This window comes from Lycium barbarum, chromosome 8 (genome assembly GCF_019175385.1).
Source record: "Lycium barbarum isolate Lr01 chromosome 8, ASM1917538v2, whole genome shotgun sequence".
Taxonomy (NCBI): domain Eukaryota; kingdom Viridiplantae; phylum Streptophyta; class Magnoliopsida; order Solanales; family Solanaceae; genus Lycium; species Lycium barbarum.
The window spans coordinates 85625616-85697704 of NC_083344.1; the positions used below are offsets into that span (position 1 = coordinate 85625616).

The 72089-nt window shown below is 38.3% G+C and overlaps 2 protein-coding genes across 2 annotated transcripts; both read left to right on the forward strand.

Moving 5' to 3' along the window:
- Window positions 1-11267: 11267 nt before the first annotated feature.
- On the forward strand, window positions 11268-14104 carry LOC132606270 (trihelix transcription factor ASR3-like). Its single transcript, XM_060319683.1, has 2 exons — window positions 11268-12532; window positions 13507-14104. Exons 1-2 carry the CDS (start codon window positions 11894-11896, stop codon window positions 13867-13869), a joined length of 1002 nt encoding a protein of 333 aa, XP_060175666.1. The 5' UTR covers window positions 11268-11893; the 3' UTR covers window positions 13870-14104.
- Window positions 14105-35715: 21611 nt separating this feature from the next.
- LOC132607924 (uncharacterized) lies at window positions 35716-36195 on the forward strand. Its single transcript, XM_060322006.1, has one exon. The coding sequence runs from the start codon at window positions 35716-35718 to the stop codon at window positions 36193-36195; it is 480 nt and encodes a 159-aa protein (XP_060177989.1).
- Window positions 36196-72089: the final 35894 nt, after the last annotated feature.

Below are 72089 nucleotides of genomic sequence, written 5' to 3' on the forward strand. Positions count from 1 at the left end.
TCTATTTTTGCTCCGTTGACTAAGTTGACCCAGAAGAAGGTTAAGTTCCAATGGTCAGATGCTTGTAAGCGAAGCTTTGAAGAGTTGAAGAAGAGATTGACTTTTGCTCCAGTTTTGACACTACCAGAATGAACCGAATGGTTCGTGGTTTATTGTGATGCTTCGGGAGTTGGTCTCGGATGTGTCTTAATGCAGCATGGTAAGGTTGTAGCTTATGCATCTCGTCAGCTCAAGGTTCACAAAAAGAATTATCCGACTCATGACCTAGAGTTGGCAGTTGTAGTTTTCGCACTTAAGATATGGCGTCATTATTTGTATGGAGTGCATGTTGATATTTTCACAGATCATAAAATCCTGCAGCATATCTTCAAGCAAAGGGATCTGAATCATAGGCAGAGGAGATGGCTCGAATTGCTTAAGGATTATGATGTGGATATTCTCTATCATCCAGGGAAAGCGAATGTTGTAGTTGATTCTCTTAGTCGGCGCTCCATGGGAAGTTTAGCCCACGTTGATACAGATAAGAGAGTTATGACCAAGGAAGTTCACCGTTTGGCTAGTCTTGGAGTTGGACTTTTAGACTCTGAGGATGGCAGCGTGGTTGTTCAGAATAGAGCCCTTTCCTCATTAGTGGTTGAAGTCAAAGAGAAATAGTTTAGTGATCCCTACTTGTTGCAGCTGAGAGAGGGGATTCACAAGCATAAGATGACGGCTTTTGAACAAGGGGGAGATGATGGTACCTTGAGGTACCGAGGCAGATTATGTGTTCTAGATGTATATGGGCTTAGAGAGCGAATCATGTCAGAAGCTCACAACTCCAGGTATTCCATTCACCCAGGTTCCACTAAGATGTACCATGATCTTAAGGAGATTTATTGGTGGAATGATATGAAGAAGAATGTAGCAGATTTTGTAGCTAAGTGTCCGAATTGTCAGCAAGTGAAAGCCGAACACCAAAGGCCTGGTGGCTGGGCTCAGAATATTGATATTCCCGTCTGGAAATGGGAAATGATCAATATGGACTCTGTATCAGGTCTACCTAGTTCAGCTAGGAGACATGACTCTATTTGGGTGATCGTTGATAGGCTTACTAAGTCGGCACACTTTTTACCAGTCAAAACCACAAATTCAGCAGAAGATTATGCCAAGCTATATGTTAATGAAATTGTCAGATTGCATGGGACCCCAGTATCCATTATTTCAGATCGTGGTGCTCAGTTCATGGCGAACTTCTGGAAATCCTTTTAGAAAGGATTGGGTACCAAGGTGAACCTCAGCACAACTTTTTATCCGCAGACAGATGGCCAGGCAGAGCGTACTATTCAGACTCTGGAGGATATGTTGAGAACATGCGTCTTGGATTTCAAAGGTAATTGGGATGATCACTTGCCTCTCATTGAGTTTTCTTATAATAACAGTTATCATGCTAGTATTGGGATGACACCATTTGAAGCTCTGTATGGGCGAAGGCGTAGGTCACCAATTGGTTGGTTCGAAGTTGGTGAAGCAGAGTTATTAGGGCCAGATTTGGTCTATCAGGCGATGGAGAAAGTCAAGTTGATTCAAGAACGTTTGAAAACGGCTCAGAGTCGCCAGAAGTCTTACACAGATATGAGGCGAAGGGACTTAGAATTTCAAGTTAATGATTGGGTATTCCTTAAAGTCACCTATGAAGGGTGTTATGAGATTTGGGAAGAAAGGGAAGCTTAGTCCCAGATATATTGGACCTTATAGAATTTCACGAAAGGTCGGTCTAGTAGATTATGAACTTGAGTTGAAACAAGAGTTGGCTGCTGTTCACCCAGTGTTTCATGTATCCATGTTGAGGAAGTGTGTAGGAGACCCGTCGTTGGTTGTTCCTAGTGATACTATAACAGTTAAGGATGGCCTCACCTATGAGGAGATCCCCGTAGCCATTCTTGATCGTCAAGTCCGCAAGTTGAGAACTAAGGAAGTAGCCTCAGTAAAGGTCTTATGAAGGAGCCAGAAAGTTGAAGAGGCTACATGGGAAGCCAAAAAAGACATGAAATCCAGATATCCTCACTTGTTTGAAGAGCAAGCAGATAGCCTTCAAGGTAACTACCTTTAGTATTCATGTCATGTCCCTTATGTATTCATGCCTCACGTTTCACGTTCAAGTTCATGTATTCTCTATTCATGTCTCATGTTTTAGCACTCATGTTTTCATGAAACTATGTCATGTCAGTTTTCCATGTTCCATGTCATGTTTCTTCACGTTGATATATTCAAGTTATGTCCGGCCACATTCTTAACCATGACCCATCATTCGAGGACGAATGATCCCAATGGGGAGATATTGTAACACCTCGTGCATGCGGGCTAAGATTTGACTCATAAGACGGGGGTATAATGAATCCAATTTGAGTAGTGTATAAATAGTGTTTGAAACCCAATCAAGACATGAGAAGAGTCCTTGAGCAAAGGAAAGTCGGAAGCTACCCTATGGAGCGTGTTTTCAAGTGAGTTTGCACCACGTCTCAATTAAAATGAGTATACGGAAAATTCTGTAAGGAAGTTGGGAAAATTTCCTTCTTGACAGTTGTAGATCTTTGAAATACCTTTCCAACGGTATATTATGGAGGTCAAACAGACATCTGTACAAAAAGTTATGCCTGTTTTACTAAAATAGTGTTCTGTCGATTTACGGTGGAATATACGGGCTGTGAAAATTATACGGGCCGTATATTTAGACCGTAAAATTGGTCCCGAAAGCCCAAATCACTGTAATTGATTTACGGGGGGATATATGGTCCGTAAAAATTTTATGGGCCGTAAAATAGAGCGTAAAATGGGTCCGACAGCAATTTTAAAACTTCGTTTTAAGGCTTTTTCACTTCATTCTTCACACCCCCAAGCCCTAGAACGACCTTCTATTCTCTCCCATCATCAAGAACACCAAGGTAAGCCCATTCCAATTATTCCAAGTCAATTCTAATATATATCCTTCTAATCTAAACAAGAAATCATCATTCCTAACCTAGGGTTTTCAAGAAAACCCATCCCAAGGTTCAAGATTCAAAATTTTGGAAATCTTCTTCAAAGTTAAAGTCTTTGATTCAAGTTTGGAGCATTACCAGGTATGTAGAGTTACTATCTACGTGTGGGAACATCATTGTTCTTCCCCACGCCTCATAATCCATAAATTATGATTCTCTACTAAAACTAGGGTTTCTATACCATACTAATGATAACCCTAGGTCTATGTCCATGATTATATTATGTATGAATTATTATAATTCCATCATTGAGTTCTTAATATTTCTTTATGATTGTTGAGAATCTGTCCGTAATCCATGAAAACCCATATCTTGTATTCCATTGGTTTTTGCATACATGTTTTTAAATAAAAATGTTTATTTCATGAATATCCTACATGTCTACAAGTTTTCATGCAATTGTATTATATAACTATCTTCATTCCATGACTCAAGATACATACATGCTAAATACAAGTTATTTCATGAAACCATGTTTACAAGTTATTTCATGAAACCATGTTTACAATTTATTTCGTGAAATCATGATTACAAGACAAGTACAAGTTAATTCACGAAAATCATGGGCTTCTTAGCCAATTATATCATGTTCATGTTTTTGGGAGTTGCACGAATTACCGAGAAGGCTCAGATAGCCTGAAACTACGTAGCCACCGTAGGACAAGGATCGCTCCGCCCAATTAGGACGATTTCCTTAATTTGACACTGAATGGATCCATCAGGAACATTACCACCTTATACCCTGGCAAGGTATGAGGGCTCTGCTGGTCCGATGAGGTACCAGACTCCACGTATCCACGTGGTGATATGATGTTGTCAGTTTATGAAATGCTCTCCCTACTTATCATGTTTTACTTATGTTATATATATATATACCCATGCTCATGTTCATGTCCAGGTTTTCAGTTTCAGTTCTTATTATGTTATTCCATGTCCCATGTTATTTCTTTCAGCTGCTTTACATCCCAGTACATTCAATGTGCTGACGTCCCCTTTTATTGCCCGGGGGCCTGCATTTCATGATACAGGTACGGATTTACAGGACGATGCCTCTGCTCATTAAGATCTGCACGTACCAGCTTATAGGTGAGCCCCATCTCATTCGGGGTTTAGGCATTGTCTTTCTTTATTTAGTTTTGCATCTAAAGGTATGCTGGGGGCCTTGTCCCAGCAAGTATGTTACGTGTTTCAGACTCATGTTAGAGGTTTCATAGATAAGACAAGTGTCATGTTAGGCTTCCAGAGTTGGTTAGCCGGTTTGGCTCATTTATGATATTGCCCGCATTCATGACTTAATCAAGTACTTATGTTTAATATAATGACTTACTATGTTTTATAAAAGCTCATCATGCACTTCACGTTATATTTCCGCTCATGTATGTCTCATGATGATTCAGCAAGCCATGTGGTTCGCTCGGTCACATGCAGTCAGGCACCGAGTGCCGTGTTACGCCTAGGCCATGGTTCGGGGCATGACATTTCATATGTAACACACAACTCTCCCTTGCCACCACCGATGTGGTACAAAGTTCTCTTCCAAAAGTAACTTTGCTCAAATTTTCAACTTTTCCCTCCATTTTTCATTCACACCAACTTATCTTTGCAGCTTAAGCTTAAAATTCCAACATTTTATAGCTGAGGAAAGAATATAGCTTATGCTTATCAACCTAGTAAAACTTTTGCTTCTTTATTCTGCTATTTGATCATGAAATGTAAGAGAAATTCTAGTTCATTAAGTAGGTGTTTGGTCATAGAAACTAAATATTTTTCACTTTGTTTAAATTTTTTGAGAAGTTGTGTTTGGTTATAGTTTTTGCAAAAATTATATGATTGTTTAAATATACGAAAGTGAAAATAGAATTTTAGGTGTTTTACTTCCAAATACTAAGTTGATTGTTTTAATCGATTAGTGATGCATGGCACCCAAGTAAAACCTAAATAGTTCATGTTGACTAAATTTGTACTATGAGTAATAAAACCAAAAAAAAAAAAAAAATGAGAGGGAGAGAGAGAGAGAGAGAGAAAGGAGAGTAATAAAACGACAGATGAAATAAGTTTGGTGATACTAAATAATTTAGAAGTCACCGCCTGCTGTTTTGTGTTTGTTCATGCTTATTGATTTTTTTTTTATTCTTTCATCTTTGTTTTAATAGGAAACATGCATAGTAACCGGCTCAACGGCAACCTGAAATATAGTCAAAATGAAAGGGTAAATGGCTCAACGGCAACCTGAAATATAGTCAAAATGAAAGGGTAAATGTGGATCTTTCTTGAAACATTTTGACTAGTAATATCCATCGAGTCAAGATTTTAACCTGGTTTAGAGCTCTAGTCCACAGTAAAGTTCCGTTAATATCCAAAACAAATAAGTATGAGATAATTTGCTACCATCTAGTTTGGTATGATGTATAATAACTAGAATACTTGCATAAAAATCAGCAGTATATTATACATTATCTGATTGTGTATTTCTTACCTGCACAAAATTCAGCAGTAGTTATATATACCACGTTTGGCTGCTTTATTTTTTGTTGGCTAGAAGTAAAGCAAGAGTTCTCATTTTCTTTATTTTGTTCTTCTATGGAAATGAAAATGTAAAAGAATACATCGATAAAAACTTAAATTTGTCAGTAAATTTCATTTAAACACTCAAATTATGACCTGTTTCGATTGAGCGCATGAACATATGAAAAAGTGTTCGTATTGGACACTTGAGACTCAATATTTCGAAAAGTTGCGCCAATTACGTAGACTAGTTAATTAACCACTTAGAATATGTGTCACCTCCTTTAAATATACACATTACCCTCAATAAGTCGTAAAACCTAATGCATAGTATGCTTATGTGTATAACTAGCTTCACTGTACGCGCTTTGCGCGTGACCAAAGCGCGTACCTTATTTGACGACAAACATTACAGAGAAAAATTGGACTTAGATAGAACTTCATTGTTAATCCGTTGCAAAATTGCTCGTACCTAAGAACTTTTTTAATAATTCGTTTCTAATTTGACACTAAATATATAGAATTAGGGACGAATTTTACTGTTTAATTTTCCATCCTTAATTCATGTTTATTTAGTAGTGAAATTAGTAATATAAAAAAATATTGAGAGTTCTCTTATGTTATAATAAGTATAAAAAAATAATGAAATTTATTTAGAATATATTTTATTTTCTTCTATTTCATCCTTAGCTTGTTACTTTAAAATTAGCATTTACCAATTTGACATTAAACATTATATTAATTAAACTTCGCCGTAGCAGCCAGAGTCAACCCCATAATCCGAATATTCAACAAACGATAATTTAACTTATATCGTAGCGACATGTTGCAACGTCCATTGGAGTTGCTTTTGGATTTTGGAACCACATGTTCTTAAGATGATACGGACTCCTATTCCGTATCAAAAGTTGATGAAAAATTAGTAATTAATAATTATAGTTGATGAAATATTAGTAATTAATAATTACAAACATAGGAAAAATAATCTTACATTAATAAGTTCATAAATTCTATGAATTAGAATACCTAACAAATTTTATGTGACGGAATGCAATGATCCAAACAACCTGTACGAAATTGTAAATAAGTCAATTTCAAATTATCAATTGTATATGAGACATTATAAACAAAAATCACAACTACAACTTTTCAATTAGAATTGTCTATCAAGAATACACCATCGTTTATTATCGTATAACTTTTTTGAAAACCTACCTCAAATCACAAGAAAATTTATTTCTGCAGTCATAAACACTATCAAGATTTCATGTTAAAGAATATGAAATAAAGAAACAAATATAAGACCTTTGCTAGATCAAGCAAATTTGTCTTACTCCCTTCATCTTATGAAAGCAATGAAATCTCACAGATTGTAAATTTACGGGAAAACTGTGATAATGAGCTCCAGGATTTTAATTTTATTTAAAAAAAATGAAACACTATTACAATTGCCAGCACGAAATAAATCTAATTCTAAACCTATCTAACGAAAAGACAACGTAATTAATAATAATTAGTATAAAGGAATTCTAATGGTAAAGTGAATCCTCAAACTAAATTAACAAAAGCCTGTCCAATAAGAAAACTAATTTAAACGGGCAAATTTTGGTTTCTCCTAAAAAAAAATGAGTGCAATTTCAATTTTATCTAACTTAAGGTACACCCAAAGTGAGATGACGACGTAAAGATGTATTCTTCAGTTTTATGTTGGATTTTAAGTTGGGCTCCACAAATTTTATTCTATAACAAAAACTATGCTAATATCCTATAATATACAGCAAATAAAAAGTATAGACGGAACAAACTTAAATTAATTAATTGTGAAGTAAAAAATTAAGGAAATAATTAAATAATAATTTGAGAAAATAGTAAATAACAATTTTGTCTATTGGAGAGTGTTTTAATGAAGGGCAAAAAGTTCAATCAACATTCTAAGGTCATTCATGCTTTTAATATAATACGAGCATATCGAAAGACTGAGCTAATTAAAAATATCTATGTTAATAAGATGAAATTGAATACCTGAATTTATCTATAATATTCTTTAATCTTTCGGATTGACGTTAGGTCTTGTCGGATTTCACATTCATGGCACAAGGAGTACTTAAAATCCCTACAATAAAAAAACGTCCTAGTTATAACTATTAATTTCCATCAAGCATAAAATTAAAAATACTTAATAAAAAAATACTTCAATATAATGTAACCAACAAAGAAATTAATTAATAATAATATTCAGTTATGTAACTCAAAATCAATACATGCATTATGTGATTAAAAACACTAACAAAAGCAATAAAGAAATCACCAAAGAAGAAAGATCACAATAAAAGCTAGAAAAAGGCTTGAATGACAATTGGAATGAAAAGTATAAAAAACGGCATGTTAGATTTATAGGGTTTGCTGTATGAAAAAGAGCGGTTTGATCATTAAAAGGTATTTACTTAAATAGAAGTTTAATGGTGATCAAATTACAAAATAGTTTCCTTTTCTAACGTGTTCTATTATAATTAATTTTGGTCCATATATTAAAATCTTAATTGAATTTGAAGTTTTAATAAAAAATTATAGAAGGTAAAATTTTAATAAATTTTAAAGTCCTTAATATTAGGAATCCAATGCATACTTCAAATAGGAAAAGACTTAATAAGAAAATTTTATTTGATCTCAAAGTCCTAATAATTATTATAAAGAAAATTAAATAAAATTTGAGGAAAATAGTAAATGACAATTTTGTCTATTGTAGAGTCTTTTAATGAAGGGCTAAAAGTTCAATCAATATTTCTAAGACCCTTCGTGCATTTAATATAGTATAGATTAAAAGAGGAGACATATTTTATATGACTAACTTATTTACGAAATGTGCGTTTGTGAACACGGCATAAACTTTTTTGAAAATATGGATCGAAAGTGTCCAATAAAAATATTTTATCATGTATTCAGGTTATTAATTGAGATCGGTAATAATTTGAGTATTTAAAGTAAAATAAATAGCAAGTTTAAGAGATTGTATTTCGTCTTTATTTTTTCTCTTAGTTTTAAGTTACATGAATGACCTTTGGTCTATTGCATGCTGCAAATGGAGCAGGCTAGGCTCCAAATAGTAAGAACGACAGTGACGACTCAGGGCGCAATGGCTGTCCTCTTTGGTCAAAGCCAGTCTATTCAGTCAAAGCTTCTCTGAAAGTTATGGGACCCGCTCTTGTCCTAATTGGCAGGTTAGATATAAAGTTGGAAAAAAAGAATCACTGACGTGGCATATGGTCTTTTAATTGCACCCCCCACTTCACCAACTATGATTTTCACCAAGGACATAATATTGTATCCATGGTCAAAACTATGTCGTTTGATAGGTAGTCATAATTATCTAGGGATTATAATTTCGGGACTAATTTATTCTATTTCTTGGGATTATTTTATACCATCTTTTAGATGATATAAAATAATCCCAGGATAAGTGGGATATCCCATCTTTTAAATTGGGATGTATTTTATACCTTGTTTGATACAAAGTATAAATTTATCCCAGGATAATCTCAGCTTATACCATGCACCAAACGACCCTTAGGTATAAATTAGATTTTGAAATCTAGGCACTAAGCCTGGTTGGTCATATAAATTTTGAAGTTAAAAATTTGAAACTTGAAAATTTGAATTTTTGAAGTTGTGATTTTTGGAAATTCAAATTGTGTCTAGATATGCATTTTGCTTGGAAAATATTTGAAGTTTTGTGAATGGAAGTGAAATTTATTCGAACACTAGTCTAAGCTAGTTTTTGGAACTTGAAAATAAATTTTCACAATTTGATCAAATTTCATGGCCAAACAGATATTTGAAGATAAATTTTCAAAATCTATAGCCACACGCTAGCTAATATTGTAGTAAAGATATTTACACAATAATACTTACTTATCAAATAATTACAGATAAATATTTATAGTTAATATTACTAATTGATGAGTTAATAAAATGAGTACTGGGCTACTATTGCAGATTATACTATACTGTAGTGTAAGCAAATTTTGTATTTTATTTGATTGTTATTTACTACCTCCATTTAAATTTATGTTATATTATTTGATTGGATACGAAATCAAAGAGAGAAATAAATATTTTTAGTGTTTGTTCATCCAAAAGATAAACATTTTTAAATTGTGATTTAAAACTAGTCTTAATTTAGATATTTATGTGACAAAAAATATTTCATTAAATGTTAACTAAAAAGTTTAAAGTTAATTATTTTTTAATATAAAAGAAAATATTATTATGGGACGCATTTTAAAAAAGAAAAATGTGTCATCTAAGTTGTGTACGAAGTAAATACCTATAAATTAATGGATGGGTACAACAGAGACACATTGTCAACATTAATTTCCTACTTTTTGCATGGTGAGAAAGATTTAGTAAACCCTAACCTGATGTTTAGGGTGTCTAACTACGGGAAGAAAACCCCACTAAGGTACCTTGTAATTGCATTGTTTTATATTTGTACTTTATTTGCTGTCTTTTTTCTAGGAAGTCAATTGGTCAAATCATACTATTTTTAATTTTGTTTTTAACGTAATAAAAGTGAATTTAATTTGTCATTCTTCTATTTATCGAATTCAGTTGTTCTTAATGTTAAATTTTCTGAGTTAAAAATGCATTTTCTTTCACCTATTAGATCTTAATTGCTCTTAATATCAATTTTTGGGTTAATAATGTGCATGTTTTTAACTGAATTATGAGATGACACATGTAAAACCTTTAATTAAATAAGTGATACTAATTATTAGTCTACAAGCCTCAAGCACAATAACCCAACATATCCAGGTTAATCAAACAACTAAACATCAATTGAATTCAGCAATGATGGAGTCGACTTCACTGAGCACAAGATCATCAAGTTTCAGCAACCACCAAACTTCAACCGGAAACATCTCAAGAGTTCTAACTAGTATATATAACAATTAAAAAGTTTAGCAAAACTCGATTGTTATAATTCGAATTCCTTGTACAATTATGTTTTAAAATAAAAAATACCTCAAAACCCAAATTCGAAAACACCCAATAATTTCCCAATAAATTTTAGAATTTAAAATTCAACTCCAGTTCTGATGACCATTCAACAACAACGATCTACAATTTTTTTGTTTTTGGCACAAATTCAATTCCAGCAACAAGTATTAACATAAATCAGTTTAATAATGACTTCTCAGCCAAGAAATGAACAAAGTTCAAAAACTTTTCTGAACTTCGAATTTGTTCGTATTGGTTCCTTCGATGCGTCATGTGTTTGTGACTAAATGGATTAAAAATGGGATTCCGTTTGAATTAGACTATTTTTTTTTTTTGTGATAATGAATTAGACCATTAATATTAGATGATAAACAGTAAGTGTCGAAAAATACTTTTAGGTGCTAAAACTGGTTTCATAAATAAGCAGTTATGTGTTTGGATAGCGAAGTGCTGACAGTAATAAAGAGTTAGTGTGTTTGGTAAAAAGTACTCCTTTTTAAATGACCCGAATGTCCTTATAGCTATCAGAAAAAATGTATATTTAAAATATTTTTTTATTGACGGAAATGTAATAGAGAAATAATTAAAAAGTTATGTTTCAGGCTGAGTATTTCAATTTTCAAAAATTATAGAAGATATTATGGATAAGAATAAATCAAATTCTGAAGTAATGTCAAACAAAAGTCACCTAATAAAATTCCCTATAAGCTATATATATGCCTGTACAGATCTTGGTGTTATGATGACTGTTGGCTTAGCCTCATGTGTGATTATGCTCATCAAATTCTTTCTTCCATGCAGCAAATGACTATTAAGCCCTTTTCCCTCAAATCCCATCTCACTCACCTCCCTCTGCAAGAAATTTTTTTGGGGTTGTAAATATGTCAGTTTGAATGGATTTGTTTGGCCTTTTCTTATAATTTATCAAATTGTTTCTTGCTTTATCTCTCCCAAAATAAAAGAAAAAATGACCACATCATCTCCTACTTCTTTCATTTTGTTCTGAACAACTTATATTAGTGGTAGAAATAAGTAGTTTTAGATTTGAACTTTTACTTTTCAAGATCTTTTGACAATTTTTAGGGGATCTAGCTAGGAGCTTTCAATAAAGACAGCTAATTTTTAAGAAAAGGTAGAAGAAAAGATTATGGTGATTACTGCAGCTGCCACTTCACTTTTACTACTACTTGCTTCTCATCATTCCCATTTGCAAATTTCAAAACCATCCACATGATTTAAACCTTAGAACCATGTAAATAAAACCTTCATTTGACCCTGTCCTTTTCTTGAAGCACCAACTTAAAAATTCCTCCACAAAAAGCCAAAGGAAAAGACCTTTTTTTTTCCTTTTTGCCTAAAGTTGATTTTTTTGCATGGATAGTGGAGGAAGTAGTAACATTATGTTGAGGGACTATAGGAAAGGGAATTGGACAGTGCAAGAAACAATGGTTCTTATAGAAGCAAAAAAGATGGATGATGAAAGGAGAATGAAAAGACAAGATAGTGAAAGAGGGAATAAACCAGGAGAATTAAGATGGAAATGGGTGGAAGATTATTGTTGGAGAAATGGTTGTTTAAGGAGCCAAAATCAGTGTAATGACAAGTGGGATAATCTCATGAGAGATTTCAAGAAAGTGAGGGAATACGAAAGAAGAGTGGCTGAAAAATTAGCTGAAGGGGATGGAAGTAATAATATGCAGTCTTATTGGAAGATTGAGAGGAATGAAAGGAAAGAAAAGAACTTGCCTACTAATATGTTGCCTGAGATTTACGAGGCATTAGTTGAAGTTGTGGACAAAAGAGGTCAAAAAGTGCTTATTGGTGGTAGTGGTACTTCTTACAATCCAAGCACAACTTCTTTGTCTCCAACATTGCAACAACAACCCCCCATTCAACTTCAAATTGCAGCTTTGCCACTTCCACCACCACCACAACTATTATCACCACCAGCAATAGCACAACAACAACCACCTCAGCCACCTAATCTTCCTTACACTCAACCTTTACCCACAGTAGGTATTCTTTCTCTCGCATTTTTTATTATATGGGAAAGTAAATTAATAAGAATCAAACACATTTATTAGTACATTGATTGTATAGTCACTATTCACCAACTAGTAGTACTATTGGGAAGTCCATTCTCATTTGCATCTAATAGCATTCAAGTCCTACTTGGATGTACTGTCTATATTGGTAACTTAACTGTGATCACTTGATATCTTCAATGAAGGTAAGTTAGTTTCCCTCATCTGTATTGCATTAGAATCTTGCTTTCTAGACTTCCGTTATAATTTGGACGTCCTTTTCCTCCTTTCTACATGGAATAATCATAAATTTTATTTTGTTGAGCAATAAATTAGTAGTGTACTCCCCAAAAGCATAAATAAACTCTTTGTTTTTAGGTATATTTAAGCTAATAAAAGTATGTTATCCATCCATGCCAATGAATTTTTCAAGACTCGTCATTTATCCTAGTACTAGTATAGTGTTCTGAACAGCCTGCATATCATTCTTGTTTATTGCCCTCCTTTGTATATTGAATTCATTTTCTAGCTCTCTTCTCTTTGTATCTATCTCTCTTGGCCTCTTGGGTGCGGTTGGCAGGGTTTAGTGCCTTGTAGAACTAGACCTTAAATTACATTTCACTAAAAATGCAGAAAACTTTATTTTTGTACTTCTTAAATTTTATTAGGAGTTTGAATTGAGCGAAATAAGCCGTGAAAATTCATACAGCTAATCTCAACTTGCTTGGAATTAAGGTGTTTTTTTTTTTTTAAATTGTTTCCGATGAATTCAACCTATAATTAAGGTATTAGTTGTTGTTGTTTGGAGTTGGACCTTGCATTTATGACAAATCTTACACCAGGAAAAAAGTTGACTATTTGACTGTTTAATTTTAACCACTCAAGATTAGTGGACACCTAATATATATACATTTAATTAGTGTTGATATATGGTTTGGTTTACATGTGTTTATGTTTTGGAGATGTGTGATAGCTCAGAACGTGATAGAAGTGAGCATTCAGATTCACCAGCCAAGAGAAGAAGAAAAGGAGATCAAGGAGAAGCTGGAACAAGTAGTGGTAATAACAACTTGCAAGAAGTTGGGTCTGCAATCTTCAAAAGTGCTGCCATTATAGCAGAGACTATTCAGGCTTCTGAAGAAAGAGAAGAAAGAAGGCACAGAGAAATGTTGAGCTTACATGAAAGAAGGCTGCAAATTGAGGAATCCAAAGCTGAGATTAATCGACAAGGCATCAATAGTCTTGTTGATTCTGTTAATAGACTTGCCAATTCTATCCTTTCGTTAGCTGCTAACAACAACCACCAACCACCTCCACCTACATAGTAAAACACATATTGGTATAGCCAGAGAGAGACTAATTAATTACAATTGTTTGTATATATAGGTGATGAGCTGATTATCATTAATTAATGGCTTAATTAATTCATCATGTATCTTGTGTCATTTTGTGGATAATATTCCACGTAAGATGTGTGTCTGTCTCTCTCTCTCTCATGTAATATCAAATTAAAGGCTTGTTTGTAAAACTATTCATTAATCCATTTACTCTTTTGTTGTACACTTTCTCTATGGTCTCTAACTTCATTTCGTTGATACTTACTAAAATATTTGGTCTTACTGTCTTCAATAATTGGATGTTTGTGCCAAATGGTATTTGGCAGCAAATAATGCCAAATACCTGTTTCCCACCCTTGGCAAAGAGCTATATTTCACATGATGTCGGAAGCCAGCTTGTAAGCACATTGATTATTTCATTGAATGCCTATTGTTATTTTCTAAGTATCAACGACTATTTTATTGAATACTTGTTATCTCTTATTAATACATTATACATGTATGGAGTTTACTCTGCCCATGAAGGTTTCGCCGTACAAATGGGAAGGAATAAACTAGTTTCTTTTATTTCTATTGAAATTTGAATTGTGATTTCCAAGTTTTGCACTAACTTTTACTGACCACTTGGTCATACTCTTGAGTCAGAGCAAATTAAAAGTTCCAATGTCTAAAAACCGCTACTAGTTTTATAGATGTACGATTGTATATGATTTTGTACACATGTGATTAGAGTAGAAGATTAATAGGTAGATGTTTAGTTCCTTATTAGTATTGTTATTATTACTCAGATCCCCTACTAGCTTATTCTTCGATTTTAGTATGATTTGTTGTTTTCTCTGCTTCGGTAATTATCATATTATTTGTTGTTGCTATTGTTCTCTTCTCCGTTGTTGTCAGTATGACTTCTTTACTAATGTATTTGCTTTACCTATTTGATTTTTGATATGAGTTACTTAAGCCGAGAGTCTATCAGAAATAACATCTTTACCTTCAAAAGGTATATATAAGGTTGCCTAAAACCACTCTCTCTGGACCCTACATATGAAATTATACAATATGTTGTGTTACACCTATTGCATCCAAGGGTGAAATGAGTACACACAATGGAGAACCAAAGTTCAAAACTCAATAGACAGAAAGATGTTAACTACTTTCTTTCCATATCAGTCTAAAGCTTGATGATAAGTAGATAGTATTTCTTATAATAGGCACACAAGACCATTATGAAATAATTACTCTTTCTTTGTAATTTTGATTTAGCTAGACTAGAAAATAGAGTAGTGAGGAAACATGTATGTGGGATATATGTGTAGGGTATAGCAAAAGGACTGGTCAAACGTGCCCCAGTCAAATGATCTCTGGAGCACTGGACTGGCATTTACAAAATGGCCATTTATGTGCTATTATTGGTGTCAGTCTTGTGAAGGCTGTGGTTATGGAATCGTTGGGCTTTCCCTTTCCCATCACAGGACTGAGGAGCTATTATTATTGGATACCCCTTGTTAGACTTTTCTGACATAAAGGGCGTACTCCCTTTGTTTTTTTAGGCAGAGATGGGTATTTCAGCTTTTTGCCTCTGTCCAAGTTAATTACTGTACTTCTTAATTTATACATATACATTTTTCGTGGTTATAATCGCAAGAAAGAATACAATTGTGGTGAAATTGTATCGGGCTAAATTCGTACAACACAGTTGGAACAATACCGATAAGCCACGTGGCTTAGAGGATAAGTTGAGGAACTGCTCAGTCCGGGAGACTGTTGGAATAGCTCCGGAAGAGAGCTCAACGGGCTGCCGCTACAAATTGGGTTAGACGTTATCTCCTGGTGTTGTTAGGCTTAATGGTCCTCTTTATTGCTCATGATTATTATTATCCAATTAATATTCATTATGGGTAGAGGCATGATACATGGAATATGTGCCCCTAGCTCTTACTATAAATAGGGATTGTCATTCCCGTTGTAAGGTCATGAAATTGAAGAGAATACATAACTCCCATATACAATTGCTCCATTTTAAAGTTCTTTTCTACTTTGCTAAGTTATCTGTCACAAGCTTGGTCGGAGGAACTAGTACCGGGTTCAATCGAGACTCAGGCTATTCCTAACCTTGCTTTGCTTTATTTCATTTTTGTCCAATTTAGTTGCATACTGTAGTAATTTATTGGTCATTTTGATCCATGTGTCCTTGACCACGAACACAAATTCAACTGAACAGTTTTTCAGGTAAACAGTTTGGCGCCCATTGTGGGGCCAGGACAGTTGTGTTTGTCACTGTGACCATCGTTTGTCTTACTTATTTTGCTTGAATTTTGTGGTTTCCTAAATATCCATTTCAGGTATGACAAGAGCAAACGACAACACGAATACCGGAAACAATCCGGACAACATTCCGCTAGGTCCGGACGGCGTGCCCCTCCAAGTACCATTGGATGGTTTACATGCTCAAGATCCAAACGAGGATGTAATAGGAGGGGGCAGGACCGCCGCACCACCGAAGACGACATTCCCATCGATGAGACTGGTGGTGAGGCAATGTAGATCCTAAGGGAGCGATATTACTCGATGATGGAGGAGATGGATCAGACGAGACAAGCCATCGCGTCTGGTTCGCAGGTCATATTCACGGTTCCCAGCGGAGTCCTCGCAATTCCTACCGGTGTAAACGCTGCCGCCGTAGATAGCAGACAAACCATAGAAAGGAACTGTCATGACCCAAACTGGAGGGCCATGACGGGCACCCGAGCCCTACTAGCCGAGCATCGCTAAAGCATGCTTCCATAACATAATCGTACACAAGGGTGGACCACGAGGGTCATCAGATGGTAACCTGCTAGATCATCAGCGAACTATACTGAAAAAGAGTGAGCCTAAAAGGACATACGTATATAGCCACGCTGGACAAACTGTACAAGCCGATGAGGCCATCATGAATACCTATACAACAAAATATAGGCCGAGAGGGCCATATAACGTCTACTGTACCACAACTGTCTACAAGCCTCTACTAGAGTGCATGACATGATAAGGTCGGGATCAGGCCCCGCCATACCCATATGTACAACAAAATATAACGTAAGAAAACACGATAGCAACTCCGGGACGAGTAGAGTGCTCCAATATCAGCTGGATGACAACCTACTCAGATGGGTCGTCAACCTGTCTACCTGGACTTGTGGGCATGAAACGCAGCATCCCCCAGGCGACAAGGGAATCAGTACAGACAAGGTACTGAGTATGTAAGGCAAGAAAGTAACATAAAGAAGACATGAAAGTACATAGGATAAAAGGGTTGCACATGTATCTCTGAACTGCCTTTGAGGGCCAATGATATGCATAAATACTATATATATGCGTATATATCTCCAGCTCATATATATATATATATATGAGTATATAACGCCTATCAAGCCTCTGTGGGCATCCCGTCGTATCATATCAGCCTCTGTGGGCATCATCATTAACATATGACTAGCTGATCAGGTGGTAGTGCGTATATAACGCCGTAGCCTTCCCCATAACCCATATAGATATAATATAAGTATACGCGTAGATAACGCTTGTGGGGTCATAGTATGTACATATATACGCAATGCATGAATACGATAAGAGTATATCCTGAATCGATCGAAGTGACGTAAGGTTGTTACACCTCCGAACATCGTTATGAGATGGCATTTTCATCAACATGTGACTCTATGAAGCATACTGAATCTGGAGAAAGACTTGCTAAGAATAGTATTAGTAGAACATGAATCAACACAGAACATCTCTACCTGCTAACAATGGAATTATTATGGAGTAGCGTTACGTTTACGTTTCATTCATAAGGATCAGGCCAAATGAAGGAAAGTTATCCTTAACATACCTCAAGTCGTCAACACAATCCCACAACGCATCCGTCGAACTAATGCTCCGATCCTATAAACAAGGAAGGCATTTTCAAGCTTAGATTGTATTAGTATATCAAACGATAAATCGATTGTAAAATGAAATAGGTAGCATTTCCCCTATTTCTTAACCATCGCAATACATCTAACAATCAACACAACAACCTCATATGATCCTCTTTATACTCATATCATCAATATTTAAAGATGTACAAGAAAATAGTCCGATATATGCTTCGCATACGACGCCTATATACTTCCTTCTTCCAAATACACCAAGTATAACAACCTCAACATCTACTACTATCCATCCAACAAGATTTTAGCTCAAAACACATTAACAACATGGCTCAAAGCAAATTACAACTCAACATACACTCAAGTTCATATTTGAACCTTCCCTCCAACTTCTTCCCCTCCAAACCTAGTATAACCATCACATAAACTCATAAACATGGAATAAGATGGAATCTTACCTCAAGAACTCAAGAACACTTCAATTCCAAGATTACTTCACCTTGAAGTATCCTCCAAAGCTACTACAAAGAGGAGAAACAAGCTTCAACAACACTTTGGAAACTTTAAACACTTGATTCTTCTATTTTAATCCTTGATTTTGCTTAGGGATTGATTAGCTATGTTGGAGAGGGTTTCTAGAGGTGTTAGAGGTCAAGGGAAATGAGGAAAATGAGATTACATGAGGAGAATACGAAATATATATATATATATATATATATATATATATATATATATATATATATATATAAAGACTACCACTAACATTGATCTGTGTTGGCATCTGCGGCTGAAGATGGCCTCGCAAACCATTTCCAGAAATTTCTAGAAACTTTTTATCCATGGGCTCTCATATGCGACCATGATCTGTGACGCAGATGGCCATCAACGATGTAGATTATGCCTTACACTTCTCGAACTTCGTCGAAACGTATCTTCTTCAACTCGCATGATCCCGAACCTTTAGGTACCCACTTATAACTCATTTATGACCATTCCCTAACCTTTTAGAAAATTCATAATACCTTCGACTCATTTTAGTTTACTTACGATGCAAACGACACGATATCTTACGAGGTGTACCATCCTCCCCCCCTTAGAAACATTCGTCCTCTAATGTTAGACTCTCAGAAGTCTATGGAAATTTTGACAGAGTCTCCTCTGTAATCATATTACGACCAACCTGCCACACAGCCCAACAACATAGTGCAATGCCACATAGGGCAATAACAATCAATAACAACAATAGCCTCACACGACCAATAAAATAATTGACAATATAATGCAAACTTGAAGATGATGGTATTGTAGCCTGAGCCTGCTCTGGGATCGGAAACAAATGAGGATATCTAGACTTCATATCTTTCTCGGCTTCCCAAGTCATCTCCTCTATATTCTTATTTCTCCAGAGTGCTTTTACGAAAGCTACATATTTGGTTCGCAACCTACAAGCCTGGCGATCTAGAATAGTAACAGGGACTTCCTCGTAGGATAACTGCTCTGTAACCTGGACATCATCCACGGGTAAAACTATGGAAGGATCTCCGATGCACTTACGGGGCATGGATACATGGAAGACTGGATGTACAGACCCCAAGTATGAAGGTAGATCTAACTCATAGGCTCCTCGGCCTACTCTACGTATAATCCTGTAAGGTCCGATATATCTAGGGCTAAGCTTTCCCTTTTTACCAAATCTCATGACACCTTTCATAGGCGACACCTTCAGGAACACCCAATCATCTATCTGTAACTCCATGTATCGTCATTTATTATCTGCATAAGACTTCTGGCGACTCTGAGCTACTAGTAACCTCTCCTAAATGAGCTTAACCTTATCCACTGCCTGTTGGACCAATTCAGGTCCTATCAACCTTGATTCTCTGATTTCGAACCACCCGATAGGAGATCTACACTTCCGCCCATATAGGGCTTCATACGGGGCCATCTGGATACTGGAATAGTAGCTATTATTATACGCGAACTCAATACGCGACAAATGATCATCCTAGCTACCCCCGAAGTCTATCACACATGCTCGTAACATATCCTAAAACGTCTTAATAGTACGCTTATCCTGCCCGTCTGTCTGGGGATGAAATGCTATACTAAGGTTTACCTGAGTCCCCAATTCTTTCTAGAAGGTTTTCTAGAAGTTAGCTGTAAATTGTGCACCTATGTCTCCAATAATAGATACTAGAACACCATGAAGTCATACTATCTCCTTAATTTACAACCTCACGTAATCCTCAATGGAATAAGTAGTCCTGACAGGTAGAAAATGTGTTGACTTTGTAAGTCTATCAACAATCACCCATATCGAATCAAACCTACACTGGGAACGAGGTAAGCCTGTAATGAAATTTATATTAATTGCCTCCCATTTCCAACTTGGAATCTCTATATCCTGCAACAATCCACCAGGCTTCTGATGCTCAACTTTTAACTGCTGACAATTAGGGCATTGGGCCATAAACTCTGCTATATCCTTCTTCATACCATTCCACCAGTAAATCTCTCTGATATCATGGTACATCTTCATCGACCCTGGATGCATGGAGTAGCGGGAATAATGAGCTTCTACCAAAATCTGCTGACGTAACCTTGCAACATTCGAAAAACACAATCTGCCTCGATACCTCAGAACTCCGTCTCCGAAAATCTCAAAGGGTGACTTCTTTTTCTATGAGGATATATTCCTGTACTGAATCAAAGAAGAATCCTCATACTGGCGTTCCTCAACCTCAGCTACCAAGGATGATGTCTGTATCCTGAACTGTAACTCTTGCATCACCTGAGTCCAATAATCAAACTCCTAGGTTGGCTAACTGATGAAGCTGGTGAGCTAACTCCCTTTTATCTGCTCGCAAGTAAGACAAACTACCTATAGATCTGCGGCTAATGGCATCAACTACTACATTTGCCTTTACTGGATGGTATAGGATATAAACAACATAATCCTTCAACAACTCCAACCATCGCCTCTGACGTAAATTCAACTCTTTATGCTTAAAGATATACTGAAGGCTCTTATGATTTGTGCAAACATCAACATGGACACCATATAAATAATGTCTCCAAATCTTAAGTGCATGAATCACTTGAGCTAACTCCAAGTCATAGGTCGGATAGTTCTTCTCATGCTTCCTCAGCTGCCTCGAAGCATAAACAATAACCTTACTGTGCTGCATCAACACATAACCCAACCCGACGCTCGAGGCGTCACAATAGATAGCATTACCCTCTGATCCCTCTGGAAGTGCTAAAACTGGCGCTGAAGTCAGTCTGTTCTTCAACTTTTGAAAATTCTGCTCATAAGCATCTGTCCACTGAAACTTGGCTGCCTTCTGAGTCAACTTCGTCAGTGGTGCTGAAAGAGAGGAGAATCTCTTCTACAAATCTCCTATAATATCCTGCCAACCCCAGAAAACTCCGAACCTTATGGTATTGGCCAAGTCTTCACGACCTCTATCTTCTGAGTGTTACAGTTCACTTTTACGCGGGTGCATAAAAGCTACTAAGAACTTGTGGACCCTATTTGTATTTTATGTTTTTAGAGGCACCACCTAATTTTATTAAGGGAAATTAGGAAAATCAGATAAAAATGGTTTATCAAACAAGAGAAACATCCTTTTAAACCATAGTTCGAGGTAAGGGTTCTGGTGATCCCCTAGGGAAGGTTTTAAACACTCTATTATTAAGGATCCGTAGACTACCATTGACCTACAAGCTTCAATGTGTGATTAATGTGATTATTTGCTAAAATATTTTCTTTCCTGTAGAATTGTCATGCTAATCATAAAATTCCATTGTTTTGGCAAAAAATACCCTTCAAGGAAAGAGACTTGGTTTTAAAATATTATAAGGGGAAACCACTTCATTTCCGACCAAAACATACTCAAGATTCCTCTCAAGTAGAGTTGCTACTAACTTGGTCCAAATGTTATGATTTTAGTCCTTATAAGTTTTATTATATATATAGAAAAATAAATGGAGTATAGCCCTCTTATAAAATGGTATAGGTTTTAATGGATATAAGTAAAAAACTTCACTTGTTTTTTATTTGGTTTCATTAAAGCTCAATTAAGTCAACATCATCTAACCAAAGCTAATTTAGTCCCAAATTAAGGTTCAAGTAGAGTCTGTTTAAAACTTGTTCTTTCTGCTATAAGCCGTACCAAATAGGTCCAATTTTATTAGCCCAGAAAATCATCATTTTTTGCCATTTAAGGTCCAACAGGGGCAAAACGAGATGCAGTTTCAATCCATTTATTATGGTCTTAAGGCCCCAAATCATATCCCAATTTTATTAAGTACAAATGGTCTGGACGTTTTTCAGTTTAAAAGAGGCATATGGCCCAAGTCAATCACTTAATCCAAATCTTTATTGTATTTATCTACTCATATTTAAAACAGGTTTTGTGAAGTCCCAATTTTATCAAGTTGCATGTGATTAATCATATTGTACCGTGATCTTATCATTTTGAAAAAAAAAAACCTTTCTTTTTTGAGAAAAAATACTAACTCCTACGTGAATTCCCTAAGTTCTAATCACATTGGGGTTTTAATATTTACAAATGTTGTTTACAATATACAACTAATATACAAAAAATGAAAATAGATAAAACAAAGAAAGGTTAGGCTGGTGGGCCTACCTAAGCCTACCAGTTGGCCATTTTCACCGATAGCTGGGCCTTCAATCATTTCGACTATCTAGACTCGATCAAGAAAAGAAGAGTTGGGCCTCTGGCCCAACGAGTTTATCGACAGGAATGGCCTAAATGGCCCGTATGAAATTCCCATGCAAACAAAGAGTGGAAAAAGGGAAATATGGTTGGAAGGCACCTGGACTTAGTACATAATGTAACAAGAATCTTAAAAGAGGCACAACTATAATAGCATACATATACTCATCATATATAACTTAGTGCATGAATAAATTAATGAAGACAAAAGTCAGGCCCATACATACAAATGTACAAATTCAGATAAAAGGCAGGCCCAAATTAGAGAGAAATTGTACAAGAAACAAGCCTAAATGCGTACCAGTACACAACATATTAGGAAAAAGGCCCAAGAAGGAAAACAAGTGGGAAACAGGCCCAAACCATTATAATAAAAAAGTCGCAGGATGAAATTTCCAAGTTCAGATGAGTGATATACCAAGTTTATACTTGATATACAAACCCATATATATATATATATATATATATATATATATATATACCAGAGGTGTATGTATATAGAATGTATATCTCTGTATATCTTGATATACACCCTATGCATAACAGCTTAACAAGACAGAATTCAAAGCTCAAATTTAGAGCATATTGCACCTTGTTCAAATTTAGATTTCCATACACATCTTTTATATTGAAAAGGCTTAAGTCATCAACAGACCTTTGAACTTGTCCAGAAATTCCACTTGGACACCCCAACTGAGCCCAGTACCATCTAAACACTTAACTTCTACCCAAAATGTGTCATTTAGACACCCCTAGCTTAAACAAAAGTAAGACACGATGCGTGTAGTTCACACTCTGCTAATGTGGTAAAAAAAGCCAATGAAAAAGAGACATGTGGTGTCTAATTCCACATAATACAAATATAAAAACAAATACAAAGATATTTGTTTTTTCAACATTGAAATTAAAAAACAAAAACAGAAAGGCAATTATCTCTCTCCTCATTCATGTTCCCAATCCCTTTTTCTCTCGTCTTCACACTTTCATCTGCCATTGATGACCAAGGTTCCCAATTTCTTCTCCCTTTTCAATCCTCTATCTTTACTGATATATATATATATGTATATTCACTTTTTTAATCTCTTTCATGTCTATCCACAAATCCCTCTCCTTTCTCCATTTTAATTCATTAGAAATTTCATTGTTTTTCTTCAATCATGAGATACTAACATAATTCAAGTATTTCTGGTTCTTCTTCGTCCTCGTTCGGTGAGGGTTGTGGAAATGGAGTGTCGAGGTGGTGTGTATGGTGTATGACTTGATGTTTTAGAGGTTTTATATTTGAAAAAAATTGAACAAAGTTATTTTTTGAGAAAAAATGGAATATATATATATATAGTGATAACAGGGCGGTATGATTTTTGACAGACGAATATTGACTAATTTTAAATGAATGTTGGCGGAGATGATGGTGGTTTGGTGGAGGCAGTTATGGCGGCGGTGGATCTCTGACACCCAATTTCTTATTTTGGTGATATTAAGCTATGTTTATAGATGGGCTATCTAACTTTTTTTTGCTCGTGATGTTTAATTTTGATTATGTGGTTGTAAGGTGTTAGTGGAGCAATCAAGAAGTGAAATATCGGTGGCTTCAAAATTTTTGAAGAGAAAAAATATTATGGAGATAGGTGGGCTTGGTGCTGGAGGAAAACCATGATGGTTTGGTGCTAAATCCGGTGGTTATGTGTCACGACCCAACCCCGTGGGCCGCGACCAGTGCCCGAGCTGGGCACCTATACGTACCCGATACCCAGATTAACATATTAACAGAATAATAGTATAATAATAATACTAGGGGACGCTACAGAATTTAGCAGAAAAGCAGACTTGGCACACAGAAGCCGATAAGGCTGTCATAAAACAAAACATCCCAAACATATGTACAGAACCCACACAGATGTATCCACAGACCTCTACGGAACATATCATAATCATAAGACGGGACAGGGCCCCGTCATACCCTGAACAAAGTACATATCCAGATAGCAGTGACAGACTGTACCAAAAGATGGGCTCTGTAGAAGAGAGCGCCCCAAATAGCAGAAATGGGATCCTAAACGTGCGGATCAGCAAACCTGTCGTCTGTACCTGCGCGGCATGAAAACGCAGCCCCCGAAGAAAGGGGGTCAGTACGAAATATGTACTGAATATGTAAAGCGAAATCACAGAAATCAAATCATAATGGTTACAGAAAATGAGTACAAAATCCGGAGTGTCAAATGCATATTTCCAAAACAGACAGAATGTGTACAGAAACATATGTCATATCATATCCGGCCCCTGCCACGGGACTCGGCAGACAGAACGTGGTCACCCTCCCGACACTGGTGCCACAATACAGAGGAATCAGAAAAAGGGGCGTGGCCCCGTATCATAAAATGTCATATCAGAATGGCCATAACAGATCAGATCAGAATAGGCGGACATGGCACATCATACTCCACAGACCCATGTACGCGTATACCTGCCCCCTCACATCGGGGCGCGGCGAACAATGCAGAGAATTACGCTTGACAACATATCCTGGCCCGGGCTCAGTGTGGGGAACATTGGGACATCCACGAATGGAGTAGTGAGAAACTAATGCAATTTAAAAATATCATAAATGTTTTCAAAGACTCGATGAAGCGTAGCAAAGACAAACAAATCAAATGGAGTCGGACGAAATCAGAATTAATACAATTCGGATATCATAATAATTTACAGAAATATAACCTCCCTGAAGTCATTCCGAGTGTCAAAATAATTTATAAGATTTAATAGAATATTTAAAAAAATATTCTTTAAGCGATTAGTAGGGTAATCAAAACATTTCTTTCAAAAATCGCTTAAAAAGTAAGCTTTAGCAAATTAGGGGCAAACCCGGAAATAGTGGGCCCGCCTCGGGACAAATAAGGCGGCGGGATCAAATTTTGCCCTCTAAGCATATAGTATCACCTAAAAAGGTTATACAGACATTCTATGACTTTCTGAGTAATTTAGAGCAAAATTGCATAATTCCAGAAAAAAACGTATCAAAAATGATTCAATTCTACTGAAGGAAAAACTGAAATTTTGTCTTGCGGATTCCGAGGGCCAAGAGGTCCTTCGAGGCCCGGATCCGACCCTAACTCACTAAGGGCATGCCAAGGGAAGAAATAGGGTTGCTTTACATACCTTTCACGCTCCTTAAGCCTTTCCAAATTCACTTCCCGTTTCGTCGAAAAACTGCAATTGGTCAAGTTTACCAATTATAAGCTATGAATACCAAAGTTCCAATTTAATGCATATTTGGCTACCGAAATTTCGGCAGCACTTCCCCTATACATATAGCACCCCGAGAATTCAACTCGGCTATAAATCATCAACAACAACCCAAACGACAACAACAATATCAACAATGAACATTAAAAACATAAATATCCTTCAACTAGTCATTTTTCTCACAAGTTGACATAATCTTCAATTCAACCCAACTTTCAACTAAGATCAATAATTTCACATTCAACAACAATCATGATCATCACCATATAGTTCTAGAAACATTTCATATCGTTTTCCTCAAGATATACACTCGATATACATAATATACAACTTTCCGCCAAAGTCATAACTTATGCAAAACATCAAATCTTTGGCATACAACTTCATAACAAGTTTCCAACTTCCAAATTCATCAATGATCATCACTATTAGCAACCAAACAACTTCATTTCCTTAATGTCGGAAAATCATACTAAAACGACATAAGTTTCTACATTCCAATTCAATACAAACTTATATCATTCTAACTTCATTTACTTATCAAGCATTACAACAACACTCCAATACACTAAACAACTTAATTCATTTCTATTCCAAATCCAATATACCACGCGGCCATATGCTTATTTTTCCATATCAACTAAATTCATCCAACTTTCAATTCCCATATGCATTTCATCACAATCACAACTAGAATACAACATGAATTCAAATCTTCATTAGCATATAAGGCATGTATATACACGGCTATACCCATATACAACCTACCCATTTTGCAAAATTCCATTTCTTCATACAATCAACACATTTCCATATACTATAACACAAACAAAGCTTAATAACACAAAGACAAGGGATGAATTCTCACCTTCTCCTCAAGTCTCCTTCACTTGAATATATGATCACTTTGGAGATTCTAATGCTCCCCACTCCAAACCAACTACACCAAGATACAAAGGAACCTTGACCTAGTAGGAAATCAACAAGAAATGAATTTTTGAAGCAATATTTTTGGTACCTAAATTTCCAAGGCAAACCCGAAACCTCTTGCTCTTTTTTTTTTCTTTGTTGTTCTTATCTTCTAATTCCTTAAGTCTTCTATGATATATGTAATTGAAGGGCTTGGTCACATGACCAAGCACATGACCAACTAAAATTGGGCTTGGATCAAGGCCTTGTATGGCCGGCCATGACCCCTATTTTGGGCCTCAACTCCAATTAAATTTTTGAGCCCAATAACTTATAAATCACATTTTGTAATTCCCGAAACTAATTTCCAAAATTTCAAAATTACCCTTAGCCTTGTCCCACACTTTCATGATTCTATTCTTTCATGCATAACTCCTATGTTCAACAAAATATCAAATTGACCTTATATCTCAAGAATCCAATATAATTCAAGTTTCTCCAAACGTGTGAAAACACGGGATATAACATTATGGCGGTGGAGCCAGTCAATGATGGCGGGTGAAGTGATGATGAAACAAGGGAGAAATAGAGATTTGTGTTTTATTTTAATTGTTTTTGCTCTCGTTGACACTTGTCATTGGGGCCCATGTCAACAACATTATTAACGTAGTTCACGCTCTCATGAGCAGTGTGTAACACGCACAGTGCCAAGCTGGCCCGACGTGTCCAAGCGACACAGTAAAAGTAATTTTGAAGGGTTTAAATGGTAGGATTCTCAGTTGGTGGGTCTAAATGGATTTTATGGACAAGTACGAGGGTTTGTTGATGACTTAAGCCTATTGAAAACACTATATCCTCAGACACCATTTTGACAAGAAAATGTAGAACATGTTTTTGTTCAGAAAAATGCAACTATGTAAACATTTGAAGAGACAGGGCCGACAAGGTAAACATGACATTCAAATATTCAGAGACAAACAACTATCCAACTAGCACTCTTATGGAACTGATCCCAGTATTACCAAATTACTTCACAACAGATAAGACATGCTTTCATTTTTCAGATAATACGCAAATACTAAGGCAAGATTTCATGGTTTTCTGATGCTTAATGTGGACATATATACAGAAATGCCATCCAGATGTGTATATGAACTTCAGAGTACTATTAGCATGCATTCTTACACATAATCTTAATACTATCATGCTTTAAAAAAGAAGAACAAATACCAATACAACTAACAGAGCTGAAAACAAACTGCAGGACCAGATGCTAACTTTGAAGATATCCAAGTCTCTTAGTTTGTCTTAAGCTTTGTTTTATTTTTACTTAAATTATAAACCTACTCCTCTTGTTTGAGAAGCTGCTTATATGCATTTAAAAGTCTCAAAGTCAGCTTGCTGGAAGTGTGTTTCCGCAAGCCTTTGAGTGGTACACTAGGCTAAAGTTAGTCTAGGGGTATTAGTGGTCCTTGGCTAGAGTTAGTCCAGTGAAGGTGCTTGCAATCGGAGTATTACAAGTGTGGAAGGACTACGGGGGTTAGTTCCTACGTTGCATAAGCGTTATTGTAAGGGTGAAGGATTATGTGAGTTAGTTCCTAGCTTATGATAGAGTTGTAACCTGAAGTTGGTCATGTAGTGGAGTTGAAATCCTATTGGGATAGGTCATGATTTTTTATCCCTTGAGTAAGGAATTTTTCATGGTAAAATCTTGTGTCCTTTACATAGTGCAAGGGACCTGGTTCAACTGGTACACAACCAGGTCCCTCCATATTTTATGGTGAACGCACAACTTATAACAATTGGTATCAGAGAAGGCCCTTTCTAAAAGGCTAACACCTAGAAAGGATCCTCAGTCTAATGGGTGCTCCACTAAACTCAGAAGAAGGATACTCGATGACAACACCACCACGGGCAAATGATGGGTCCGACATGGAACATTTCACCCGCAAGTTTCAAATGATGATTAGAAGGGACAGAGATCCAGCAAAACGAATTTGATTCCCAAGAAAGCATATAATGAATACGAGTCAATAGTGTCACTCATGGCCAAGTCAGATCCAGATGGTATAGATGAGAAAGTCAAGAATGAAACAGATTGAGGGGGTAAAAAATGGTACATGGATAGCGGCTGCTCAAAGCACATGATCGGTGAAAAGGACAACTTTCTCTCACTCTAAACTTTTCAAGGTGGGAGTATATCCTTTGGAAACGATAAGAAGGGGTACATTCTTGGAGTAGGCAAATTCAGGAGAACACTTGCTCATGCCATAGAAAATGTATACTTCATAAATGGTATGAAATATAGCCGGTTAAGCGTGTCTCAAATTTGTCACAGAGGAAATGAAGTCAAGTTGCTGTCTTGCTCTTGCACAGTCACAAGTCTCAAAACTGGTGAAGTGGTTTTGGTTGCCATGAGATTAAAAAATGTGTATGTCACAGACTTTGGCTCCCAAGACGGAAGTGATTTGACCTGTCTGAGTGCGATTGAGGAAGATCCTGAGCTCTGGCATAGACGACTGGGGCATGCGAGCTTTTCGTTATTAAACAAACTTTCTGTGAAAGACCTGGTTCGTGGATTACCAAAGTCAAAGTTTAAGGATCACAATACTTGCGATGCTTGCATAAGAAGGAATCAGGTGAGATCTCCTTTAAACCCAAGAAAGAAGCAAGTACCTCGAGGCCCTTTGAACTTCTTCATATGGACTTCTGCGGACTAATAAGAATACCCAGCAGAGGAGGAAAGAAATATATGTTTGTAATAGTTGATGACTACTCTAGGTTCACCTGGACCTTGTTCTTAAAAAGTAAAAATGAGACATTTCCTGTGTTTCACGCCTTTGTTAAGAAGATCCAAGTAAATCTTGGGACCTTTATCACGAGCATTAGATCTGATCATGGGACTGAATTCGATAATGCTTAGTTTGATAATTTTTGTACTGACAATGGCATCAGTCACAATTTTCTGCCCCTAGAACACCTCAACAAAATGGTGTTGTGGAGCGAAAAAATAGAACTCTTGAAGATATGGCAAGAACAATGTTAATAGCCAGTAGGGTGTCCAATATTTTCTGGGCGGAAGCCGTGAACACTGCGTGTCATGTAATAAATAGATGTATGATCATGTATCTACTTGAAAAAACTCCATACGAGCTGTTAAATGGAAGAAATCCCAAGTTGACTTACTTAAGAGCTTTTGGCTACAAATGCTTTGTACTCAATAACAGCAAGGAAGCTCTGGGAAAATTTGATGCCAAAAGTGATGAGGGTATCTTCCTCGGGTACTCTTCTTATAGCAAAACATACAAAGTCTACAACAAAAGAGCAAACAATGAGGTGGAAAGTGTGCATGTAATTTTCGACGAGTCTAGCTTTCAAGGGGATGTCAGGGTTCCACATGATGAAGAGGAAGATGGAGTTGTTCCAAAAGTTCCAGATGAAGATATTGAAATCTCCAATGGGAAGATTGAGCTGATGAATCAAATCAAACTAGTCGATGAAGAAAATGTTGATAATTCTCCAGAGGAAGCAGAGGAACTTGTCTCTCAGATCACTACCTAGAGGCTGTGCATAGAATGACAGTTGATGTATTAGGAACTCCGAAAGTCGATCAAGGAAGTGGTGGAAATGGATCAATGGATGCTAACAACGGATCCAACAATGAAGAAGCTGGTCTATCTATTCCTGCAGTTCGAACATCCACCTGGAAGCTCAGAGGATCTTAACCTCTTCACAATGTAATTACTCCTGTAAACTCAGGCATTCAAACCAGATCTAAGGCAAGAAGAGCTTCTATGCAAGAAGAGCTTCATCAATTTGAAAGAAACAAGGTATGGTACCTGGTTCCTCGACCATCTGATAGAACTGTGATAGGCACCAGATGGGTGTTCCGTAACAAGCTTCACGAGCTTGGGAATACCACCACAAACAAGGCAAGACTGGTAGTTCAAGGCTACAATCAAGAAAAATGAATAGACTATGATGGGACGTTTGCTCCTGTGGCCAGAATGGAGGCAATCAGGATTCTAATAGCTTTTGCATCCTATATGGAATTCAAGCTGTTCCAAATGGATGTCAAGAGTGCCTTTCTAAATGGGTATTTAAAGGAAGAAGTATTTGTCAAGTAATCTCCTGGTTTCAAAAATAATGAACATCCAGAACATGTGTTCAAAATTGACAAAGCTTTATATGGTCTGAAACAAGCCCCTCGAGCTTGGTATGAAAGATCGTCAAAATTGTTTCTTGAAAATAGTTTCACCAGAGGAAAGATTGGCAACACTCTATTCTTGAAGAAGAGAGGAAGAAGTCTGTTGATTGTACAAGTGTATGTCGATGACATTATCTTTAGAGCCACAAGTGATTCACTGTGTAAGGACTTTGCAAAGCTTATGGGAAGTGAACTCGAGATGAGCATGATGGGTGAGCTGAACTTCTTTCTTGATTTACAAGTAAATCAGACCCCAAAAAGTTCTATGATCGGTCAACAGAAGTACATCAAGGAGTTGCTCAAACGTTTTGAAATGGAGAATGCCAAGACTATCGACACTCCGATAGCTACTGCCACTTGACTTGATATGGATGAATATGGTGATCCAATAAATGAGACAATGTACAGGGGTATCGTAGGATCTTCTGTATCTAACAGCTAGCAGGCCTGATATAGTATTTAGTGTCAGATTATGTGCTAGATTTCATGTCAAGTCCCAAGGAATATCTCTTGAAGGTTGCCAAAAGAATTTTGAGATATCTCAAGGGAACACCAGGCCTTGTCCTTTATTATCCCACAAGAGACAGCTTTGAATTGGTTGGATATACAGGTGCTGACTATGCTAGTTAATTGGTCGATAGAAAAAACATAACCGGAATGGCTCATTTTCTAGGATCGTGTCTGATATCTTGGGGTACGAAGAAATAGAACTCATTTTCTCTCTCAACTGCCAAAGCCGATTATGTTGCTGATGCCTCTTGTTGTGCTCAATTGCTGTGGATCAAGCAACAACTTGAAGACTTCGGTCTTCTCACTGACTGTGTTCCTTTACTATGTGACAATACAAGTGCACTGAACATGGCCAAGAATTCAGTTCACCATAAACAAACCAAACACATCGATGTTAGACATCACTTTCTAAGTGATAATGTTGAAAAGGTTTTGATACGTATGGAGTTCTGCAAGATAGAGGACCAAGTTGCTGAAATCTTCACAAAAGCGTTGAGTAGGGAGCATTTGGAAAGAAATTGTTTGGAGCTGGGATTGATCAAGCCTAACTAAGCCTCCAAAATATTTTTGGCTATGTAGAGGGGAGAGCTGCAATGCAGTAAAGTGTTTTTCAGCAAGCATCTAACTCATTTTTACACTGTTACAGTTGTACATGCATAGCAGTCTTGGAAGGCAAAGTTGGCATACGAGACAGTGCACATTTCAGAGTTTCTGCCAAAATCTATCATGAAACAGCCCAGAGACCTGGTCTTTGAGGCTCAGGCTAGCAGTATACTCAATTATTGTATAAATCTTGAAATTGTTACAAATTCCAAGTCATCGACGTACCATCCTACTCAACTGCCAAAATATTCCCATTAATACGTGTCTCTCGTTTCTTTCTCCTCCCACTAATCTGAAACCTTGCTGAATTTCTCCTTGTCTCTCCCTCACTAGAATTCGTCCCTAACAACTTCTAGGGATCAATCCTCAAATCTCACCAACAATAATCTGTCTACACTCTCCTCAAAGCCTCAAATCTCCGGCTCCTCCCGAATTCGCAAAAGTCACACTTCCAAAAAATTCATAGCTTCCCTGACTGCCTCTAGCTCAATCAACCCAAATACCAAAACGATAGATCGAACTGCATGTCAAAGTAATTCACTCTCCAACAAAGACATTGACAACTCGTCTGCACAGTCAGATGGGTGTTTCTCTAAACAAGGGATGAGTGAATTAGATCTACTACAAAGTGAAGCTGAAGTTCTGGTTATCATGGAAAAAACCTTACGAGCTATGATAAATGATAAAAGTGCTATTATGCTATGGAGTATAAGGTTTCCATCTTATCGCAGGTTTCAAATGAAGGACTCAGTCTATCTGCAAGGGAATCTAAATCTTCACCTGCTATCGTGCAGAATGCAGCGATTGACGCCTGATGTGCCATGAAATTATGACACATCTAATGCTTTTTAACTCTAAGTTTACTTGTTTTCGAGTAAGTTTGTGTTAGTTTGATGTGTTTTGTGTGTTGTGCAGGTATTTCAAAGTTAGAATGCTCGACAAGTTAAAACAAGGAAATCAAGGTATTCTGTACTGGTGTGCACTAAGTACGGACCGTCGTCATGTCGACGGTCCGTCATTTTGTTCGTAGAAATGCATGGAGAGTTCTTGCAGCTAAGGAAGATCGACGCTATGCAGAGCTGGTAGATTGACGGGCCGTTAACATGTTCGACAGTCCGACGAGTTGCATCGTCGACATACATCCTACAAAGTGAAAAGTGTCATCAGACCGTCGAGTTGCATCGTCGACATGATCGACGGTCGTCGAAGTGCAAACATGGTTGAGGTTCTGCAAAGTGAAATTTTGTCATCAGATCGTCGTCATGCACCGTCAACAATTCGACGACCGTCAAAATCGAAAGAAGACCCGTAGGGTTGCAAACCGACCTGGAACTGGATTAGGATTAATTATTTAGAGTTTAACTTGTATAAATACCAGTTTAGGTTTTATTTTACAGACATCAGGAGTTTTAGACTTGTAGGAATTACTTTTGGGTTTTTAGTACAATTGAAGATTTTCCAGACAATTACATTTGTTTACTTTCAAGTTTTATTCGTAAGTTCAATACAAAATCCAATTATGCAATATTCAATCTTTTATTGTTTTCTTGTTGCCATGAGTAGCTAAACACCTTTACTAAGGTTGTGAACCCAAGGATAGGTGTTTTGTGATTGGGATTCTAATTGTTACATGCATAATGGATTGTTAGGATTTATTTGTTCTTCGTTTTCTTCATATAGTTAGTGGTTGCAAACATTAGCTAACGCCATAAACTTTGGTTTATTTGGGAAAATAACTAGGGTTTGGTAAGAACAATAACGAGAACTCAAGGCTTTAAACCTTGTTTCATAAATTCACTTAGGAATAAGAGAAATTTACTTGACATAATTAACCGTTCTTCATGCATACTTTCTTATCTTTTGAAAAAGCATAGAAAGAAATAATATTTTTTTATTGGGAAATAGTCTAGATTCACATAGAGGTTAAGTGCATCCATACAAACGATTCATTAGAAGTATATCAAGATCAAGACCCATGATCATACACTTTATCTGACGGGGGCACAACCTTGGTTCTTTTTACCCATATATTTACAACTTTAAATTTTAGTCGCTTTAAATTAGTCCACAAACCAAAACTCTCATAAAACCTTTTTTATAGAATACACCAGGACCGCAAGATTAGTATAATACTTGTTTAGTAAACTTTTCACACCATATTCTTTGTGGGATTCGACCCCAACCTTATTGAGTTACTATATTTGACATCATCCGCTTTACGCTATTAAAAGGTGTAATTTGAGCGTATCAAATTTTAGCGCTGTTGCCGGGGAATACGGTTTTGAAATTAATAAATAGTGTTTACTTTTCTTAAAGTCTTTGTCCTATTCCAACACACCTTATTTGCTACCTTGTAAACCAGGTGATCATGGTCAACAACGAACTTCCAGTCGACAACGTTTTGGCTGATGAATCAGAAGCAGATGAAAACTTTGCATTTGCAATAATTCATCCAAGGGTGACTGCTACTACTGTTAAGTTTGACCAATACCTTAATCATATGCTTAAACAAGAGGGATACTTTTGGAATGCAGTCGATGATGATCCTTAGCTACATATAACAAACATTCTGGAGGTATGTTCTTATCATATCCAAAGGCGTGTGACTCAAAAAGCTGTTCGGCTGAAACTTTTCAAAACATCTTTAGCCGGAGAAGCGAGAAAATGGTTCACAAAGCTTCCCCGAAACTCTATTTTTTCATGGGAAGAGATGGTCAAAGTTCTTCTCAGGAAGTGGTATCTCCCGAGTAAAAGAGCTGAAATTCGTAATTAGATTTACGAGTTCAAACATAGTCATGGGGAGAAACTTTTTAAATCTTGGGAGAGGTACAAAGAATAATTGGATAGGAGTCCGAACCATGGTTTCCCAAATCACATTCTGAAGGAGAAGTTCTACAGAGGGTTGGATCCTATGACCCATGTAATAGCCAATAATGCTGCTGGCGGGTGTTTTATGAATAAGTCCTATGCTAATATTACTGATATACTTGACCGACTGACTACACATAGTCAAGTATGGCATTCGAGTAATTCTGATGGGTTATCACTTGGGACACCATTGATCCAAAATATTGTGAAGGATAGCCAGGAGACGCAGCAAACATTGACATAGCTTGCCACTAATATCTCTTTACTGATGAATAGATTGGATGATAGAGAGGCGAAGAAGGTGAACGTTTATGAAGATATCTCAGGCATGCTGCCTGGAATGTACCAATGCCATGAGGGTACATATCAAGAGGGTCCCCCTTAGCAAAACCTTGGACAGTAAATGCGTGATCTTTCTAGAGAACAACATCTTGCTAAGAAAGGAGGACTTCCTAGTGATATTATTCCAAACCCGAAGAATGGTGGTGGTGTGGAACATATTTTTTCTATTAGCACGAGGAGAAATAAAATATTTCAAAGTGCTGACAAGAAGGTGGTTGATCAAGATCCAATTAATGAGGAAAAAAAGGTGCAGCCTGATGTGCCTATTGTGGATAATAAGGTTCGTGGTGAAGAAAAAGTTGTTGATATTCCATAGGTTGCTGCTGATACAAAGAAACAGACGATAAAAGGGGATCTTCGCCATTTGACTAAGATGTACAAAGCAAAACCTCCCTTTCCTCAGAGGTTGGCCAAGAAGAATGATGATGCTAAGTGTCAAAAGTTCTATGATCAGTTGAAGTAGTTAAAGGTGAATTTTTCATTCTTAGATGTTGTGAAAGAGATGACCGGATTTGCTAAATTTGTGAAAGACCTGCTTACGACGAAAAGGTTTGTTCAACAAGAGACAGTGAATTTAACTCACCGCATGAGTTCAATTATTGCTTCCACCACAGTTCAGAAGAAGGGAGATCTAGAGGAATTTACCATTCCGTGTGATATTTATCTTCATGTATTCGCTGGTGCTCTGTGTGATAATGGGGCGAGTATCAATCTAATGCCCCATGCTATTTTCAAGCAATTTGGATTGAGAATGCCTAGACCGACTTCTATGCGATTACAAATGGCGGACAGATCCATCAAGAAGCCAGCTGGGGTTATAGATGCTGTGTTAGTACAAGTGGGTAAGTTCATGTTGCCTGCTGATTTCATTATTCCGGATTGTGCGGTTGACAAATATATTTCCATCATCTTGGGAAGACATTCCTTGCCACGGGCAGAGCGCTTATGGACTCTGAAAAGAATGAAATTAAGTTCCGAGTAAATGGTGAAGAGGCGACTTTCCAAGCAAGTAAGGGGATGAAGTTGCCAAGTGCTTATGAGAGTATCTCGGTTATTGATTCGTTTGACGGGATTAATGATGCCGTCGAACATAAAATGGAAGAAGAAAGTTTAGGAAAATCTCTTGCTGCTATTCTGGAAATTTTAGGAGAAGCTCTTGCTGTTATTCTGGTAAACTTTGATGCTTATGATATGAAGGGCTACGTGGAAACTATAAATGCGCTTGAGGGTCTGGGTTCTACCTCCCAAGAAAGCTTGATATTCACCTTACAAATAGAAATACTCCACCAGCTAAGCCTTTTATTGTTTAGCCACCAAAGCTTGAGCTTAAGCAGCTCCCAGCATACTTGAGGTATGCGTTCCTTAGTCCGAACAAGACATTTCCAATGATTGTTTCAGTATTACTGACTGAGGAACAGATTGAGTGATTAGTGGAGATTTTGCACGAGTATAGGCGTGCTATTGGTTGGACCATAACCGATATTCGGGGTATTCCTTTTGGTATTTGTGAGAATAAAATTCAACTATAGGAGGACAACAAGCCGAGTGTTGAACATCAGCGGAGATTGAACCAAAACATGCAAGAGGTCGTGAAAAAGGAGATCATAAAGTGGTTAGATGCTGGGGTAGTGTACTCGATTGCAGACACCAAGTGGGTGAGTCTTGTTCAATGTGTTCCAAAGAAAGGAGGTATCACTGTGGTGCCTAATGCAAAGAATGAGTTGATTCCCACTCGTACAGTTACTGGATGGCGTGTTTGCATAGATTATAAGAAGTTGAATTCAGCCACGTGTAAAGAACACTTTCCCATGCCTTTCATTGATCAGATGCTTGATAGGCTAGCTGGGAGGTCTTACTATTGTTTCTTAGATGGGTACTCTGGCTACAATCAGATTAACATTGCCTCGGATGATCAAGAGAAGATGACTTTCACTTGTCCTTATGGGACGTTTGCGTTCGGCCGAATGCCCTTTGGGTTGTGTAGTGCACCAACAACTTTTCAGAGTTGCATGATGTCAATCTTTTCTGACATGGTAGAATATTTCTTGGAGTTGTTCATGGATGATTTCTTTATTGTGGGTGATTCGTTTGACGATTGTCTCGACCATCTGGGTCAAGTGCGGAAAAGATGTGAAGAGACAAATCTTGTGCTAAATTGGGAGAAGTGCCACTTTATGGTGAAGGAAGGGATTGACCTCGGTCACAAAATCTCTGAAAAGGGAATTGAGGTCGATCGAGCAAAGATAGATGTAATTGCAAAACTTCCTCCACCCATCTCAGTCAAAGGGGTCCGGAGTTTCTTGGGATATGCTAGGTTCTATAGGTGCTTCATCAAAGATTTCTCCAAGATTGCAAACTCAATGTGCAAGCTCTTGAAAAAGAGGCTAAGTTAAGGTATTTTGATGAATTGAAGGAGTCTTACTTCTGCTCCTGTTATTGTTACTCCTGATTGGTCCCTGCCTTTTGAGTTGATGTGTGATGCGAGTGGTTTTGTGATTGGTGCTGTGCTTGGCCAGAGGCATAATAAAATTATGCACCCGATCTACTATACTAGTAGGACTCCTAATGCGGCGCAGATGAACTACACAGTGACTGAGCAAGAGCTGCTTGCTATAGTATATGCTTTTGAGAATTTTAGATCTTTTTTGTTGGGGTCCAAGGTTGGAAAATAAAGAAGCTAAGACACAATTGTTTCATTGGGCTCTTTTGTTGCAAGAGTTCATTTTGAGGTGAAAGATCGAAAAGGGTTCAAAAATCAGGTTGCTGATCATCTCTCTAGGCTTGAGGAAACTGGGGTTCGCAGAAGAACTTGTTATTGATTATGCTTTTCCGGATGAGCAAGTTCTAGCCATGTCTATGCAAGTGGCACCTTGTTATGTGGATTTGGTTAATTGCTTGGTAACTGGTGTTATTCCTGACGAGATCAAATCTTACCAGAAAAAGAAGTTTTTGGAGATTCTGAAGGCTTGCGTTGATACTATTGGGATGAACCATACTTTTTCAGAACTTACGCTGATAACATTATTCGGCGTTATGTTCCAGAGAGTGAGGTGTTGGAGATTCTGAAGGCTTGCCACGACTCTCCCGTTGGGGGACATCACAGTGGTACGAGGACTGGTGCGAAGGTCCTCGAATGTGTTTACTATTGGCCTACTCTCTTTCATGATGCTAATTTGATGGTACAGTTGTGTAATCAGTGCCAACGACAGGGGAATATTGGTAAGAGGCAAGAGTTTCCTATGAACTTTGTGATGGAAGTTGATGTGTTCGATGTCTAGGGGATTGATTTTATGGGGCCCTTTGTGAGCTCTTGTGGCATGAAGTACATCTTGCTGGCTATTTACTATGTTTCTAAATGGGTAGAAGCGGTGGCTTTATCTAATAATGAAGCCAAGAGTGTCATGGGATTCTTGAAAAAAGGACAGTTACTCGTTTTGGTACCCCACGGGCGATAATCAGTGATGGTGGTTCTCACTTTTGCAATAGAGCCTTTGCGGGATAGATGGAGAAGTATGGAGTCAAGCATAGGGTGGCAACCCCGTATCATCCTCATACAAGTGGGCAAGTTGAAGTCTCTAATCGGGAGATTAAGTGTATTTTGGCTAAATTGGTGAATGCAAACAGAAGTGACTGAGCTCGCAAGCTCGATGATGCTCTATGGGCTTACCAGATTGCTTTCAAGACTCCGATTAGGACTATGCCTTTCAAGCTAGTTTTTGGTAAAGCATGTCACCTGCCAGTTAACTTGAATATAAGGCCATGTGGGCATTGATGAAATTGAACATGAATTAGGAAGAAACGACCAAACTCAGGTTGTTTTAACTCAATGAGATGGATGAGTTCAGCTGTCAGGCTTACGAAAGTGCAGCATTATACAATGAGAGGATAAAGTAGTATCATGACAAGAAAATCCTGAAGCGGGAATTTTACAAGGGTGATCCTGTCCTGCTATTTAATTCTAGATTGAAGCTGCTGCCAGGCAAATTAAAATCCAGGTGGTCAGGTCCTTTTAAAGTGGTAAGTGTTTCACCTCATGGAACGATTGAATTAAAGTCCGAAGATGGAACTCGGAAGCAATACCATGGTTGCATTGAGGGGGATAGAATTATCGATCGATACCGATTAAAGCATATGGGAACCAATCCTGACCCAGAGTAAAAATGGGCACCATTGTTGTGCTGCGACGTTAAATCAGGCGTTTCTTGGGAGGCAACCCAAGTTTAAATTTCTTTACTTTTGTTTTTTTATAGGTCTAGTCTTCGAACTGTTTAAAGGGTACTAAGTGCGCAGGAACTGAAACTCAGAAAACTAGCAAAGTGACAATAGAGCACAAAGACGGACCGTCGACATATCGACGGACCGTCAGTGTTTAAAGACGGTTTGTAGAGTTGGTAATCTTAGAGTTAGCAGTTGCTACTCTACAGGTATGTCAGTCGACGAGTAAGTCGACGGACCGTCGACACGTTGACGACACCGTCAATGTGCAAAGACGGTCTGCCTTTTTACTCATCAACAGGTGAATTTTTCTTTTTTAATTTTTACAGTCGTTTTTACGCAAAGACGAGTCATCGACATGTCGACGACTCGCCCAAAAAAAAAGGTTTAGCAGAAGTTGCGTCTTTTATAAAACTAACGGGTAGAATTCTATTTTTTTTAAAACACCCAACAGTCCGCCTTTCACTCTGCCTCAACTTCTCCACTTTTCCATAATTCCCTCCTATTAATTCTTCCATAATCCTTCACCCATTAAAATCCCCAAAACCCTTCCTTCACTACCACTGCAATCCCCAACACCAAATGATTTTTTCTCTCAAATATTTTGGTAGTTTTACTCAAGTATTCTTCTAGTCCTTCTCGTAATCAGGTATGTAAAGTAGAATTCGACCTTTTTCTTAGTTTTGATTGGTGAAATCTGTTCGAAAATTGCAAAAACAAAACACACCTAGGGTTCCTAACTTGATGTATATATAGAATGGGAGCTAGGTTTGTGCATATACCATGATTAATTAAGTTGGGTTGTGTTAATTGGGTTGGGGGTATGATATATGTGATGTTGAATGCAAAGGGTAGAAATCATGACCTAGGGTGTGTACTTGTTGAATGAAATTCATGCTTAAACTTGAAATATTTTGAAATTGTTGGATGGGGGAAGGGAATTTGGTATGTCTGCTATTAGTAGGACTCGTGGGGAAGAGAATATTGTACCCGTATTGAGTCAGCGGGCATTTTGATCCACAATTTGTGTTGATTCATTATGCCCTCCAATGGCTCGTAAAAGTGAGAATTCTGATAAACATGCAATTTGAGGAGTGAAGTCTGAGTAGCTCTAACGGGTTAGAGGGTATTTCGATTAAATTTTTTAGTTTGATATTGTTATACCCACCAAACAAAACCCGAGAAATTACTAAAGGTCAAAATGGTAAAAAATGAGGGTGAAGTCTGAATAACCCGAAGCCCCAAAACCCCAAAACCCCAATTTTGCAAAATAAATGAATAAGTGTTCTATGAATGATTGGCTTTAAATTGCATGAAAAACGAACCTGCAAACTTATAGTTTCTACTGCTAGGGCCGTGAACATGTCGACGGCACCGTCGAGCTGTTCGACGGTCCGTCGAAGCACATCGACGGTCCGTCGAAGCACATCGACGGTCTGTAGGTCCAAACTTCATAGAACTGAGTATACTTTTTTTTTTTCTCTTTTGAGTTTGATTTCACTTGTACAAGTTGACTAGGTTTTCGTTTTGATAATTACAGGCATGGCGCACCCAAGTTGACTACTATATGAGGGGGTGTTTCAAGGCAATCTCAAAGAACAACGAGAAGAAAGAGGCCAGTGGTGAGCCCACACTGCGAGATGAAGCCTCGGATGATGAGCTCGAGGTTATACCCGAGAGGAAGAATAGGGCTGCCGTTCCCGTTTGGAATAGGCAGGTCACTGTTGTTACACCTTGGAAAATCCCCCGTACATGTACAGTGAATAGGCTAACAGAGGACATAGCATATGCGATGTTTTGACGAGTAAGAAAGAGTATTAGATGACCCTAAACGAGAACTCAAAAAAAAAAAAAAACATAAGAGGCAGGGAGAGAAAGTTGTTAAGGAAAGCAAAGCCACATATTGTGTATTGGATAAGAATTTTGAGCAACAAGTTTATGATGGCATAATGATGTCTTAGAGACGAGTAATAACGCCCCTAAGATTGATATTGAGATGTTAAACAAGTGCCAAGAAGATTCCATAAGGATGTCAGATCAAACGAGACGACGAGAACGAAAACGGAATCACTGGGCATTATACGGCCCAACCTACGGACCGTATAAATTGTACCAGCCGTATGTTGAACCGCATAATTGGCCAAGAAGGCCACCAGCTACTGGACCAAACATACGGCCATATATACGGTTCGTATAAATAGTACGAACCGTATGTTTGGTCCGTATAACATGGTCGTCCAGCTTTTTAATTTAAGGGACCTCTTTCATTTCATTTTCATTTCACTCTCACTCAACACTTCAAGAAACATCTAGAACCCTCTCTACTCTTCAACTACAAGAGAAATCAAAGGAAAACCAAGATCAACAACATCAAATTCATGAAAACAAAAGTGTGAAACCTAACTAAAGTTCATCTTCCTCAAAGAAAACCAAAAGAGGTGAGATAGGGTTTTGGTGCTAGAGGAGAAACTCCACTCAAGACTTGTTCAACCATCATCTAAGGTAAGTTTCATGATCATCTCATGTTGTTTAAGGTATTGGAAGGTTAAGATACCTGAATTGTAGAAAAGCATAGCAAATGGGTCATAAATGAGTAAATAGTGCCATGGGTGAATGGTAGTTGTATTGAATCATGAATGTTAATGAGTTATAAGTATAAATGTGGAGAAATTGGAGAGAAATGGTGAATTGTGGTTAATGTATATGAATGACGATTGTTGATTGCGATATTGTGAATGTTGTTGTGAATGCTTGAGAGTTGATATAGAAGGTGGGAAAAGTAGTATAAACAAAGGAAACGCTGCCCAAATTTCTCTAGAATTAGTAACGCGTTCTTATAGTCGATTAACTAACGTTAGTACGAATTCTCTCTTGAAGGTAGAGGCGTGATATCGAAGGAGAGCAAGTGAACCCTAGATTTGTTAGACGATAAAGGTATGTAAGGTTTATCTTTTCTTTCAAAAGGCATGAATCCTTCAAGTCTTATATAACCCTTCTCAAAACGAAGCTTACGAGTCCTTCTATATATATTGAACTACATATGAATATGATGGTAATGATAATGAGCTAGAGTATAGCGATTCAAGAAGTTGTGGTATGATGTTATCTTTGTTAACACTCGCGTTATGCTCTATTTCCTTCAAGGCGAGGCACGATATTCATAAACGTTCATAATGTAATCGGGGGTTTACGACCTTACGTCACCCCGATATAGTGTGATTGCTCTTAAAGCCTAACGTATGCTCTTAATGCTAATGTATGATATGTCCATAGGATAATGCTATGTAATGAGATGTTTAAGAGTGATGTGTTATGATTGATTTCCTGATGATATAATTCCACCGCGCCACGATGGCCGGGCATGTCACTGCTAGGGTGGGCTGCATATGATTCCACCGTGCTTAGATGGCCGGGTATGTCACCGCTAAGGCGGGCTGCGATGTTACACCGAGCTTATAGGGCCGGGCATGATCACCACTAGTGGGCGGCATATGATGGTTACCCGAACGCGGGTTAACGACGAGGACTATGATGAGATGATTTATGTGATGTGAAGACATGTATACTATGATTATGTAAAATGTGATATATGTAAGTAATGTGATTGCCTATGATACTTGTGCAGGTTATATCTTTGTCTCATGACTCATGATATTCCTATTATGTTTATCTCCTTCTTGCCTTACATACTCAGTACAATGTTCGTACTGACATCCGTTTTCTTTGGACGCTGTGTTCATGCCCACAGGTAGATAGGGAGGCGAGCTTGAGCCAGACCCGTAGGAGCTGTTAGCCGATTGAAAGCACTCCTTTGTTCCGGAGGTGCTTAATTAGTATTTTGTGTATATTTGTATATATTGGGCTTGACGGGGTCCTATCCCGTCTATGGGTTTTGTATTCCAGTAGAGGCTCGTAGATACACGATGCGAGTTATGTGGTCTCACAAGGTTACTATGATGTATATGTATAAAACCTTTATTTTGATAGCCTAAAGGCTTATGCATATAAAGGTATTATGTTTTGACTTGAATGGTGATTTTCTTATAACTTGAGGATAAAATTGGTAAAAGAGTATAAAATGACATGATAAGGAATAAAACGAGCTGTGCTTGGTGGTTAGCTCCGGGTACCCGTCGCGGCCCTAGTTGGGTCATGAAAACTGTACCGGCTCCTATACCACCTAGTTCCTCCTAGTCTAACGAGGAGGGATTTTCTGCGTCTGGGTCCGGTGATGGAACCGAGGATGAGGGTTCGTTGGCTGCTTCTGGAGATGCCCCACCTGCCTTGCAACCACAGTCTCCCGAGGATGCTGCTCTGTCCGCCTAAGAACCTTCTAAATTCTCGACCCGTCGGAACTCACAGCCTGATGATGGTGATGATGATGATGATGATGATGAGGCTAGGGCTTTGGAAATCATAAGTAAGAGACTTGAGGACCGTTTTATAGTTGAGGGTTCCAGGGAGCCTTTTGAGTATGGCTTTGCCCTAAAAGATGACGACAACCAGCTTGAAAACCGCGCATTAAATGAACAGCGACAAATCAGTTTTGAGGGGCTCGAGATATTACCCAGGGCCAGAGGGCTTATTCGCCATTATCATCTTGGGTTTATGTAGAAGATGCCTGGGGATTATTGTCTGGTTTTGGTGCGTGAGGTCTATGTTGCATATGGTGCCTTGATAAAGAAAGTCAAAAAGAGGCACCAGAAGCTGTATGAGTTGGAGCCACTGAGAGAGGTCGAGATCCGAGAAGTGAGTGTTGATATATCTGTCCAGGCCATCAACAAAGTATATTTCGGCTATAATTATATCGCTTCGAGGCAGACAATTGAGTTGGCTGACAAGTTAAAGAGAATCAAGGAACAGTCCGTCAGAGACTGGGTGGCGACAGTTATTAGTCATCCGAGCATGAGGGTTAAGTGTACTAACTTGGCAAATCGGATAGTGAAGAGGTGGTTGAATTTAGAGGAATCATTTTGGTGGAGCATGGTGCAGTTGCGGCTTCTCCCGGTTGATGTCGCGGTACCCGATTGATTTCAGAGCATTAGCAAGTGCTGAGATCCAGTTGAGGGCTTCCCAGCCCAACATTTCACTAGTATATCCGTGCCTGATTACAGAGCTGATTCGAAGAGCACGTGTTCGTTTTATACCTGACATCGACCATCGAATTATAGCCTCGTCGACCTATTCTGTGGAGAAGAGCAAGAAAGAGGCCGTCGGAGATGGCCAGGGAGAAGAGGACGGGTTCCCAGTTGCACTTGGAGGGGTGACTATGCCTGAGGAGTTAATTTATTCAAGAGCCATGGGTGACTCTATGGTGGAGTTACCCGCCACTACTGCCCTTATTACTGAGACTATCCAGACTGCAGATCTTGAGACTCCAGCTACTGATACTGTTGATGCTTTAGTTGAGACTCTGACTGTTGTTACTGAGCTACAAACTTCGGCTCCCCTAGGCCAGCGGGTCCCACAGCACAGCCTCAGGGTACAACCAGAGTTGTTGACCCTTATGCCTTCTCGATAGAGAACTTCAGAAAATTTGCGAAGCAGGCGGCTACAGCGGATCAAAAGTCGAAGGTTATAGTGGCCCAGCTCGATGAGTTTGTGTGTGAGAGAGTGAGTGCTATTATAGAGCCCGTGAGGTCGACACTGTGTCAACTCGACTGGACGGTTTTGAGATGAGATTGATAGAATTAGAGATGGCCCGCCCGACCACTTCCCCTGATGCTTTGAGGGAAAAGTTAGAGCAGCTTAAGGCTGATGTTTTGTTGTTGAAGGCTCGTGACCCGAGCCTAGTAGCATCCCCACAATATGCTGCGGTAGAGATAGACGAGGAGCTTCCAGTAGTGCAGTTAGTTACGCCTACTGCTGCGGCTGGTCGGGGAAAGAGGAAGAGAGTAGCTTTTGATGAGGAGGCAGAGATAGAGGAGGGGAAAGTTAGTACTCGCCCGAGGGGTCCGAGTATAGAGGAGCAGTAGGTGGAGGAGGCCATTAGGAAATTTCTTAGGGAGAATATTTTTTTTGGGACTGCGGGGTGGAGTGCCATTGCTACCGCCCCTTCCTACTCCGATGCCAGTGCTTACTGGTACTACTATTGCTGCTGCTGCCTGATGCCTCGCAGACCGATGCGTTGCGAGATAGGCGGCGCGCTTAGTGCGCCGCAGGTATTCCTACTCCCTTGTTTTACTTTTACTACATTAGGGACATGCAGATTTTTGTAGTTGAGGGTGGGAGTATTTGGCTTGATTATAGTGTATATATGTGTTTAGGACCCCCTTGGCTTTTCTTTACCATGGTTCTTTTCCCGAGGGGTTTATTTTTTGTTGAACCTGGAATGTTTAGGTCGTGTTTAGATAAAATAGAGTAATTTTGACTTATGTGGTGGTGGTTTGATTAGCTTAAGGCAATCTTATGATGATTTGGTTAAAAGAACTCACCTCCGATTTTTTTTTGAAAACGGGGACTTGGTTGTTTAATTGACATGCATGCTTCTTTGGGTGACATTTAGATTATTGAGTTACCTTGTGTGCTGAATTTTACCGGGAAGACTAGTGTGTTGACAATTCTGATGCTATTTGTGTTGTGAGATCCTGTATATGTTTACACTAGTTATGTATGTAATCTAGAACTTGCCTAGTTAGTCGTGCCTGTATTCTTAAGAAAGGGAAGCTGTGAAATGATCTTAGGCTGTGAAAAGTGAATTGCATAGTTAAAAGACATTGGTGTGGTAAGTAGAAACAAAAATAAGAAAAAAAGAAAGAGAAGAAAAAAAAAAGAGAAAAAAAAGTAGCAATAAAACCACACCGAGGCAATGAAAAAGCAAAAGGGAAGAAAACAAAAAAGGGCGAAAAAGGTGAATAGAAAGACAAGTGTAGTGTTCAAGGAGGGTGAGTCACAGTTATCCAAATATACATCCTACCCATCCCCGAGCCTACATTACAACCCTGAAAAAGTCCTAGTGTGATCACAGCCGAACTGTCTAAAGTCTAGGGTACTGAAAATAAGGGTAAGCCTATGGTATTTGCATGCATCGCTAGAGAATTTATTTGTGAGTGTGAGTGTTTCTCTTCTCCTTAGTCTTCTGTCCCATTTTGTGTGTACATATATGGTGGGACAGTCTTTGGTCTTTGTGAGGGCATGAGAATTTGTTAATTGACTGGTTTCCCGTAAGTCTTGGTTCATGTGTGCAATGGTTGCTGTGATAACTAGATGTCATTAGTTGAAGCCTTATTGTTAGTTGCAACGAGTCCTTGATTGGTTTGGACTTTGTGGAGGGGAAAGTCATTGTGATACAAGTGATATGCCGGTAGTTAGTTGCCACAACCACTGTAGACAGTTTTACTTTGTGATATCGAGACATTTGTAGATTGAGTCTGTCGGTTGACTTGCTTGAGGACAAGCAAAGGCTCTAAGTTGGGGGTGTTGATGTGCTGTGAAATTATGGCACATCTAATGCCTTTTAACCCTAAATTTTACTTATTTTCGAGTAAGTTTGTGTTAATTTGATGTGTTTTGTGTGTTGTGTAGGTATTTCGAAGTTAGAATTCTCGCCAAGTTAAAACAAGCAAATCAAGGTGTTCTGTATTAGTATGCACTAAGTACGGACCGTCGTCATGTCGACGGTCCGTCGTTTTGGTCGTAGAAATGCATGGAGAGTTCCTGCAGCTAAGGAAGATCAACGCTATGCAGAGCTGGTAGATTGACGGGCCGTCAATATGTTCAATGGTCCGTCGAGTTGCATCGTTGACATACATCTTGCAATGTGAAAGGTGTCATCAGACCGTCGAGTTGCACCGTCGACATGATCGACAATCATCGAAGTGCAAAGACGGTTGAGGTTATGCAAAGTGAAATTTTGTCATCAGATCGTCGTCATGCACCGTCAACATGTCGACGACCGTCAAAACACAAAGACGACCCGTAGAGTTGTAAACCGACCTGGAACTGGATTAGGATTAATTATTTCGAGTTTAACTTGTATAAATACATGTATAGGTTTTATTTCATAGACATCAGGAGTTTTAGACTTGTAGTAATTACTTTTGGGTTTTAGTACAATTGAAGATTTTCCAGACAATTAAGTTCGTTTACTTTTAAGTTTTATTCGTAAGTGTCACGACCCGACTAGGGGCCGCGACGGGTACCCGGGGCTCACCACCGAGCACCGCTCGTTCTATTACTCATCATACTCAATTAATGCTCTTTTATCAAATTTATACTCAAATCACAAGAAATCATTTTACATTTGAGACCATAAATACTTTTATATACATAAGCCTCTTGGCTACCAAAATGATACTACACACATATACAGTAGTGACCTTGTGAGACCATATAACCCACACTGCGTATCTACGAGCCTCTGCTGCAGTGCTAGACATAAGGACGGGACAAGACCCCGTTATGCCCAAAATATACATGTACACAAAAGAATAATCATAAGCACCTCCGAACAATGGAGTGCTCTCAAATTAGCTGTTAGCTCCTATGAGTCTGGATCAAGCTCACCTCCCTGTCTACCTGTGGGCATGAACACAGCGTCCAAAGAAAACGGACGTTAGTACGAACATTGTACTGAGTATGAGAGGCATAACAATGAAAATACGTCAATGATATAAAGAAAGCATCAACAAGGAGCAACTGCATATGACTGTAACTTATAGAAGAAATAGCACATGTTGACTTACTCATAATCATCATCATCCCATGTATGCAATAATGTATGTGCTTCCCGCCCATATAGGTACGGTATGATAATGTATAAGTGTACAAGTATAAGCTGCCCGTCCATATAGGTATGGTGTGAATATATATATAACCTGCGTCCAGGCCTCCCGCGTCCGGGATGTAAGCTGTCCACTATAGTGGTGTGTATGTCTGCCCGTCCATATAGGCACGGTGTACTATCATATCATCATATACTCATCGTAATTCAACATTTTCATACATAGCATAGGCATATTACAACTTACTTTATTGATCATTTTATGGACTTATCTTGACTTAGCATCATTAGACACTTATCATTAAACCATACATTAAAACTTGAAAGCAACTATGGCTATGTCAGGGTGACATGAGGTCGTGAACCCTCGATTCCATTATGGAGCATTTATAAGTATTCTGCCTCACCTTGAAGGAAATAGTATATAAGGTGAGTGTCTACAATGAATGGCTTCATTAGCCTTATGGTATTCTGCCTCACCTTGAAGGGAATAATGTATGAGGTGAGTGTATACAACGTATGACATCATTAGCATTATAGGAGCATCATATCATGAACTATAGAATCTTTATACTTATCTCATCATCATCCTCATCGAACTCATAACACATCTCTTATCTCATTTTGCTATTCATGATCATAGACTCTTGGCTTTCCGGGATATAGAGAATTCATAGAGAAGAAGGAAAATCATACCATAGGATTCATGCCATAGAAAGAAAGGAATAGCCTCACATACCTTTGTCGTTTAACTAATATATTACTTGCTTGTTCTCCTTTGATGGCCACGTTTCTACCTTCAAGAGAAGTCGCATGCACGTTAGCCAATCGATTACTTAAACGTGCTTACTATTTCTAGGAAGATTTGGGCAGCGTTTCCTTTGTTTATACAACTTTTTCCCATATTCTATATCAACTCCCAAACATTCCTAACAACGTTCACAATATAGTAGACAAAAATCGTCAATTATCTATATTATCCACATTTCACAATTTCACTTTAATTTCCCCATAATCATGGTCATACTTCACTATTACGTTCTTTCACGTATAACACGCATTCCATTTTCTAAATGTCATTCATAATCTACTTACAATTACAACATATTCATATTCATGATTCATTCCAAACTACTATTCAACAATAGCACTATTCCCACATTTATGACCCATTTTTATATATTCTTCAACAATCCAAGTGTTTCAACTCCTCAATATCTTAAACATCATGAGAATGTCATAAAACTTACCTTAGATAGTGTAGGAATAAGCCTTGAGTTGAAATACTTCACTTGAACAAAACCCTAGTTCCACCTTCCATGGAATTTCTTGACTTGAATGAACTTTGATGTGTTTCTCAGACTTAGTTTTGTTGATTTAATGAGGTTGATCATCAATTTCTCATAATTTCTTGTACATGAAATGTGTGGAAGCTTCTAGAGAAGTCTTGAGTTGTGGAGAATGAAAAATGGAAATGAAATAAATGAACTTGGGTCTCTTATTTAAAACTTGAAATCTATCCCGACGTCATTATATGGTCCATTATACGGTCCGTATAATTGACCATAAAAATGCTCCAGTGACCATCCATTCTGTGTCAATTTGACGACAGATTATACGGGCCGTATAATTTTAAACGGTCCGTACAATTGACCGTGAAATCACCACCTCAACAACTTCATTCTGTGACACTCCTACAGTCCATTATACGGGCCGTATAACATTATACGGTCCGTATAATCGACCGTATAACCTATCTTTTCACTAATCTTTTTCTTGCCACTTCGTTTAATCTCCGATCCTTATGGAACCTTCTTAACACTTATTTAGCACTTCATTAACAATCTAAGGGTCGTTATAGCTCTTCCCCAAAGCACCATTTAGTTATCATTAACTCGTTACTCGTAATTTCTTCCGATACACATCATATGCCTTGCCTTCTCTAGGCAAACTTCCTTCTCTTATCTCAAATGCCTTTGAAAGCTTAATTAGGGTCATCAAACTTCATTCCTTTCTTCTTAAAATATCGTATACTCGTATTCTTCGTTAGTCTACTCTCTGTACGTAAATGGGAAATTTTCCAAGGTGTAACAGTAAGTTCAATACAAAATTCAATTATGCAATCTTCAATCTTTTATTATTTTCTTATTGCCATGAGTAGCTAAACACCTTTACTAAGGTTGGGAACCCAAGCATGGGTGTTTTGTGATTGGGGATTCTGATTGTTACATGCATAATAGATTATTAGGGTTTATTTGTTCTTTGTTTTCATCACATTGTTAGTGGTTGCAAACATTAGTTAACGCCATAAACTTTGGTTTATTTGGGAAAATAACTAGGGTTTGGTAAGAACAAATAACGAGAACTCAAGGCTTTCAACCTCGTTTAATAAATTCTCTTAGGAATAAGAGGAATTTACTTGGCATAATTAACTGTTCTTCATGCATACTTTCTTATATTTGGAAAAAGCATAGAAAGAACTAATCTTTTTTTATTGGGAAATAGTCTAGATTCACATATAGGTTAATTGCATCCATACAAACGATCCATTAGAAGTATATCAAGATCAAGACCCATGATCATACACTTTATCAGACGGGGACACAACCTTGGTTATTTTTACCCATATATTTACAACTTTAAATTTTAGTCATTTTAAATTAGTCCACAAACCAAAACTCTCATAAAACCCTTTTTCTGGAATACGCCACGACCGCAAGATTAGTATAATACTTGTTTAGTAAAATTTTCACACCATATTCTCTGTGGGATTCCACCCCAATCTTGTTGTGTTACTATATTTGACATTGTCCACTTTACGCTATTAAAAGGTGTAATTTGAGGGTATCAAATTTTGGCGCTGTTGCCAAGGAATACGATTTTGAAATTACTAAATAGTGTTTACTTTTCTTAAAGTCTTTATCCTATTCCAACACACCTTGTTTGCTACCTTGTAAACCAGGTGATCATGGCCAAACAACGAATTTCCAGTCGACAACGTTTTTGTTGATGAGTCAGAAGCAGAGGAAGGCTTTGCATCTGCAATAATTCATCCGAGAGTGACTGCTGGTACTGTTAAGTTTGACCAATCCCTCTATCATATGCTCAAACAAGAGGGATACTTTCAGAATGCAGTCGATGATGATCCTCAGCTACATATAACAAACTTTCTGGAGTTATGCTCTCATCACATCCAAAGGGGTGTGACTCAAGAAGCTGTTTGGCTGAAACACTTCAAATACTCTTTAGCAGGAGAAGTGAGAAAATGATTCACAAAGCTTCCCCGAAACTCTATTTCTACATGGGAAGAGATGGTCAAAGTGTTTCACAGGAAGTGGTATCCCCCGAGTAAAAGAGCTTAAATTTGTGATTAGATTTACGAGTTCAAACAACGTCATGGGGAGCAACTTTTTGAAGCTTGGGAGAGGTACAAAGAATATTTGGATAGGAGTCCAAACCATGGTTTCCAAGATCATATTTTGAAGGAGAAGTTCTACAGAGGGTTGGATCCAATGACGTAAGCAATAGCCAATAATGCTGCTAGCGGGAGTTACATGAATAAATCCTATGCTAATATTACTGATATACTTGACCGATTGGCTACACATAGTCAAGTATGACATTTGAGTAATTCTGAAGGGTTATCACTTGGGACACCATTGATCTAAAATATTGTAAAGGATAGCCAGGAGACGCAGTAAACATTGACACAACTTGCCACTAATATCTCTTTATTGGCGAAGAGATTGGATGATAGAGAGGCGGAGAAGGTGAACGTTTGTGAAGATATCTCAGGCATGCCGCCTGGAATGTACCAATGCCACGGGGGTCCATATCAAGAGGTTCCTCCTCAGCCAGTTGAGAATGTTCAATATGCAGGCTACGTAGCAAAAGGGGATGCTCCTGGGCCAAATCAGAGATACTAGAGACCTCAACAAGTGTAGGGTGCATACAACAACAACCCAGGGAACTACAATAACAACTATAGTGGAGCGAACCAAGGCATATACAACAACAATGGTAACTTCGGAAACAGAAGTTCCAACCTTTACATTCCACCAAAAGGGCAATCTAATGATCAAACTAGTTCGAGGTTGGAGTCAATGCTTGAAAAAGTGTTGGCAAGTCATAAAAATACTGAAAATACATTATCTGGGTATCCGAGACAGTGGTTTCTAGAGAACAGTATCCTGCTAAGAAATGAGGACTTCCTTGTGATACTATTCCAAACTCGAAGAATGGTGGTGGTGTGGAACTTACTTTTTCTATTAGCATGAGGAGCGGTAAAATACTTCAAAGTGCTGAAAAGAAGGTGGTTGATTTAGATCCAATTAATGAGGAAGAAGAGGTGCAGTATGATGTGTCTATTATGGATGATGAGGTTCGCAGTGAAGAAAAGTTGCTGATATTCCAGAGGTTGCTGTTGATATAAGGAAACAGACGATAAAAGGGGCTCTTCGCCATTTTACTCAGATGTACAAAGCAAAACTTCCCTTTCCTCAGAGGTTGGCCAAGAAGAATGATGATGCTAAGTGTCAAATGTTCTATGAGCAGTTGGGTTATATCCCGTATTTTGCGTATTCGGGAAATTCAACATAATTGCGATTTATAAGAACTAAGGCCGTATTTTGATTCTCATTTAATATATATGTAAGTTGTTCATGGACAAATGTTGATGCGGTAGTATGGAGGGAGACCAAGGGTAAAATTTTAATTTTGGAAATTAGCTTCGTGAATTACCGAGTGTGATCCCTCACTAGTTTGGGCTAAAAAAAAAAAGAATAATAGAGGCCCAATTCAAGTGGTGTGGCCGGCCATGGCATAGGAAATAATGGCCCAAGCCCATATATTAATTAAATTCAAGGCCATCAAATAAATAAAGGGGCATTCCTCACATTCACTAGAAGCTTCAAGAAAACAAAAGCAAGAGCAAAGAAAAGAAAGCATTTCGGCCACAAGGAGAAAAAGAAAAAAAAATTCCAAGCCTTTCAACTTTGATCCAAAAAATTAAAATTTTCTTGTATTCCTACGAAGCTCAAAATCCTCTTCAACGTGGTACAATTAGTTAAGCGAGAAAACAACGTTTGCGGCAAGTTGAAGTTTGAAGAAAAAGGTAAGAATTCTATTCTTTTATGTTATAGAAAAGGTGTATATGTTGTAATGATTGGAATTTGATGAGAATTTTGGAATTGTGATGTGTGTGTGCATGGCCGTGTGGGTGTGCAAGTGTGTGTGTGGCCTTGTGGCACAGTGTAGAGAAGGGAAGGTGAATTAAATTCCATTTAATTTGTTAGTTGTGTTGTTGTGATGTTTATGATGTAAATAAGGGTTTAGTGAACCGAGTCGGCATTAAAAATTGGTTGTATGTTGTTATGAGAAATTATATGTTTGAATATAGTTTTTACGTAACTATGGAAGTAGAATTCAAAAATGTGGAATATGGTTGTCGTTAATGAACTTGGAAGAGAACAATGCGATTTTGTTGTTTCGTTGCATTTGTAGTAGTTTCGGATGGAATATGGAATTGGCGGGATGGTTTGAATTCTTGAATAATCTTAAGTTAGTTAATGAATATGGAAAATGTTGATATTAGTTTGATAGTGTGAAGTTGGATTGGAAGTGTTGCATCATGTAGAAAAGAGGAATAATTATGTTGAGTGTGTTTTATTGTGGTTGTTGTGGTTGTTGGTATTGTTGTGGGTGTTGATTGTTGATATTAAGGCCGAGTAAATTCTTGGGGATGCTATATGTATAGGGGAAATGCTGCCGAAATTTCGGTAGATAAACATGAATTCAAGTTGAACTCTTAGAAGCTATAACTCACAATTGGTAAACATGACCATTTGTAGATTCTGGTGGAAACGGGACTTGAGTTTGGACGAACGTAAAGCGCAAATAAGGTGTGTAAAGCTGTCCCTTTCCTTTCTTTGGCATGTCCTAGGTGTACTAGGTTCGGATTTGAGCCTCGTAGGTTATTCTGCTCATAGAAATGCGAGTCTGAATTTTGGTACTATTCATTCAGTACAATTGAATGATAATCCTTACAATTTGTTGGGAAAACTTTTCAAACATCCATAAATTGCACAAATGTGAGAAAATCGCTTTGCAACTTCCACGGATGACCCCACAGAGTCAAATGTCTGTAAGACATGTACGCTACCTTGACTTGACCCGAGGTGGGCCCACAATGCTCGAGACCTTTTGTATTGCTCCATTTGACTTATTTTGTACGATAGTTAAAGGAAACTTTCTTGGCTGTTGTCCCGACTACCAAAGGACAGTTGTGTGACTACCTCATTATGTTCTATAATATATTTTGTAGTGTAATAACATTTCTAATATAATTGTAGCTTTGGTTTTCTATAAATGGCTTCTGAAACGCGGTTGTGGTTCACTAATGATTTTAACAGAACTAGTTTTGTATAAAGAAATATAAAAATTGATTTTCAAAACCACTCCGACGGGGGTGTGAGATCTTAATATTTAGACTTTTAAATACCACTCCGAAAGGGGTGCGAGGTTTTACTATCTCATTTCATTTACTACTTATGTTTACATTATCATTATTATGCCGGAAGCGGCATGCCCGAAGGGGCCATGATTATCACTATGCCGGAAGCGGCATGCCCGAAGGGGCCATGATTATAACTATGCCAGAAGAGGCATGCCCGAAGGGGCCATGATCATTATCATGCCGGAAGCGGCCGTCCGAAGGGACTGTTATGCTACTACGCCGGAAGCGGCTGCCCGAAGGGGCTACTATTGATATTGTGCCGGAAGCGGCACGTGTGTTGTGTTGTATTATTTATTTCAAGAAAGTGTGTTAGTGTGCATTATTTTGGAAGGTTGGTTGGATTGCATTATTTACTTAAAGACTGTTGTGAGACCTTGTGTACACATTTATGTTTCTTCTAGCGAAGGCTGCAGGTATTAGGTTTGCTTATGACCTTTTCCCTCCTACAGTATGCGATGCTTACCATTTATTCTCGCTTTACATATTCCGTACTGACCCCCTTTCTTCGGGGGATGCGTTTCATGCCCGCAGGTTCAGGGACGCGATCCGGCGATCCAGCTACGTAGGGGGAGTCAGCGCTAGGAGTCAGACAGCTCCACTTGCTTCGGAGGCTGTTCCTGTTTTGGTATAATTTTGTGTACATATCTTGCAGGTCGTACTCTTTAGAAGTCTGCGAACAACGTGGGTGTTATGGGTACGATTTGGTTTTGTTGGTCACTACGTTGTTGTACAAAAGTGGTGGTAGCCAGTTCAGCTAGCTTTGTCTTATGTCATATATATATGTATATATGTGTGTGTGTGTATATATGTAACACGCTTTGAGATGTTTTGAGTTACGTATTTACTTTAGCATTTGGATTTAAAATTTTCAGGCATAGTTACAAAAAAAAAAGAAGCTATTGAACGCCATATTTGAGTATAAGTAGTATACATTGAGCCATCGGGCAAGGTAAGCTCGGTCACTTGTCATGGTCCTAGGTTGGGTCGTGACAAGTTGAAGCAATTAACGGTGAATTTTCTATTCTTAGATGCTGTGAAATAGATGCCCGGATTTGTTAAATTTGTGTAAGACCTGCTTACGAAGAAAAGGTCTGTTCAACATGAGACAGTAAATTTAACTCATCACGTAAGTTCAATTATTATTTCCACTACAGTTCTGAAGAAGGGAGATCCAGGGGCGTTTACCATTCCGTGTAATATTGGGCTTCATGCATTTGCTCTTGCTCTGTGTGATAATGAGGCAAGTATCAATCTAATGCCCCATGCTATTTTCAAGAAATTTGGATTGAGAATGCCTAGACCGACTTCTATGCGATTACAAATGGCGGACAGATCCATCAAGAAGCCAACTGGGGTTATAGATGATGTGTTGGTACAAGTGGGTGAGTTCATGTTGCCTATTGATTTCGTTATTTTGGATTGTGTGGTTTACAAAGATATTCCCATCATCTTAGGAAGACCCTTCCTTGCCACGGGCAGAGCGCTATGGACCCTGAAAAGAATGAAATCAAGTTCCGAGTAAATGATGAAGAGTTGACTTTCCAAGCAAGTACTTATGAGAGTATCTCGGTTACTGATTTGTTTGACGAGATTGATAATGTTGTCGAACATAAAATGGAAGAAGAAAGTTTGGGAGAAGCTCTTGCTGCTATTCTGGTGAACTTTGATGCTTATGATATGGAGGGCTACGTGGAAACTATAAATGCACTTGAGGGTCTGGGCTCTTACACTTAGCACCCAAAAATGCTTGATCTTGACCTTGCAAATAGAAATACTCCACCAGCTAAGCCTTCTATTATTGAGGCACCAAACCTTGAGCTGAAGCAGCTCCCAGCACACTTGAGGTATGAGTTCCTTGGTCCGAACAAGACATTGCCAATGATTGTTTCAGCATTACTGACTGAGGAATAGATTGGGCGATTAGTGGAGATTTTGCGCGAGTATAATCATGCTATTGGTTGGACCATCGCAGACATTCGGGGTATTCCTTCTGGTTTTTATGAGCATAGAATTTAACTAGAGGAGGACAACAAGCCGAGTGTTGAACATCAGCGGAGATTGAAACAAAACATGCAAGAGGTCGTGAAAAAGGAGATCATAAAGTGGTTAGATGCTGGGGTAGTGTACCCGATTGCAGACAGCAAGTGGGTAAGTCCTGTTCAATGTGTTCCAAAGAAAGGAGGTATCACAGTGGTGCCTAATGCAAAGAATGTGCTGATTCCCGCTCGTACAGTTACTGGATGGCGTGTTTACATGGACTATAGGAAGTTGAATTCAGCCACGTGTAAAGACCACTTTCCCATGCCTTTCATTGATCAGATGCTTGATAGGCTGGTTGGGAGGTCTTATTATTGCTTGTTAGATGGTTACTCTGGCTACAATCAGATCAATATTGCCTTGGAATATCAAGAGAATACGACTTTCACTTGTCCTTATGGGACGTTTGCGTTCAGCCGAATGCCCTTTGGGTTGTGTAGTGCACCAGCAACTTTTCAGAGGTGTATGATGTCGATCTTTCTGACATGGTAAAATATTTCTTGGAGTGGTTCATGGATGATTTCTCTTTTGTGGGAGATTCGTTTGATGGTTGTCTCGACCATCTGGGTTAAGTGCTAAAAAGATGTGAAGAGATAAGTCTTGTACTAAATTGAGAGAAGTGTCATTTTATGGTGAAGGAAGGGATTGTCCTCGGTCACAAAATCTCTAAAAAGGGAGTTGAGGTCAATCAAGCAAAGATAGATTTGATTGTAAAACTTCCTCCACCCATCTCAGTCAAAGAGGTCCGGAGTTTCTTGGGACTTGCTGGGTTCTACAGGTACTTCATCAAAGATTTCTCCAAGATAGTTGACCTGATGTGCAAGCTTCATGAAAAAGAGGGTAAGTTTGTGTTCGATAACAAGTGCCAAAAGGCATTTGATAAATTGAAGGAGCGTCTCACTTATGCTCATGTTATTATTACTCTTGATTGGTAGGGCCTTTTGAGTTGATGTGTGGTGCAAGTAGTGTCACGACCCAAACCCCGTGGGCCGCGACTGGTACCCTAACTGGGCACCCATACGTACCTACCTGATCGAACTCGAACCATACAGATTTTTTTTTCAAAACAGAAGTACAGAAGTAGGCCGATACAAATACGGCGTGCGCGTAACATACATATATATATATATATACATATACCTGAACACACAAACATTTACAGATAAGCCGATAGGGCTAACATACGGACGGAACCCGTAACCCACACATCTATCTACAGGCCTCTACATACAGACTCGATCAAACTGAAGGGGTGCCAAACGGCGAGCCAAAATCAGAATATCCAGATAATATGCATAGTACGCACCTATATCCTAGTTGGGAAGGCACGACAAATTATCATCAGAATGGGATTCTCGGATGTCCAGAAATCATATTGTATAAACTACACAAAAATAGCCATAATATACATAAAATAATAGTTCAGAAATTTTTGGAGAAAATCGGACCAAAACAGATGTATTTTAAAATCGTACCGGAAGTATCGGGCCTTGTGGGCCCACCTCGGACCAATCCGAGGCTACATGCGTAAATTATGGATAATTGACCTTATGAGGTCACCCATACTCATGCGGAAGTGTTCCGACTCCGTTTGGGGAAATTTTGTACAAAATCTCCCTTTAAGGGCTATTTGTAAGAAAATAGGTTCAATTGAATTGAAGGAATTGGAGCGGTTTTCCGTCTCGAATTCCGGGGAACAGAGTCGGACTTAAGGCTCGCGGCCGAGCCTACCACATCCAGAACATGCCTAGGAACGTAAAGAAGTGCTTAACATACCTCGATGGCGCCTTAAGCTCGCTTGGCGTCACTCCAAATTTCGTCCAAAATCTGGAAATGGTCAAGTTTACCATTTGGTTAGTTTCATTCTTTCAATATTCCAACTTTACACATACTTGCCTACCGAAATTTCGGCAGCATTTCCTCTGTATATACGACATCCCCGAGACTTAGCTCGGCTTACTTTATCAACACAACAACCCAGAGGAGACATCCAAACAACAACAAACATCAATAAACACTAAATCATACGCTATGGCATTATTAGCCATCTTTCGACACAACGAATCATCTTTCGTTTCAAACTTACATTTCCAACCAAAACTTATTATTTTCATATCCATCATCCATCAAAATCATTACGACACACATCGGAGGCATCCATACCATGTTCACATAATATTCACAAGATACGCAAACGTTCAACTTTCTATCAAATCACTATCTTTCCAATCTTTCCTAACTTTCAACATACGAGTTCATAAACACACTTTCATATTCCGAGTTCATTATCATCAATCTACTTCACAAAGCCATAACACAATTAACATACAACAAAAATCAAATTCACATTCCATACTACACATAGTACCACACGGCCAACATACTATATTTTCCAACTCTCACTAATTCATCCCACTTTCCTTTCTAATACAATTTCCACCATACAACAACTAAATTACAACATGAACTCAAATCATTCAAAACATGTAACTCATACCCACCTATTCGGCCAACACCCCTTTGATCCCACACACAAAATTTCCATATTTTTCATTCATTCACACATACTACAACATACATACATCATTTTTAACACAACAAAAGCATGAAATCCTTACCTTTCTTCAAGTTCTTCACTTGGAGGATGAAATTGTTTTCTTGCCACAATCTTTATATCAACTTGTAGAGAATCTTGTGCTTAGCAATAATCTCTCAAGAGATGAACCCTTTAAACCAAAGGATTGGCTTCAAAAAAAATTTCTTTCTTTTCTTTCCTTTTTTTCTCCAAAACCCGAACCCTCTCCTTTTTTTTTTTTTTTTGTTTTGATCTTGCTTCTTGAATGATCTTGTGATAAGGATGTATATATATTTATCACATGGTAATTATATAACAACCATGGGCTTGGGCTATGCCTTGTGGCCGGTTGGGCCATTCCCAATTGGGTCTCTTTTCTTATTTTTTTTTTTGAGCCCACTTGGCTAATTTTTTTTTTGTAATTCATGGAACAAGTTTCCAAAATTCCAATTTTGCCCTTGGCCACCTTTCGTAATTCCATCCCATTGAATTCATAACTCACACATTCATACCAAGTAATGTCCAATAGTGGCCTTATTCATCACAAGTCAATTTATCTTGAACTTTCCGAATGAACAAAAATGTCGGATGTAACAAGTAGTTTCGTGATTAGTACTGTGCTTGGCCAGAGGCACAATAAAATTATGCACCCGATCAACTATACTAGTAGGACTCTTAATGCGGCGCAGATGAACTACGCAGTGACTGTGTAAGAGCTGCGTGCTATGGTATATGCTTTTGAGAAGTTTAGATCTTATTTGTTGGGGTCCAAGGTTGTGGTATACACTTATCATGTTGCATTGAGGTATCTTATGACAATGAAAGAAGCTAAGCCGCGACTGATTCGTTGGGCCTTTTTGTTTAAGCGTTCGATTTCGAGGTAAAAGATCGAAAAGGGTCCAAAAATCGGGTTGCTGACCATCTCTCCAGGCTTGAGGAAACTGGGGTGCTAGCAGAAGAACTTGATATTGATGATGCTTTTCCGGATGAGCAAGTTCTAGCGATGTATATGCAAGTGGCACCTTGGTATGCAGATTTGGCTAATTACTTGGTGACTGGTGTCATTCCTGACGAGATCAAATCTTACCAGAAAAAGTAGTTTTTACGCGATTCTCATCAGTACTATTAGGATGAACCATACTTATTCAGAACTTGCACTGATAACATTATTCGGCGTTGTGTTTCGGAGAGTAAGGTGTTGGAGATTCTGAAGGCTTGCCACGACTCTCCCGTTAGAAGACATCATAGTGGTATGAGGACTGCTGCAAAGGTCCTCAAATGTGGTTACTATTAGCCTACTCTCTTTCATGATGCTAATTTGATGGTGTGGTCATGTGATCAGTGCCAACGGCAGGGGAATATTGGTAGGAGGCAATAGATGCCTATGAACTTTGTGATGGAAGTTGAGGGGTTCGATGTTTGGGGGATTGATTTTATGAATAGCCCTCGCGGTAGTTTCATACGAATGGCCCTCACGGCATGTTTGATATAAATAGCGCTCACGACATGTTTGATATGAATGGTCCTCACGACATATTTGTATGAATGGCCCTCACGACAGTTTGTATGAATGGTCCTCACGACAGTTTCATATGAATGACCGTCACGGCATGTTTGATATGAATGGCCCTCACAGTATGTTTGTATGAATGGCCCTCACGACATGCTTGTATGAATGGCACTCACGGCAATTTGTATGAATGGCCCTCATGACAGTTTGATTTGAAAGACCCTCAAGACAGTTTGATATGAATGGCCCTCACGACAGTGTTTATGAATGGCCCTCGCGGCATGTTTGTAAATGACAGATATGGCCCCTTTGGCTAAATGGTCTTTCTTTATTTCTTTCTTTATATCTCCTGTGACCCCCGCTGTCAGATGTGCCATTTATTCTCTTGTGACCCTCTTGGCCTGATATTTCCCCTCGTGGCATTTGGTCATTTTATAGCCCGTGTGGCTAGATGTTTGCCCTTGTGACATGTTGATACTTTTATAGCCCTCGTGGCTAGATATTCACCATTGTGGCATATTGATCATTTTATAGCCCTCGTGGCTAGGTATTCGCTCTTGTGGCATTTTTGATCCTTTTTTAGCCCTCGTGGCTAGATATTCGCCTTTGTGGCGTTTGATCCTTTCGTAGCCCTCGTGGGTAGATATTTGCCCTTGTGGAATTTTCATACTTTTGTAGCCTTTTTCTATTAGTTACGGCTCCGATCTTGTTCAGTGAATTTATCTTTTACCTGCTGCGAATAAGACAGGGTTAGCAAAAAAACAAAGGGCGTCCTCCTGACGACATTGGGGACCTGCATCAAAAAAATGTCAGTTTCCTATAAAGTTGATCCATGTTGGTATCTCCAGCTGCGTCTTGGCCTTTCCAGCTTGGTTTACTCTTTTGAGTCCGATCCTTTTGGATTTGGTACTGAAAGATGAATTTATCTTATCATAGAAGAAAAAATCATTTTCAAAATTTTTGATCATGAGTTGTTTATTTATAAAAGAAATATATATTTTTTCAAAGATTACTTAAGTTGATTGTCATGAAATGTGCTTCTGAATGAGAATCCTTTCCTTCTTTGCTGCGTTTGACAATTGGAGCCTCAGCTTTCTTGTGTGAAATTTTTGAGACCCTCTAAAAAATTCTTCCCTAGTTTACCTATTGCTCTGGGGAACTCTCGTGCTGAATCTTGATGTAGGAAATTTTGAGGTCCTCTCAAAATTTTCTGTTACACCTTGTAGTTTTCTACATTAAGATTCGTCGTACGTTAGCTATCTTAAATTTGGACCCCGGGATTTGTTTCAAGGATATATGAGGTTGGACATGTTTAACTTATATTTATGAGTGTTTAAATTATGCTTAGTGAGTTATGGGAGGGTTGGAGAGAAAGTGAATTAAGGAAAGTAAGTTTGTTCGAGCTTTGGAGAAAGGATGGGCAAAGTTTCGTACGATAATTTTGGTCTAACTTTAGAAAGGAGTATATCCTAGTATATTAGGAATTTTGAGGTGGAACAAAGCCTATATTGAAGTTGAGGAAGTCTAGTTTCCAATGCAACAAACCGCTCGTCGATACGGCATCGGATTAAAGAGTTATGGACGTTACAAGTCTGGCTGGTAGGCCAAGGATTTGGCCTGCGCGAACGCGCCACCACTGGGTGTGAAAGCGAATAAGGGTGCCAGACGACCCATCACAAACGTGACACCCCCAGCGCGAACGCGAAGGGTAATTTCTAAGTCGGTGAAACCGACTTTGGCAAGTATAAATGGACCCTATTGGTCATATTTTTGGCCATTTCCCAACTCTAGACCCTTCCACAGCATACATGCATGTTCCTACAAGTCCATATGCCAATGTTTGTCATAAAGTGTTGAAGTTAGCCATCAATGAGGCTCGGGAAGCATATAGGGTTTTGTAGTTCTTGTTCTAAACATCAAATCTTGATGGGATGAAGGAATCCATTAAAGATAAACAATATTTCAAGCTCTTCCAACCTTGATTGAGGTAAGGATATTCTTTACTATTGATATTGTGAATGGTATTATGGAGATTTAGTTGGTAAAGTTTCGTAAAGTCGATTGATTGGTTGAGAAATTGGATAAACATCGTGTGGGATGTTTTGTGGAATATATTGGTATTGATGATAATGTTTTTGACATTAGTATTGCTATTGTTGTTGTTTTGTTGGTATTGTGATTTCGGGCTAGGGATATAAATAGAGGAGATGCTGCCTGAATTTCGGTAGATTCTAAGAGGATTTAATTTAAGGCTTAAGATAAGCATATGACGATAAGTATAACAAGTAGTATGAATTCTCTTGACTGTAGATTTACGAGCTTTGGAGGATAAGCGTTAAGTAGTATGGGACCAAAAAGGTATGTTAAGGCTAGTTCCTTTCTTTCTAAAGGCATGATTCTTTTCTTATGAATCAACACATGTTTTCCATAACGTCCTTATTCCCAAAAAGCTAGAAGTTCATGATTCTCAAGTTCTTGTGATGCTAAAGATAGATGTTTTCTATGATGATATTAATCATGATGATGATTCCATCCTAGAGATTCTAAAACTTATGGTTTTGATGTTGTTATGAGATTATTGAGCTTATTTCATGATTTTTCTTGATTTCATTCATTGTTGTTAATCTCACCTTATGATAATTGTTCTTTGAAGGTGAGATGTAGCGATGATGATTATTCCATAATATAAATCGGAGGTTACCGACCTTACGTCACTCCGATAAAGTAGTAGCTCTTATTTAGGCTTTCAGGCTTGCAATTTATATTATATATGTATATAGCTATTTTATGATACCGAGCCTTATTACGACCGGGTATAGATATTACCGAGTCCTACTAAGGCTGGGTACAGATGTTACCGAGTCCTACTATGGTCGAGTGCAGATATTATCGAGTCCTACTATGGCCGGTTACAGATAATACCGTCCTATTATGGCCGGGTACAGATACTACCGAACCTTACTATGGTCGGGTACGGATAACACCGAGTCTATATGGCCGGGTACGGTATTGTATTGCATGGGTATGTATGTGGATATATGAAATGTTTATGCTAGAAAAAGGTTAAGTAAGCATGCCAATGTCTTAAGAGGTATCATGAGGTATAAACACAGTTCTTTTATCTTAATCTATTCTTCATGCTTTTATCATGTTACTACTCATGCCTTATATATTCAGTACATTATTCGTACTGACGTCCTTTCTTGTGTACGCTGCGTTCATGCTCGCAGGTAGATAGAGGGATGGATCAGATCCTTAGTGTTACACCTCGAAAATTTTTCCGTTCATACACAGTGAATAGACTGACGAAGAGTACGACTTATGCGATATTTTGATAAGTAAGAAATAGCGTTTGACGATCCTAATCGAAATTTTAAAGACATTGGAGGTGAGGGAAGAAAGTTGTCAAGGAAGGCAAGGCATACATTGTGTATCGGAATGAATTATGAGTAACGAGTCAATGATGACTTAAGGATGCTTTGGAGAAGAGTAATAACATCCCTTAGATTTTTATTGAAGTGTTAAACAAGTGTTAAGAAGGTTCCATAAGGATTGGAGATCAAACGACTCGACGAGAACGAAATCGGAACAGCTGGGCATTATACGGCCCAACATACTGGCCGTATAAATTATACTGGCCATATGTTAGGCCGTATATTTAGCCAAGAGGGGAAAAGTTCACTGGACCAAACATACGGCCATACATACGGCCGGTATAAAAGATACAGACCGTATGTTGGTCCGTATATCCTTGACGGGTCAGATTTTTGTGTATTAATAAAGGACCCAAGTTCATTTCATTTCCTATTTCACTCCCCTTCTCTCTAGAACACTCTAGAATTCTCTCCACTCTTCAACTACGAGAATCCAACAGAAAACCATGATCAACTACATCAAACCCACAAAATCAAGTGTATGAAACCTATCAAAGTTCATCTACACCAAGAAATCTCAAGAGAAGTGAGCTAGGGTTTTGGTGCAAGAAGAGAAGTTCCACTCAAGTCTTATTCTCCCAAAATCTAAGGTGAGTTTTATGATCATTCCATGTTGTTTAAGGTATTGGAAGGCTAAGACACTTGAATTGTAGAAAGATATAGAAAATGGATCATGAATGTGTCAATAGTTTCATTGTTGAGTAGTAGTTTAGGGTGAATTACGAATATTGGTATGTTGTGATTGTAAGTATGTTGTGAACGACATTTAGAACATGGAATAAGTATTATATGTGAGATAATGCAATAATGAATTATGACCATGACTATGGAGAAATTGGAGTGAAATTACGAAATGTGGGTAATATAGACGAATGATGATTGTTGTTTACGATATTGTGAATGTTGTTATGACTGTTTGGGAGTTGATATAGAATATGGAAAAATTTGTATAAACAAAGGAAATGCTGCCCAATTTTCTTTAGCTTTAGTAGACACGTTTAAGTAATCGATTAGCTAATGTTCATGCGACTTCTCTTGAAGGTAGAAACGTGGGCATCGAAGGAGAACAAGCAAGCGATAGGTTAGTTAAACGTAAAAGGTATGTGAGGCTAGTCCTTTCTTTCTATTGCATGAATCCGATGGCATGATTTTTCCTTCTTCTCCATGAATTCTCTATATCCTGGAAAACTAAGAGTCTATGTTGATGAATAGCTATATGAGATAAGAGATATGTTACGAGCCCAATAATGATGATGACGACGATGAGTTAAGTATAAAGATTCTAGAGTTCATGATATGATGTTCCTATAAAGTTAATGATACTATTTGTTGTATACACTCACCTTATATACAATTTCCTTCAAGGTGAGGCAGAATACTTATAAACGTTCCATAATGGAATCGGGGGTTCACGACCTTATGTCATCTCGATAAAGTATAGCTATCTTTGAGTTATTATACATGCATTATGATGAGTACATGGTGATGATATTACATCGTGCCTATATAGCACGGGCAGACACACCACTGCAGCGGGCAGCTTATACCCCGGACACGGGAGGCCTGGACGCAGGTTATTGATTATCACACCGTACCTATATGGACGGGCAGCTTATACATTTATGCATACATGATATGACGACGATTATGAAGTAAGCCAGCATGCATTATTTCTTTTATAATTTACAGTCAGTTACAGTTGCTCCTTATTTAATGCTTCCTTTATCTCATTGACGTATTGTTATTATCTATGCCTCTCATACTCAGTACAATGTTCGTACTGACGTCTGTTTTCTTTGGACGCTGTGTTCATGCCCACAGGCAGACAGGGAGGTGATCTTGATCCAGACTCGTAGGAGCTATTAGCTGACGTTAGAGCACTCCATTGTTCCGAAGGTGCCGTGATTATTCTTTTGTGTATATATATATTTATGTATATTTTAGGCACGACGGGGTCCCATCCCATCCCTATGTCTAGCACTCTAGTAGAGGCTCGTAGATATGCAGGTGTGGGTTATATGGTCTCACGAAGTTGCTATTGTATATCTATATAAATATTATCATTTTGATAGCCGAAAGGCTTATGTATATAAAAGTATTTATGTTTCAAAATGAAAAATGATTTTCTTATAATACGGGTATGATGAGTAGTAGAACGAGTGGTGCTCAGTGGTTAGCCCCGGGTACCCGTCATGGCCCCTAGTCAGGTCCTGACAAAAGTGGTATCAGAGCAGTTCAGTCCTAGGAAGTGTCTACAAGCCGTATCTATTAGAGTCTTGTTATGGTGTGTTGCGCGCCACACTAATAAACAGGAGGCTACAGGGCATTTAGGAAATATAACCATCTTTCATCTTAAGAGATCGTGTGATAGAGCTGTATTATAAGATTATCCCCTCCCTAATTGTGCGTTACAATTTCAGCAAAGCTGATGAAAGGAAAAGCTATGACAGCCCGCCCGAGAGCCGTCTATAGACATGGAGGAGGGCGAACCCCAGAATAAGGCCCCACCTCGGTTTTCCCATACTTCGCCCACTTTCGAGGATCAGAGGGGAGCCTCAACTTTAGCTCCAGCACCCCCCGTTCCTCCACCAGACGCCTCGGGCCAAGAGATGAGATAGGCCATTCTTCTACTGACTCAATTGGTAGCCGCTCAAGCTCAGCGATAGGACGTGGGTCACGGTAACAGGGGTTGGAGAAAGAGAGTTAGTTCTTCAAGGTTTGATCATGAGTTTAGGGGTGCTCCGAGGCAACAATTCTCTAGTTACTCAGTTCATTCAACAAGTGGTGCTCCTCCGTAGTTTCCTAGAACCAGATTTGATGGACCTACTTATTCTAGGTCACCGCAGAATCTCAGAGTTTCCAGTTCTCGAATTCGGAGTGGTTCTAGTCAGACGAGATCCCCGGTACCACGATGTACTCGGTGTCGCAGGTTACATTGGGGACCGTGCCGCTTGGGATCGGATGTTTATTATACCTGTGCTTGGGCAGGTCATCTCATGCGCGACTGCCCATGGCGGCGTGGTAAAGGTAAGGTTCGGGCTACGGGAGTGATTGCTGGCTCTTCGTCGTCGGTACGCCCCCCAAGGCCAAGGCCATAGATGTTAGTAGGTGGTGATAGAAACCAAAGAGGAACGACCAGTCCAAGTGGATCCCAGCATCATATCCATGCGTTAGCTGAGCGACAGGATCCTGAGTCTTCCCCTGATATTGTTCCAGCTATATTGTTAGTATCCTCTTATGATATGTGTGCATCGATTGATTTGGATCCTACGCTGTCTTGTATCACCCCCGTTGTGATGATTGTGTTGAGGTGAAAAATCTGAGCCAATCCGACAATTTGAGATGACTATATTCGTTAGTAACCTAGTGATAGCCAAAATCGTGATTTACGAGTAAGTTGATTGACAGTGAGTGAATATAAATAATATGTGTATGTATACAGATATTAGAATTCTAGACCAAGTGTGCTGGCACAACTTATGAGACAAGCCCTATTATTTATACCCTTTAATGGTAAGTGATCTTGTGTTGTTCAGTTACGTATTATGTGTGTTCCGATATATGTCCTATTGAGACATCGGACGTGTTTTTTGGGCTATATGCAGGTTTGGGATTGTTATGGTTACAAGAGAAACTCTGCCGAAATTTTACTAGAATTTAAAGGAGATAAGATATAAGCTTGTGACATGTTCTAACGAGAAGAGATGTTGTGCAACAAGGTAATGGCAGGACGAGATTAGGTTAGGAGTATCATTAACAACTACACGAGATGAGTTAAATACTATTGAATTGATAGTAACAGTAGTTATAAAAGCGACATTGATATGGTAAAGAGAAATGCTTGGTAGTACTAAAACATGACATGGAAGAGAAAGGGTAACTCCAATAGAGTGTGGTACTGGAGTATTGATTGGACGGATAAGTGCGAGTAAGATACGATAAGTTTACTAGCAAATAAAGTAACAGTACCCGGAGATAGAGGTACAAATACGAAGGGTTATAATGAATGAGAATACGTTGGTAATACAATTTATATGGTAAGTGTAATAGAACTGATTAGAAAGAATAATAGGTTGAGTATGCTTACTTTGCAAGATTTATTCTATTTTAGGAGCAGGTTTGCGAACGAGGTAAAGAAGTGTCACTCTATAGCGTTGATTATGATCAAGGTATAATGAGAGCATGACAAGAACTGTAATACAAAGTATAGCGAGGAAACGACTAAGGATGTGACATGTTCTATATGAATAAAAAGTGAATACAAGGGTGAAACCAGCAAGCGAGCCATGGGGCAGTAGATGAGAAAGCTTAAAAGACCTTGTTAGGGGAAAGTCCAGCATAGGGATTCCTCAATGACAAAAATGATAGCCAGCAAAAAGGGGGAAGTCAACTTGAAAAAGAAATCAGAGAAAAGTGATATGGAAAAGTAGCAGTAGTTTGTGATTGGTATAATCAAGAGTATGAGTGATATCGTTAGTTGGATGTAAAATACCAAGACTACAGAAAGATGAATAATGAAATTGGACGATTATTAGGAAGAGGATCAACACAATAAGGGTGAGAGGGGATGATCAGAATGGACAGAATAAGTTTTGGAAGAAAAGAATGGATTGTACAAAGGTAGTATATTCTAAAGGACAAAGCGGTACTCAGTTAGGGATAGGGCTCCTCATACGAATAATGAAGGATTGATTATACAACGGGAGAAAACAAGATAAATTGAGAAGGAAGGAATGTAAAGGAATAAGAATGAGAATAGAGAGAAAAGGAAATATACGAAGTACGCGTGCTTAAGAAGTAGTCGTGTTATGATTAAAGGAAGGTGCATCTCCTACGAATATCCTATACCAAGTTAGAACGAGTAAAGTATATATAGTAAAGAGTTGAAAAGAAAAAGATGATCACGAGTTATGAGTTTACCGTACGACGATAAAGCGATAGAGTAAAGCTATCATCAACGACAAATATAATGCGATTATGATTGGTCTTGAAATCAGTGTTGAGTGCAAAACAAGAGTAAAAGAATATGAGGCATGAGGGTTATTAGTGGCGTATGAGACTCAGGCCCTGGAAAACAAAGATGACGTTACAAGTGACATTATATGGATGGTATGGATAACTAGACCTACTACTATTGTGAGCATCCCTATGGGACAGAAGTTGTTAATTGGAGCGGATTTAGACATTGACTCATAACTACGAGGTGAGTTAAGTAAAGCTACATCCTTGTTCGGATTGCTATATCGGCTGTATTATTTGGTTACAAGACTGCAAGGTGAGTATGCTAAGACTTCACACATGAATTATTGTAGCTATAGATTATGGGAAACTGTATGAATAAGATGTAGTATAGTGAGGGGTATATGAATTCAAGATTTGAAGTTGAGGCAACAGATTTGAGAATGGTAGAAGTAAAACCTTTAAAGGGGGGAAGCGAATAAAGAGAATACAAGTGTGGAGATTGAAATGATGGACCCTAAGATGTGACGGATATAGACTCTAAAATAAAGAGTGAGAGTTATGCAGAAATGAGTCTAATGACTAGTAAATAAACGAACACGAATTGAACAGGCATCTGAAACTGTAATGGAGACCATTCCCAAAGACCTTGAACAAACGTGACTTTGAGAGCAGATAACTCAAGGGATATTGTAAAAGATAGCGATGCTATACTAGAATGGAGACAAAGGCACTAATGGTAGAATCGTTGTTAATGATATTGCCATTTATGAGTGACAATTAAGAAAGGGACCTAAGGTTTTCCACAGTAGAATATAAGATATGATAATCAAGGAAAAAATAAAGGAAGGAAGAGAGCATGACGAGATGAGTCACTACAAATAGACAAAAGAGTTTAGGTATATATATAATCACCGAGCCTAGCCATGGTCGGGTACGCGAAACACCGAACCTTCGTGGTCGGGCATGCTATGTAAATGATATGTATATGAATATGACCATGGATATGATATGTAAATGAGTACGATTATGGATACATGTATATGTATAGATGTGTATGTACACGAATCACTCAAGAACGATTATGTAACTTGCAGATATTTATGCGTCGCCAATGAAACCAAATGGGTACTTAAAAGAGGAGTACGAGGTAAAACGAGGATAATGTAGTCATGATACTCCGGGTCAGTCAAAGGAAAATGTATGGTAAATTGAGTTGAAATGTTGAGTTGGGATTATTGTTAGGGATAAATAGGACAATTACTTGGAATATGACATAAGTACATGCTATACGCTTACTACAGTAGCCCTGGGGTATGACAACTTACGAATGCAATAAGATCACTGAATGAAAGGGAAGCTTAGTCCCTGATGCATTAGGCCTTATGAGATTGTGTGCAGAATAGGCAAGGTGGCTTATGAATTAGATCTACCTCCTGATTTGGAGTCAGTTCACCCAGTTTTCCATGTCTCGATGCTTCGTAAATAGGTTGGAAATCCTACTAGGATCATGCCAGTAAATGATGTTCAAGTAACAGAAAGGTTGATCTATGAAAAGGTACCCATTGCCACATTAGATAGGCAAGTACGAAGACTTCGAAATAAAGAAGTGGCCTCAGTTAAGGTCTTATGGCAGAATAACAACCGAGAAGAATGACTCGAGAGGCGAAAGAAAATATGAAATCCAAGTGTCCGCACTTGCTTCAGCCTCAGAAGACATTCGAGACGAAACATCAAGATTATGAGGTATGTATGATTTCTTTTTATGTATATGGGTCGCATGTGGCCAATTTATATTGCTATTGCGTTGTGGCCCTGTGAGGCAATATTATTGTGGGGATTCTGTGACAGGATGGTACTGCCATATTACAGGGGAAACTCTGGCAAAATTTTCGTAGAATTCCCGGATAGTTTAACATTCGACGACGAATGTTCCCAAGGGGGGAAGAATGTTACACCTCGAAATTTTTTTCGTTCATACACAGTGAATAGACTGACGAAGAGTATGACTTATGCGATATTTTGATAAGTAAGAAATAGCGTTTGATGATCCTAATCGGAATTTTAAAGACATTGGAGGTGAGGGAAGAAAGTTGTCAAGGAAGGCAAGGCATACGTTGTGTATCGGAAAGAATTATGAGTAACAAGTCAATGATGACTTAATGATGCTTTGGAGAAGAGTAATAACATCCCTTAGATTGGTATTGAAGTATTAAACAAGTGTTAAGAAGGTTCCATAAGGATTGGAGATCAAACGAGTCGACGAGAACGAAATCGGAACAGCTGGGCATTATACGGCCCAACATACTGGCCGTATGTTAGGCTGTATATTTAGCCAAGAGGGGAAAAGTTCACTGGACCAAACATACGGCCATACATACGGCCTGTATAAAAGATACAAATCGTATGTTGGTCCGTATATCCTTGACGGGTCAGATTTTTGTGTATTAATAAAGGACCCAAGTTCATTTCATTTCATTTGCCATTTCACTCCCCTTCCCTCTAGAACACTCTAGAATTCTCTCCACTCTTCAAATACAAGAATCCAAGAGAAAACCATGATCAACTACATCAAACCCACAAAATCAAGTGTATGAAACCTATCAAAGTTCATCTACACCAAGAAACCTCAAGGGAAGTGATCTAGGGTTTTGGTGCAAGAAGAGAAGTTCCACTCAAGGCTTATTCTCCCATCATCTAAGGTGAGTTTTATGATCATTCCATGTTGTTTAAGGTATTGGAAGGCTAAGACACTTGAATTGTAGAAAGATATAGAAAATGGATCATGAATGTGTGAATAGTGTCATTGTTGAGTAGTAGTTTGGGGTGAATTACGAATATTGGTATGTTGTGATTGTAAGTATGTTGTGAATGACATTTATAACATGGAATAAATATTATATGTGAGAT

What these genes read in the sequence shown, in the direction of transcription:
- LOC132606270 (XM_060319683.1), top strand. Translation starts at nt 11,894, where the DNA reads ATGGATAGTGGAGGAAGTAGTAACATTATGTTGAGGGACTATAGGAAA. An exon ending in ACACTCAACCTTTACCCACA is followed by an intron (nt 12,533 to 13,506) that starts GTAGGTATTCTT and finishes TATGTTTTGGAG; the next exon opens with ATGTGTGATAGCTCAGAACG.
- LOC132607924 (XM_060322006.1), top strand. Translation starts at nt 35,716, where the DNA reads ATGACCGGATTTGCTAAATTTGTGAAAGACCTGCTTACGACGAAAAGG.